The sequence below is a fragment of the Vombatus ursinus genome, unplaced genomic scaffold (assembly GCF_900497805.2).
Source record: "Vombatus ursinus unplaced genomic scaffold, bare-nosed wombat genome assembly UNPS02009205.1, whole genome shotgun sequence".
NCBI classification, from domain to species: domain Eukaryota; kingdom Metazoa; phylum Chordata; class Mammalia; order Diprotodontia; family Vombatidae; genus Vombatus; species Vombatus ursinus.
Genome location: NW_020948983.1, coordinates 58,590,509 through 58,651,585, shown reverse-complemented (window position 1 = coordinate 58,651,585; position 61,077 = coordinate 58,590,509). Strand labels below are relative to the sequence as shown.

The window sequence follows — 61,077 nt, the reverse complement described above, 5'->3', positions numbered from 1 at the left end:
CCCCTCCTCCATCTCCGTCTCCTTCCCTTTATCTCGCTTTTCTCCCCTCCCCGTCCCCTTCTCCAGTTAATCTAGCTTTTCCCCCTCCTTTCTCCCCCCCCCAGTTCCTCCCTCCTCCCTCCCCCGTCTCCTCCCGTTTATCTCGTTCCTCCTCCCCTCTACCTTCTTCCCCCCAGGTCCTCCCTCCCTCTCCCCTCCTCCATCTCCGTCTCCTTCCCTTTATCTCGCTTTTCTCCCCTCCCCGTCCCCTTCTCCAGTTAATCTAGCTTTTCCCCCTCCTTTCTCCCCACCCCAGTTCCTCCCTCTCCCTTCCTCCGTCTCCTCCCGTTTATCTCGCTCCTCCTCCCCCTCCCTTCTCCCCGCCCCCCCCCCCTCCGCCTCCTCCCCCTTTTCTCGCTCCTTTCTCCCCTCCCGCCCAGCTCCCTCCTTCCTCCCTCCCATTGTCCGCGCAGCTGCTGGGCCTCTCGGCGGAGCGCGCACTCTCTGCTCTCCCTTCCCCCTCCGACCCGTGGGATCGCGCTCCCAGACCGGGCTCGGCTGGGATCCCGCTCGCCGCTCGCCGCTTCCCGGCTCTGCAGGCCGCGGGCGGGGCGGGGAGCGAGCTAGTGAAGGCCCGAGGCGGGCCCGGAGGCCATGGAGCCGTCGGCGCGAAGGAGGCCGCACGCGGGCGCGGGCTCCTCGGGAGGCGGCCACCCGGGCAGGTAGGAGGCGGCCGCGGCTGCCCGGGAGCGTGGGCGGGGCGCGCGGGACGGGGCGCGTGGCCGGGGGTGGGGCTGCGGGGCGGGGGCTGGGGTAGAGGCTGGGATGCAGGAGCCCCCAAAACAAAACAAAACAAAAACGCGTGAGCCTAGCCTGACAGTGGATGTGGAGCGAGCTGGGGTGAGAGCGGGACCCCTGAAGTCCGGGGGTCAGCCAGACCATTCATGGCTCACTCACTGCACGTCCAGCCCTCGCTGGCGGGGGAGAATGGAGTGGGGCACGACTCTGACATTTTCCGTTTAATAGGGGCCGGGGCCGGTTGAGGCAAGCTTTGGTTTTGTTTTTTTTTTTTAAACTGGCCCTTTGATTTTTTTAGCATAGGAACCTCCTACTCCTGTAGATCGTCGCCTTTAGTGCATCTTCCAGTCTTAGAAGGAGCCTAGACCCAGAGGTTAAGTAGGAAGGAAACATTGATTAAGCGCCCACAGTGTGCCAGGCAGCGTCCGGTCTGGAAGGTCGTTGCTATTCTTATATCCCCTTTTGGCTTGAGGAAACTGAGGAGGGGAGGTTAAGTGAGTTGCCCTCTGGGTCACACAGCTAGTAAGTGTCTAAGGGCACATTTGAACTTGGGTCTTTGCGATTCCAGACCCAGCGCAGTGTCACTTGTACCGTTAACTGCCTTAGGTCATTAGGCAAAACAAGGGGCAAAAATAACCTTTTCACCCTTTTCTACATCTAAGTCCCTTAACAAATGGGACTAGGAGGGATGTTCCACTTTACCCCAAACCCCTACATAGGTCTTGGGGGGAAGTCTTTGTCTTCTTCCCTCAGAGACCAAAGGTCTAGGCCTCCCTTCTCTTACAGTGTCATCTTCACCTTCTTTGCCTCACATGGTTGTTGCAACAAAAATGCTTTGTAAATCTTAAAACACTATGGAAATATGTTTTTGTTGTCATATGTGTAATACTGGCCTAGACAGTGAATGCAATCATACTGACAGGAGACAATCTGAAATACAGCAGGTCCCAAGTAGTTATTTCTAGGCTTCTGACAAGTCAAAGTATATCAAGCATTGGCATTTTGTCATTATATATTTCTTCCTTCAACAAATAGTCATGGTACATCAGTGTTATGTGTGGTTTTAACTTTAAAATCGACCTTTATACTAGAAAAAGATAGGAGCCACTGGTTTGTACTGGAAGACCCCTGCCTTGCCAAAGAATCTGTGGAGCGACTGTGATTCCATGAATTAACCATAAGCCTTATACAAGTATGTGTCTCTTCTTGTCCTCATTTGGGATTTTCTTGGCAGAGATACTGGAGTGGTTTGCCATCTCTTTCCCCAGCTCGTTTTACAGATGAGGAAACTGTGGTAAATGGTGAAATGACTTGCCCAGGGTCACACAGCTAGTAAGTGTGTGAGGCCAGATTTGAACTTAGGAAAATGAGTCTTCCTGACTTCAGGCCTGGTGATCTATCCTGTGTACTACTTGGCTTCCCTCAAGAAGCTTCTCCTGTTAGAACAAAAATAGAATGGATATAGAATAGGTATTTATTTCTCAAAAAATGAAAGGGGTGAGGAGAGGTACTTCTATGTAGGCATTTAAATGTGGTTTTGATGTAGCCTTAGAATTTGAGGGCATTTTTGTTTCTATCCATAGAGAGAAGCAGTTTTAAAAATGAGAGCTAGAGTCAGGGAGGTTTTGGCAAGTTATCTTTTTTTCCTTCCAGCTCGTTTTTAAAATTAGAGAGAAATGAACGTGACACTGAAGTAAGCCTTGTTATTCCCATCTTATTTCTTCACTGACTCTTTCACTGGCTACAAACTGTTGCTCAATCTTGCCTATATTTCTTTTTCTCCTCCTGTCAAATGGCTGTTAGAGAACCTGCCCATCCTCTGCTAGCTCAGGGTGTGAGAAAGACTGAATCTCTCTTAGGCAGCCTGACCAAGTGTTAAGAACATTTATTTAACTTGGAGCTCAAAGCCTTGGGTTCGATTCCTGACCCTACCGCGTACCAAGATGTGACTGCTTATCTAAATAATTTTAACTTTTTTTGCCTTGACTTCCACATCTACAAAATGCCTCACAGGGTCATTGTGAAAAAGTGCATATATTGGCAAAGAGTGCTGGGTTTGGAATCAGAGGACCTGAGTAACTTTGGACAGTCACATAGCCTCCATGGACCTTGTTTCCTCTTCTGTAAAATGAAAACTAGATGCTCCTCAAAGGTTACTTGCTTTAAATCTTTGCTCCTTTGAACAATGCTAAAGTTTTTCTGGCTCAGAGGTGAACCTAGGTCCTAATAAGCTAGAAAGGCTTGAAGTATGAGCCCAGTGGGTAAAGGTATCTCTTTGCCTGATGGCTGAGCTTTTAACTTATCACCAGGTTGGTTACTGGGTGAAGAGGTTATCTATTAAATGAGTAAGGTCTAGTGTGTAAAGGTCTAGAGGTTACCCACCCTGCTTCTTGACCAATTGAAAAAGAATTATCATGAATGACAAACATTTATTAAGCACTTAAGTATCTGGAACTGTGTTAAGCTTGAGGATTTAAAGAAACTAAGGCCAAGAACAATCCCTGCCCTTGAGGAGCTTAACTCTGAAGAAAGGCTTGAGGCTCCAGGAATTCTTTCTGCAGCCTGGCCTGATGTCAGTCTTGTAGCCTTGGTTTGCCCAGATTTAAACGTTACCAAAGTCTTCTCTGTCACTACCTTTTATCCCAGACTGTTCCTAGAGTTCCCTGAGGTAAGGGTCCTCTCTCTCAGTCCCTTGTTTTCTTCCTGCACCTGCCAGTACTAGGCTATCTGTCCTCCACACAGTGGACACACATCTGAGTAAATCTTTCATTTTTATGGTGAATTCTACCCACCTAACTCTAGTAATATCAGTTTTCCCTCGGTGGCCAAGGAGCCTTTTTAGATCTTCCATGGAGTGGAAAGGATTGTTTCATATCAGCTAACAAATTATCATTGCTTTCCTTTGTTCACTGCCACAGGCACAGGCTGCTGAGCTGTTGTAAAAAGAAAATACCAGTGACCTCATGGGGAACAAAATCCTATTTCCTACTATTTAAAAGTTCAAACTCCTTTGTCTTTCAAGGCATTTGGGAGTTTGGTCACACCCTAATTCACCACCAGCCTTAACACAAACTGCTTCCCCTTGTGTGGCCACATTCTAGCTCATCTATTTTGATTTACTTTTCTGTCTGTATACCACAGTAGCCTCCTTTTCCACAGGCTTTTCTCTATGTAATCTTCCCTCAAAAGCCAAAATTTTGGCATAGAGGAAAAGAGCCCTGGTTTAGAGTCAGAGGATCCAGGTTTACTTCTAACTACATCTCAGTTTCCTTGTCTGTAAGTTTTCTCACAACTCTGTTGAAAGTCTACCTTTCCTTTAAAGCCCACATCAAACGATACATCTAGAGATCTCTCTGATTCCACTCAGTCAGTAATGATCTCCTCTTCCCCCTTCCCCACCTTTCATATATATATACATACATATAAAACCTTTGGTTTGCACCTGTGAGCTTATGGTTCATCTTGTGTATGTTATGTCCCCCAAATGGATGGTAACCTTCACAAGGACATCTTATTCAATCTTTATCTCTCCTAACACATCTCACACTGTACTCTGCACATAACCCCTAATAAATTGTTGGTGGTTGAATAAATTACCTGTCTAAGTTTGCTCAATTGTTAGGCTGTGGTGATTATGCTCATATTTGGGGTCCTAGAGCTTAGTTGGGTTAATTAGTTTCACATCACAGCTACAGATTGCCTCCTAGCCAACTAACCATCTTGCAAATGTGTGCCTGTTATTTCAGGGGGGACCGGATGAAGGAACATGAGTCAGGAAATATATCCCATCCTTACCCATACTAGAGTCACAACTCACATTGGGCCAGAAGTATATTTTTTAATATTCAGAAGAAAGCACATAGATGGCATATTCTTCTGTAGACTCATTGAATGTTAGAACTTGTACCTTAAAACTTCTCTAGTTCAGCACCTTCATTTTACAGATACGGAAGCTGATGCCCACCAGAACCCAGATTTCTTGACTATCAGCCTAGGTTCTACTGCACTGTAGAAACTCCTGAGAATCAGTCAAATTAAGAAGCATTTATTAAACACTTAATACATGCCAGCTACTGGGCTAGGCTCTGGAGATACACATAGAAGCAAAAAGAAAGATGGCCCCTGTCCTTGAGGAACTTACTTTCTAATGGGGAAAAAAATAACACATAAAAGGCAGCTGAAAAGACTGAAGAAAGGGCACGGGGGGAGAAAGAAGTTCTGAGAATCATTAGCAGGGCCTAGAAAGGAATGAAGGAAACAATGTGGCTGCTCTGGGGGACCCTTCCTTGAAGTGAACTGAGAAATGAAAAAGTTCAGAGTCCGGAATGGAGCCTGGAGAGGAATGAAGACAAAGCTGGCCCAGACACTTTGCTTAAAATGAAGCTTCTAGGAAAAGCCAGCTTCCTAGAAGAAGGGGCTGTAGGGGCAGAGGGTACTTCCAGGATGAGCAGGCTTCTGTGGCCTGGCAGAGAGCCAGGGGCTTGGAAAGGAATGAAGATGTGGCTGGCTTGGGCCCTTTGAAAAAAAGGGAAGGGAGGTGCATATTATCTTTTCCTCGGGGTCATACCTGGTCGTTAAAATTATAAAGTATTTAGTTTGGGTTGTTGTTATTGTCCTTTCCATTTAGACTGTTGTAGTCATTGTATATATTGTTTTCCTGGTTCTGCTTATTTCACATTGCATCATTAAATGTCTTATTTCTACCCACAGATGATCTCTCTCCAGTCTTAACACTCCGTAGCACCCTCAGCATATGCCCTCATTCTTGCCAGGATGCTCATCTCACTGCCTCTGTAGCTGGCTGTTAATTAAACTTATTCCAATAAACATTTATTAAACAGCTCCTATATACTAAGGACTGAGGATACAAAAACAGAAATGAAACATTCCTTGCTTACATTCTGCTAGTGGAATATCACATGTCTACAGATAAGTAAAGTAAATGCAAAGGGGCATGGTCCAGTGGAAGAGAAAGATCATATCACAATGTTCCAGGAGGATGAGGCCCACGTGATCATGGAATGCTTCCCAGAGTAAATGAAGACTTTTGGACTTGAAGTAGGTCTCAGTCACAATGAGAGGGACCAGGTAGGATGAGGACTCAGGTTTCTTCACCAGTTATTTGTGGCCTAGTCTGATTTTTCATATTTCTCAACTCCTATTAAATTTCAAGTAGGTAACATAAGTTAGCAATTTTAAAAAGTAGTATTATTGGTGCTTTGCGTTTCCTACATCTTAGTCATTTCCCAACATACTCCTACCCCCATAGAACCATAACCGCTCATTTTATATGGAAGAAAAGAGTTAACCTTATAACACCAACCAGCCAGTCAACAGAATTGTTACTTAGTGATTTCATCCTGTCTTTGCCTCACTAAATGGACTGGAAGCCTTCCTCAGGCAGCATCAAGTCTTCTTGCTCTCCCTATTTCCCTAGCCCAGGACTGGGCTTGTGGTAGGCACTAAAGCATACTTGCTTTTAGGTAGATACCAGTGATTGGAGAAGAGTGAGAAAGGAGAGGAGGAGGCAGAATAGTCAAATCAAGCATGATTTTGGTAATTCAGGGGGAGAGGATGATGGCATCTTTAGAAATCAATCAGTTCCTGCACCCTTGGTTTGGAGCCAAGGCTGGCCATGGTCAGTGTTATTCATAGGTGTTGGGTTGTTGGAAGGTTGGAGGCTGAGTCTGAAAGACTAAAGATGTGTTGACTCTTTGAGAAGAATGGGTAACATCCTTATGGTTGTATGTGTGTGGGGGTTTAAAAAAAAAATCAAGTCATTATTATAATTTGCCCCAAGAGTCTCAGATAATTTACTGGTATAAGGAATTTCAGTTGAGGAAGCTCTCCACCTGTGCAGGGTTGTGGCTTTGACAGGGGAAGTGACTTGCTTACCAGCACAGAGACAGGACAGTCTTTGTGGCATGGAAGCTGGGTCCCTCCCCACTACACCAGGCTTCACCTTACCTTCTGCAGAGCAAATGGCTACTGAGCAAATGTTTATTGAAAATGAGTATCTTCAGTGCTCAGGTCTGTCTGGCATGTTAATTTCTAGTTCAGTTCATGTTTTCTTGAAAAGCAGGGCCTAAGAGTGGGAATTCATTTTGCTCTAATGTTTCTATTTGTTACAAAGGTTTTATGCTCCCCACACATACCTCCACCAGTGGCAGGGGGAGTGAACAGAAAAGAAAATAAATTTTTGTTAATTGAAAAAAGAAAATTGTTTTAAAACTTAAAAAAGCCAAGCCAATTCTGGATAGCAAGTGGATCTCTCCTGGCCAACCTCCCACCTCCCCCACCCCTCCATACACATACTTTTTTCTCTTGCTTACATTAACTTTCATTAGGTATCAGGTGACTTTTTCTTCTGCCTTTGTGACCCTGAGAAACTTTCTTAACCTGTCAGTGCCCTAAGCCAATCCCCAAGATATGGGTTGCAGAGCAGGTACATTCCTAAAGTGAGTACTGGAACACCCTACCTGTATCAATGACCCACAGATCTGGGTCATGTACTGACACACAGAAATAGCTAGTGTGCTGTCGCTATCTCGCTCTCTCTTCCCCTCCGCCTTCCCCCATTTGTCTTTTGATCTTGTTCTCTGTCTCTCACATTCTCTCTATTTAACTATAATTAAATGCAATAATATGTAAAGTTCTTTGCAAACCTAAAAGCGCTACATAAATGCTATTTTACTCTCTGTTTGAAAGCAGCATGGTATAGTGCACAGTTGTCAAACCTGGCACATTCGAGATTGTGATGGAACCAGATTAAAATGTAATTGGGAAAAATTTAATTAACAATAGAAATGCAAAATAATATATATATATATACATACACAAAAAATATTATTAAAAAATAAATTACCTTCCTAGAACATAAAAAGACCCAGAGAAATAAATCAGAAAGAAGGGAAAAAAAAAAACAATAAAAATACAACAAAAACATGGAACTCATTAATAATGTAGTTTTCTAAGTCAGTATGTTGCCCACAGAGATCTTACATATGGTTTAGTGGCTCTGTTTCTACCTGAGTTTGACACCCCTGGGGAGGGTTGGCCTTTGCATCAGGAGATCTGGGTTCAACTGTGACCTTTGACCCTCACTAGTTGTGTGACCATGGGCAAGTCACCAAGTAAGCAACCTCTCAGTGCCCCCCCAGGCAATTTCTAAGAATGTCATCTGAAAGATGGGCTGCATATCTGAATTGGTGGAATCTCTGGCTTCTTTCTGGTCTCACCTCAAGGGCCACTTCCCACAGGAAGCCCGTCCTTTTCTTTTCCCCCATGAGAGAAGGGACTGTTTTGGTTTTTTGTCTTTGTATCTCTTGTACCAAGCAAAATACCTGGCACACCGTAGGCCCGTGATAAATTCTTGTTGTTGTGAGAGGAGAAGGCTCCCCATACCTATAAAATCACAAGTCTAAACACCCCCCTCCCAAAAAAAGCAGGTATACTTTGCCACATTCTACCTTTTCTGTCCCTGTGGAGGTATAGAAGTATATAATTTAACTATAATTTAAGTATATAGGCATATATATAAAGTATAAAGGCATATAAGCTCTGCCTTTAAGGAGTTTCAATCTGACCAACTTAAAAACCAGGCCACTCTCACAGTAAACCTTATGTTTATGAAACTCCACAGTTTACAGAGAAATCATCACAGTCATTGATTCATCCTCCCAACAACCCTGTGGTTAGGAGGGGCAGGTCTTACCCGCATTTCAAGGATGTGGAAACTCAGGTTCAGAAAAATTAAGTAACTTGCCCAAATGGCTCAGTCTCCTGGCTCCCAAACTAAGGTTATAACGTGATAAGGATGGGGAGCTAAGGTGTGGCAAAGGCTTGGCATCCATTAGGTTCTGTTGCTTCCTCTAATATTATCTAACTGATATAATCAATTGTACAGTGCAGACCAGTGTATAAAATGTTAATTATTCTTTGCAGATGCAAATAGGTGCTCGCAAAACAGGGGGAGGGTTTCCTGAGGAACTCGAACTGTGTCTTGAGAGTTGTTTGTTGGTTTCCCTAAAGTAATGAAAGCTAGATTTATATAGAGTGCTTTAAAGTTTACAAAGCACTTTACATGGATTACCTCATTTGATTCTCACTATAACCTTTGAGGTAGATGCTGTTATCTCTTTAACAGACGAGCAAGCTGAGCCTGAGGTTTGTTAAGTGACTTATTCAGGGTCATACAGCTAGTTCATGTCTGGGGCAGGCTTTAAACTTAGGTATTCCTGACTTCAAGCCCCATGTTGTATCTGCTGTTCTTGCTAGCTTCCTTAAGTTAAACTTGTCATATGAGAATAGTTGAAGGAAGGATGTAGTTTTTCAATCCTGGCTTTCATTGTTGGCAGAATGTTCTTGGGTTAAATCTAGGGAGCAGGGTTGCAGGGTTAGGGATTTAAGAGGAAGCTTAGGAAGGCCAGAAATGGAAGAAAAGCCCCTGGATGGAGAGAGAAAAACTTTCCAGCTTTTATTTTGTGTGGAGCTCCCTGAAAGGGGATGGCAGTGCTTTGCTATGGCTGAGGTAAATGTATTTTCTTTTCCATAGCTTTAGGCTTCAGGCATCACCTCTCTGAAGATTACTCCAAATCTCTATCTCCAGTCCCAGTCTGTCCCTGGAACTCTGGGCCCACATCTTCAGCCAATAGAAGAAATATCCATCTAGATGTTCCTTTCCCTAGTACCTCAACCTCAACATGTCCCAAACCAAGCTTCTTGTCTTTCCCCAAAAACTGGAGCTAGTTTTTAAGTTTCTTTTTTCTATCGTTGGTACCACCATTCACCATTCAAGATTGAAGCCTTGTTCTCTTTATTTTTTCCTCTCACTTCCCACCTTGCAGTAAGTCACCATTCTTTTCAACCTCTCTCACGTCCTTTCCTTTCTATCCCCATCATCACTATTCTAGGACAGGTACTCCTTATTATTTCTGCCAGGTTTTCCACCTCCACCCTCTCCCCCTCCAATCCATTCTTCATGATAGCTTCAAGCTTAATGTTTCTTTCTTTAATCTTTCATTTTTCAATTAGCAGGCATTTATTTTTCTTCCTTCCCAGCCTCTCCCCTTCCAATTTAAAAGAAAAAAAATGTGGTAACAAATATACATAGTTGAACAATACAAATTCCCGCAGTGTTCATGTCCCCAAATGTATGTCATATTCTACACCTTGATTCCATCACTTCTCTATCAGGAGGTGGATAAACATGTTCATCATCAGTCATCTGGAACCATGGTTGGTCATTGCATCAGTCGGAGTTCTTAAATTTAGCAAAGTCCTTTTTCTTTACAGTGTTGTTACTATTTTGCAAATTGTTCTCTTGGTTCTGCTCGCTTCACTTTGCATCAGTTTGTACAAGTCTTCCCAAATTCCTCTGAATCTGCCCCTTTCATCATTTCTTTCATGACAGTAGTATTACATTACATCATCTACCATTCTTTTTTCAGCCATTCCCCAGCTGATGGGCACCCTCTTATTTTCCAGTTCTTTGCCACTACAAAAAGAACAGCTCTAAATATTTTTGTACATCTTAGTCCTTTTTTCTCTGACCTAAGATGAATGTTTTCTTATGCATAGTTCTGGTCCTGTCCCTGCCTTCTAATTGGCTACCAAAGTAAGTTCAGACACCTTAGTCTGGCACTCAGTGCTTTCTACAATTTGGCACCACTCTACATTTCCAGTCTTAGGCTATGTGTGAGTGAATGAATAAAGTATTTACTAAGCAGCCTACTTTGTGCCAGGCACTATGTTAAGAACCAGGGGGCACAAGTATAAGAGAGGCTGTCCCTGCTCGTCAAGAGTTTATGTTGTCAGGGGCAGCTTGGTGGCACAGTGGATAGAGCACCGTCCCTGAAGTCAGGAGCTGATTCAAATACAGCCTCAGATCAAACACTTGACCTTTACTAGCTGTGTGACCCTGGGCAAGTCACTTAACCCCAATGGTCTTTAAAAAAAAAAAAAAAGAGTTTATGTTGTCATGAAGGAGACAACACACAGGGGAGTAGTGGCCAGAGAAGGGTATTTTGGTCTGGGGAGTTAAAGAGATGGTGAGTAGAGCTGTACAGCAAATTATTTGACCTGCCTTTCCAGAAGCAACGTTAGTGTTGATTTGATTATTGTTGTCAGAGCAATAGGTGGAAAAGGGGCTATGGAGGTAGGAGTATGCACATAGGAGCTGGTGGCCTGGGCTGGTGACACATAGTAAACTCTATCCAATCAGGACACCAGATGCTTTACACTCCAGCCAAACTAGACAATTCCTGCCCCCACATGCATCATCCCATGCAGTATAATGTAGAGGGCAGTGCCTTTGGATTCAAACTACCTCTGCCACTTAGCAACTACATTTTTGGCCTTGGGCAAGTCACTCATCTCCTGGGGCCTTAGCTTCCTCATCTGTGGAAGGAGGAGGTTGGGCCTTTGAAGGATTTGCCATCCTGTGGTGCTTTGTTCACTTCTATTCCTCTGTCAACCTTGTTCTCCATCTGCAAAATAAAGATAATAACAGCACCTACCTCACAAAAATGTTCTTGAAGATCAAGTGAGATAATACATGCAAAGCACTTTGCAAACTTTAAAGAGCTGTATATATTGTTATTGTTGATGATGATGATGATGATGGTATCTAGAATGTCTGTCCCTATGTTCCTCTCAATGAAATTTTACCTATCCCTTAAACTCATCTCAAATGCCATCTCCATGAAGTCTTCACTGATCTCTGAGAGGCAGGAAGGTAGAGTGTTGGACTTGGAATAAGGAGACCTGCATTCAAATCTTGCCTTACACATTTACTAGCTGCATCATTCAACTAAGCTCTAAGTCTTTGTTTTCTTGTCTGCTAAAATGGAGATAATACTTTTACTGTCTACAGGATAGTATAAGAAAAGGGCTTTATAAACGTTACAGCCCTGTATAAATGTGAGTTATTACATTGCCAGTTAATAATGATGGCACATTATTCTTTTCCTGTGTACTTATGTACTGTTATTTATTTGGATATGTAACATCTCCTACTAGACCTGATCTTGTTTAACTTTGTATTCCCCAGAACCTAGCCCAGTTTATATGCAGGAGGAGTTTACTAAATGTTTGTTGAATAGATGGGTGGATGGATGGCTTCAGGTTGTATGAATCAAACAGGTGTGAGAAGCCAGGATCAGCTGGGTAGAGGAAAGAAGAAAAACTCTTTGATTGTGTTGGCATTTCTACAAGACCTAGTAGAGAATCTTAGAAGATATTGATTTGTTATATTGTACAGCAGAGATAAGAATTCCAGAAATTCCAGTCATCTGGAGCACAGCCCAAAACTTCTCAGTAAGAATGGCCATTGAAATCACTGTTTTAAGGCCTTCCTTGTACTTTCTCTTTGGAAGAAGCCCTTACTCTGAACCTTTTGGCTATTTGTTTATACACATTTCTAACAAGCTTAGTTTTCTGGTTTCCTAGACCTTGGAAGATTACTAGTTGCAAATTAGAAGGGGAGATGAGGATTCTGTAAAAGTCAAGTACACCAGTAGCAGTAAGAGGTGGTTACATTTGAATGTAAAGGTAGAGACAAAGAAAGGAAAAAAAAAAAAAGAAACAGATACCAGAACTAACAAAATAGAGCAGTTTGTAGCCATTTAGTGTTCAAATAAATAGATGTCAAGGAAAGGTTCTTCTTTAAGAAGACGGGAAAAATATGATATGTTTTAGAATGATTTCTGTCCCAAATAGTTAAAATTTTAATCCAAAAAGCTTTAGTACCAAGTGGGATTAGTTTTGATTATCTGGAAAATCAGCTATTCCAGGAATAGCTCCCTATCCAACTGAGTGAGATAAATGAGGTGTTAATGATATTATTATCCCTGTTACCTCCACATCCCTCTTACCTTGGCTGATAGGACAGATGGAGAAGTGTGAAGATGCATATGTGTGTATGTTCACATGATCACAGATCTAGAACTGGAAGACGTCACAGAGGCATCTAACATCTTCGTTTATAGTTGAGGAAAATGAGATGAGGAAGTTCACACAGATTTCAGCCAACATCCTCTGAGGCATTGTGGTGAAATGGAAGGACCTCAGGACTGAACGTAAGGATAAACGGGGGGTCTAGTGCTGGTCTGGTCACTAACACTGTGTAACTTAAGGCAGTAAATGTTACTGCCTAGCATTTCTATAGCAATTTATGGTTTATAAAGTACTTTTGCATCCCTTATCTCATTTGATCCTCCCTGGAACTCCGTGAAGGAGACAGGTCAAGTATCTCATTTTACAAATGAGAAAACTGAGTCTCAAGTGAAGTGACTTACTCAAGGCCACTTACTACAATGTCTTCTGAATAGTCCAGTGCCCTCAATTTTTATGGACTCTGGTTTCTTCATCTGTGAAAATAGTAAACCCGCACAAATCATTGGTATTTCCATATATTACTAACAGAGCTCAGCAGCAAGAGATAGAAAGAGAAATTCTGTTTAATATTACTGTAGACAAGGGGCAGCTAGGTGGTGCAGTGGATAGAGCACAGGCCCTGAAGTCAGGAGGACCTGAGTTCAAATCTGGCCTCAAACCAAACACTTGACACTTACTAGCTGTGTGACCCTGGGCAAGTCATTTAACCCCAATTGCCAATAAATAAATAAATAAATAAATTTTTTAAAAAAAGATTACTGTAGACATAAAATATGGGGGAGTCTACCTGCCACAACAAAACCAAGAACTATATGCACACAATTACAAAACACTTTTCACACAAATAAAGTCATATCTAAATAATTGGAAAAATATCAGTTGCTCATGGGTAGACCGAGCTAATATAATAAAAATGACAGTTATACCTAAATTAATTTACTTATTCAGTGCCATACCAATCAAAGTACCAAAAATTATTTTATAGAGCTAGAAAAAACATAACAATTCATCTGAAAGAACAAAAAGTTCAGAATATTAAGGGAATTAATGAAAAGAAATGCAAGGGAAGATCGCCTAGCTGTACCAGATCTTAAATTGTATTATAAAGCAGCAATCATCAAAACTACTTGGTACTGGCTAAGAAATAGAGTGGTGGATCAGTGGAATAGGTTAGGTATGCAAGACACAGTAGTCAATGACTGTTCTAATCTACTATTTGATAAATCCAAAGACTCTAGCTTCTGGGATAAGAACTCACTATTTAATGAAAACTGCTGGGAAAACTAGAAAAATGTATGGCAGAAACTGGGCATAGACCAACATCTTATACCCCATACCAAGATAAAGTCATAGTGGGTATAGGATTTAGATATAAAGACTGATACTGTAAGTAAACTAGAAGAGCAAGGAATAGTTTACCTTTGAGATCTATGGAGAAGGAAGGAATTTATGACCAAACAGGAGATAGAGAACATTATGAAATGCAAAATGGATAATTTTTACTACATTAAATTGAAAAGATTTTGCACAAACAAAGCCAAAGCATCCAAGATTAGGAGGGAAGCAGAAAACTGGAAAATAATTTTTATTACCAGTGTCTCTGATAAAGGCCTCATTTCTAAAATATATAGAGAACTGAGTCAAATTTATAAAAATACAAGTCATTCCCCAATTGATAAATGGTCAAAGGATATGAACAGGCAGTTTTCAGAGGAAGAAACTAAAGCTATCTATAGTCATATGAAAAAATATTCTAAATTACTATTGATTAGAGAAATGCAAATCAAAACAACTCTGAGGTACCACATCACACCTATCAGAATGACCAACATGACAAAACAGGAAAATGATAAATGTTGGAGAAGATGTGGTAAAATTGGAACACTAATGCATTGTTGGTGGAGTTGTGAAATGATCCAACCATTCTAGAGAGCAATTTGGAACTATGCCCAAAGGACTGTAAAACTGTGCATACCCTTTGACCCAGCAATACCACTTCTAGGCCTGTATCCCAAAGAGATTATAAAAATGGGAAAAGGACCCACATGTACAAAAATATTTATAGCAGCTCTTTTTGTGGTGGCAAAAAATTGGAAATTGAGGGGGTGCCCATCAATTGGGGAATGGCTGAACAAGTTGTAGTATATGAATGTAGTGGAATACTGTTGTGCTGTAAGAAATGATGAGCAGGCAGGCTTAAAAAAAAACAAAACCTGGAAAGACTTACATATACTGATGCAGAGTGAAATGAGCTGAACCAGGAGAACATTGTATACATATAGTAACAGCCACACTGTGCAATGACTGACTGTGATAGGCTTGGCTCTTCTCAGCAATGCTGAGGATCTAAGACAACTCCAAAAGACTTACAATGGAAATTGCTATCCACATCCAGAGAAAGAACTTTGGAGTCAGAATACAGATGGAAGCATACTATTTGCTCTCCTTTTCCTTTGTTGTTTTGTTTCATTTCTTCATTCTCATGGTTCCTCCCATTAGTTCTGATTGTTCTTTACATCATGACTAATGGAAAAATATACTTAATATGAATGTAAAAAAAAAAGAAAAGAAAATAGCAATAGCTAACATTTAGAGTCTTTAAGGTTAGTAAAAACATTTTACATATCACCTTTTATCATTACTGCAGCCCTTAAAACTAGGTACTCTAGGTATTCCTATTTTACAGATGAAACAACCTAAGAGAGTTAGAGTTGTTAAATGACTTACCCATAGTCAAATTGTCAGAGGTGGGATTTGAACCTCTGTCTCTCTGGATTGCAAGTCTAGCACTTCTTCGACCAAATCATACTGCCTTTCCAAAATGAAGAGGCTGGATTAGATGAACTAAAATTGTTCTTGATATATTGGGGATAAGAATAGGACCAACAAAGAGATAGGTATAGGTTTAATACTTGGGATGGATGATAAAGAACTCCCAAAACCATTATTTTGCTTTTTTGTTTGTTTGATTGCCAAGGAAAATTGTCTTTATTTTGTAAATAACAGAATAAAAGTCAAACAGAGAAAATGAAGAAGGCTAATTAGGGAGATAATAAAAGAGCACTTAGGCACTCTTAATGAATTTAAGTCACCAGGCCTAGATGAACTATATCCCAGGTGCCGAAAGAATGGGCAGATATGATTGAGAAAAGGAGAGAACTTATGCAATTGGGGAAGTAGATGATGTTCCAGTTTTCAACAAGGGAAGAGAATAGAGAATGCAAACTTCAGGCTAGTAAGCTCTACTTCTCTTCCTGGCAAAGTTCCAATTCTAGAACAAATTATTAAAGTGATAGTTAATGAACTTCTAGAAAAGGAAGATGTGATCCCCAAGAACCAGAGTGATTTCATAAGAACAGGTCATGCCAGACTAACCTCATTTTCCTTTTTTTTTTTTTTGACATGGATACTAAAACATATATCAGGGGGATGCTGTAGACATAATTACCTAGATTTTAGTAAAACATTAGTCAAAATCTCTCATGCTCCTTATGGAAAAGATGGAAAGATGTGGGCAAGACAGTAGTTTAGTTAGGTAGTAAGTAGTTCATTAAGTATCTGGTAGGTGGATTGAGAAGTGGGTTGAAGATTAGTCATTAAGGATTCCGTGTCAACTTGGACGGAGAACTTGATAAGAGTATCTTGTGGATCCAGGCTTGGCTATGGTTTTTTCCATTGAACTTCTCAGGTTGGGGGGATATTTATAAATTACTTGGATAAATGAATGACTGCAAAAGCATTTATTAAGCATGTACTATGCATAAGCACTGGAAACACATCAAAAATCAAGACAGTCTTTCCTCACAAGGAACTAATTTATACTCTTAACTGAGAGACAACACATAAAAGAACTAGGAGTAATGAATACAAGGTTTAGGGAATCAGGTTTTTAAGTGTGGTTTCTGCCTTCAGAGCCAGGCTCTTTCCACTATATCACACTGCCTCTCAATTTCAGCACCTTGGTGAAGGGAAAGTAATGCTGGATTGAGTATCAAGATGCTTGGGTTTGCTTAATGTTGGAGAAAATAATCTAACTGTTCCAGAGCTGTCCCAGAGTGGAATGGGCTTTCTCCAAAGAGCCTGGGTTCCCCTTTTAGAGAGGTCTTCAAGCGAGGGCTGGGTGTATTGGCTACGAGAAGATTCTTTTTTCAGGCATGGGTTGAACCAGATGACCTTTCAGGTCTTCCAACTGTGACAGTCTGTGATTCAGTGATTTCTTAGGTCTTTTCATTTTGAACATTGTACTGCTTCGTATTTACCTTTCCATAAATACATGCCTTGTCTTAAGGTGTAAACTCATGCGTCCTGTTTCTTTGTATTCCTCATAGCACACTCAGTTCAAGACTTTGCCTGTGGCTAACACTCATAATAATAGTTGACAAACAGCTTTGAAAGAATTAGGGACTGTGATCAAGGTAATAACTAATCGCTATTTCAGAGGACTAATGATGAAACAGGCAGCCCACCCCCTGATGGAGAAGCAAAGATCTCAGAGTGCAGAATGAAACACGGTATTTTTGGACATAGCCAATGTAGAAATTTGTTTTGCTTAGCTATGCATATTTGTTATAAAAGTTTTTTTCCTTACCCTCTTCCTCTTGTAACAGGGATTTTTTAAAAATTCTCAATAGAGTTGGGGGAAGTGAGCAGTAAAAGAGAGAAGGAAGATTTTTTTGCTAATTGAAATATATATATGTGTATGTATATATATATTTATAATTTTTAGAAATAACAGCTGACATGTATGTAACTCTTAAACTTTACAAAGTTCTTTACATACATAATTTGGTGATTTAATAAAAATAATAGCAGCTAGTATTTATATAGAACTTTAAGGCTTACAGAGCACCTTATAAATATTATCTCAGTGAATCCTCACAACAGCTCTATGAGGTATGTACTATAATTATCTCTATTTTACAGATGGGGAAACTGAGGCAGACAGACATTAAGTAACTTGCATAGGATCACATAGCTAGTAAGTATCTAAGGTAGAATTTGAACTCAGATTTTCTTAGCTCTAGATCCAATGCATTAGCCACTGTTATTATCTGACCGGGGGTGGAGGTGGAGGGTAACTCAGCAGCATGAAATCCGCCTGTTACTCACACATATATCCTCTGCTTCCCTGTGTTCAAGCGTATCTTTCCCTGTTTTATTGGTTTTATCTGAGTTATGACACAAATAGATCTATCCTTTGTGTGTCTGATCTTACCAAGGATTACCTGGTATAAGAGATGAGACATGCTTAGTGGGGCCATACCACCTGTGTGACCTTGGACAAGTCATAGTGGACTAATTTTTCTGGGCTTCAGTTTTCTTCATATTATATAAAATGGAGGGGGTGGACCAAATCCTTTCTAGATCTAAAATCTTATGATCCTAATACAATATTTTAATTACTAGCCAGTCTATAGACTCCAAAATTTATTTTGTTTCTATAATAAATTTTATTGAAATGTCATGCTCATCTCTGACTATGCTCCTCCCTCCTCTCCTCTCCCACACACAAAAGAAACCTGCCTTCTAACAAAGAAAAACAAACAGCTAAGCAAAACCAACCAACTTAGTGACATAATCTGACAGTACATACTGCATTCCATGCATGGAGCTCCCCTTGCCTACCTCTGCCTAAAGGAAGATTGTGCTTCCTCATCTCTTCTCCAGAGCCAAGATGGGTCATACCAGTTACTCAACTTTCAGCTTTGTTTATGTTATTGTAGTCTCTATGGATATTGTTCTTCTGGTCTTGCTTCACTCTGCTTCCATCATACAAGTCTTCTCATTTTCCTCTGAAATCCTTACAGTCATCATTCCTCAAGGTGTATTAGTGCTCTATTATATTTTATGGATATATGAATATTTATGAGTATAGTGATTTAGTGAACCATTCCCTGAATCTGTGGTCATCTTCTTTATTGCCTATTTTTCTGTGCTTTTTTTTTTTTTGCAATGTTTTAGACAAAACATGCTACTATGAATATTTTTAGGGGTGTGTGGGTGTGTGTATATGGGAGAGAGAGAGAGAGAGAGAGAGAGAATCCTCACATTATTTTCGTATCAGCCCTGTGAGGTGAGTCATGAGGGTATGGATTATCATCACCATTTTGACAGATGAGAAATTTGAAACCCAAAACCATACAGTGAATTAGTGGTGGGACTAGAACTCAAGTTTTTTTCCTCTCAGGTTAGTGCTACTATGTTGGGCCCTAAGTTGTACAGCAAAAATCTCCCTCTTTTTCTCCCCCAAATTTAAAGGAATTTTGTGTTTCTTATATCTTCGTATATTTTTTTGTGTGTCTTTTGTCCCTTTGAGAATGAAGGAGGGTAGGGATCCAGATCTAGTATTTCACTGATGTGAAGAGCTCCTAGAGTGTAAATTCCTTCCATCAATGCAGTTCAGCAACTCTTAGGGAATTACCTTGGGGCACTAAGAGGGTAAGTGACTACTGATATGTATCAGAGGCAAAGCTTGAGCTCAGGTCTTCTTACCTCCAAGGCTTAGGTCTCTGTCTACCATACTGTGCTGCCTGTAAAAGTCAGCTAGGTGGAAGGGGAAGCAAGAAAGGGAAGGATGATGATTTAATCACCCTTCTTCCATTTCTCCCCAGGCATCCCACAGGCAAAGCTGAAGATGGGTCTCGAACCTCTCCTTTCCATCTTGATCTGTGGTTCTACTTGACATTACAGAACTGGATTCTGGATTTTGGCCGCCCCATTGCCATGGTGAGTAGGAAACTATGGAAGTTTATGTGGAACAAATTGTCTGCCATCAATGTCAAAAAGAGACATTAGATATGTTTGCTTACAGAATCGTCTCATTTTGCTTCTTGGCTCGGTAAGTCGGGTTAAGGAGAACGTGTGTATGCAGGGGTATGTATGGGTGAGTATGCATGTCTCTGGTCATACGATTGAAGTTAGACAGTGATGCCATTAACAGTAACAACAGGTGGAAAAGGAGGAGGATTGGATATTTGGATGGGTTGGGGTGGGGGGATGATGAGTTCAATTTTGATGAGTGAGAGCTGCACGTCTAAAGGGCTAGAATTTGAGGTGAGGTAGAGAAGACCTTCGCCATGGGTTGGGCAGTGACTGCTTAGGGACTGCCCCCTAAACCAGAGCTTCTTAACCTTTTTTGTGTCATGGCCCACTTTGGCAATCTGGTGAAGCCTTTGCACCCCTTCTCAGAATAATTCATGAAATAAACTACATAGGATTATGAAGGAGACCAATTATATTGAAATAGAGTTATCAAAATATTAAAGAAAAAAAACAAAGACAGCTCCTGGGATCCCAGGGTAAGAGTCCTTGCCTAAACCTCAGTTGTCCTTGCTGTCCTTGGGGAGGGAGCAACACAGTTTACTGGGGGAGAACACCGGACTGGCAGTCATTATCAGTAGACACTCACCAAGCAGGTGTTACTTGCTAGGGTTGATGGATGGTGCAGAGAACGGACAAGGCAACTTTCTTGTTCTCTGCTGGGCAGCAGGTAAGGCTTTGTGGCTGTAAGAGACATGCTGGAATAGTGGATAGAGCACTGGCCTTGTCCCCAGACCTGGGTTACTACCTGCAAAACTCCCATGGTGCCTGAACCAGATTAAAATGTAATTGGGAAATATCTAATAAAATAACGGAAAGTAGAGCACCATGTAGATAATGTTGATTTGTGGTTTTCTAAGTGAATGTGCAGCACAGGGATCTATTTCTATTTTGAGTTTGTCATCTCTGCCTTAGGTAGTTCTCTAAAGACTCTTAGGTTGTAGCTGAAGCGCTAACCTGCTTTGGTAGAGGGAGTTCCCTCATCTGGGAGTTCTCTCTCTCTTTCAGTGAAATCACGTCTTCTCCCTTTTCCATTCTTCCTGATATTTAAAAAGTGTTTCCTACTCTGCTCCCAATATTGTGAGCCCCAGGCCACTGCCTGCCTTGCCTTCCCCTGCCCCAGACTGTACTTTGAGACGTGCTAGCCTTTAGTCTGTTCTTATCCACTGCTGACTGACTGTGTATCCTTGGCCAAGTCACTGTCTGAGAGGCAGTAGTCACTCAGCAAGTATTTATTAAGTACCTGCTGTATGCCAGGCACTTTGATAGGCGCCCAGGATCTACGAGTTAAGGGGACAAAACTTACTTTCCATTGAGAGAAACAATATGCACACAGATAAGGAAAATGCAAAATATAGATAAAGTAATGTGGAGTAAGGGGAAAAGCACTAACAACTGGAGAATCCAGAAGAGACTCCTGTAGAAAGTGACCCTTAAAAGCTGAGCCTTCCAGGAAGCTAAGGAGCATAAGAGGTGAGCCGAGGGAGCCCTGCATGCCAGGGATCAGGGACAGCCTGTGCCAAAGCAGAGACAGGAGACAAAATGTCATATTTCAGTCAAGTCGGCCGCTAGATAATAACAACTGTTCCCACCAACCTCACAAGATTGTTGTGGTTTTTTTTTAATTTATTGATGTCTTTTGTCTTTACGTAGCCTAAATTCCTCCCTATCCCTCTTCCTCCTCCTCTCAGAGAACCATCCCATATAACAAAGACTTTTTTTTTTTACAGAAAACAAGAAAGCAGAGGAAAAAATCAGCCAAACTAATTGATTCACTAAAAAAATGACAATATATGTAATGTTCCTTACCACTGGAACTGAAAATTACCTCTGCAAAGGAGTGGGTTCACATCTCTTTTTTTGTGGCTATCCTTTCTTCTTTGTAATTTTACAACATTTACCTTTTTTTAAAGAATAAATTTTATTGGTATCTTTTATTTTACATTGCCTACATTTTTCTGTGTCCCCCTCTCTCTCTCAGAGAGTCATCCTATATTACAAAGAATATACTTTTAAGGGGAAAAAAAGAGTAAGCAGAGAAAAAAAAATCAGGAAAATCAATGTATCACATCCCCCCCCCAAAAAAAATCTGCCAATATGCAGAGTTCCACACCTGTAAACCCATCACCTCTATAAAGGAGTGGAGGGAGGTGCCATCTTCTATCTCTTCTTTGGAGCCAAACTTGTTCTTTTTTTTTTTTTTTTCCAAGGCAGTCAGGGTCACACAACTAGTAAGTGTTAAGTGTATGAAGCTGGATTTGAACCCAGATCCTCTCGGGCTGGTCCATTTTGCCACCTAGTTGTCCCCCAAGCTTGTTTTTTGTAATTTTGTAGCATTCATTCCTCTTTTTTTTTTTTTTTTTTTTTTTTTTTTTTAGTAGTAGTGGTTCTTTCCATTTACACTATGGTGTACTCATTGTGTATATTGTGTTTTTACATTCTGGCTTCCTCCATTCTGCATTCGTGCAACTTGTCCCATCCTTCACTGTATCCATCATATTCACCGTTTCTTACAGCACTCTAGCGTACCATGACCTTCACGTACCACCATTTGCTTAGCCATTCTCCAGCAGATTGGCATCTCCATTGTTTCCACTTCTTTGCTAATGTACATATTTGGGTGTATATGAGACTTTTACTCACAAGGTATATGTGTAAGCACTTTGGAAAGTCGATAGCATCTCTTTTTATTCTTGCCCTTCCTTGGACCCATGGTGTCCTCCATAATTGCTTTTTTTTTTTTTTTTATTGTGAGGCAAATGGAGTTAAGACACTTGTCCAGGGTCACACAGCTAGTACATGCCAAATGTCTGGTCTGAGGATGGATTTGAATTCAGGTCCTTCTGACTCCAGGGCTGGTGCTCTATCCATTGTGCCACTTAGCTGCCCCTCCACCATTGCTTATTGAAAGAATAATACCATGCTACAAACAGTGGCATGATGTACAGCAGTGCAGGTTGGGTTAAAGGAACTGACTCAGAGCTCCAGCACTGACATTTATGAACCTCTGGGCAAGGCACAAACTTTCTAAGCCTCAACTTCCTCATCCATAAAATGAGACTTCGTCCTACCTCCTCCATGGGGTTATTGTTGTACTTTATGGACTCTAATGTGGCACCAAAATGGGATTCAGTGATAACTTAAGTATTCTTATTTGTTTCCTGCTCATTGGGTGGAGGGGACGCAGTTTGGCCTGGAGCTGAGAAGCGCTAATGAGATCCTTGACAAGCTTGGTGCACCCTGTTGCTTGACCTAACAGAGAAAACTCACAAGTCTTATGGACATCTCTTTTTCTTCCTTGCAGATAATTTTCCCTCTAGAGTGGTTTCCATTAAACAAGCCCAGCGTGGGAGACTACTTTCATATGGCTTACAACGTCATCACACCATTTCTCTTACTCAAGGTAAAACCCAGAGACGCAAAGGTTAGTCTTCCCTTGGAACAGCTCCCAGGCTCCTCCCTTAGCTGCTCGGCCCTCGTGGTAGGCACGGTACCAATATGGATGCTAGGAAGGAAGGATGGAGATTTCTAATGCCTGCTGCCTGGAAGGTTCCCTGGTATTGTAGGCAGAGTTCTGGGTGTGGAGGGTTCTGCTGGGTTCTGGTTTTTGGTTCTGCTACTGACGCTATGTGATATTAGGGAGGTCACTTCACCATTCTGATCCTCATATTGTTCACCTTCCAAATGGATATGATGCCCTGTGTAGTTCACAGGAATGTTGGTGAGGATCTAGCAAGACAGTGGGTGTGAAAGCACTTTGAAAAACTAAAAATGTTATGCAGAGACAATGAGATTATTCCTATTAGGTGGAAAAAGAAGACACATAGGGAGGAACGTAAAAACGGCAAGCTTGTTCTTTAACACAGTCTTATTTATTATTTTGCATACTATACCAGGAAGTCCAAAGTTTTACACCCAGCTCCAAAGACCAAGCTAACTTTTTTGTTTACATAGATTGCTTGACTTTTGGTGCAGAGAACAGAAGTGCCGAGAGGGACGTTAAGGAGCAAACAGGTCTGGAGGGTTTGGACAAGAGAGATTTAAAAAGATTTTCCCAAAGAATGGCCCCCTGGAGCCTGGATTTGGACTGAGAGAACCCGGGTTTGAATCCCAGCCCTGCTCCTTAGCACCCAGGCAAGTCATATAACCTCTCCAATCCCTGTTTTCCTATAAACTGAGGGGTTGGACTAGATGATTTCTAAGGTCCTTTTTGGCTTTAGATCTGATGCTCCTGGACTCCCAGAATCTCACAGTTGGAAGGCACCTTGGACCATTTAGTCCAACCCTTACTGACCATGAATCCCCCTGCCACTTTCTTGGCAAATGGTGGTCTAGTCTTCAGTTACAAACCTTTGGGGAAGGGAGGGTACCCATTCCATCCTAGGACAGTTTTCATTGTTAGGACACTTTTTTTTACATCAAACCTGCATGTAAATCTGGAACTTCCACACATTGCTTCTAGTTCTATCTCTGGGGCTGAGCAGAGCAAGCCGATCTTGCCTACACACAGCAGCCCTTTGGATCTTGTTTTGTCCCATCATTCCATCCCTGCACCACTCCTCACATCCTCCAAACCACCCTAAGACAAGTCCTTTTTCCAGATCAAACACCTCTGGTTTCTGACTCAGTCCTCGTGTGGCATGGTCTCAAGTGCCCTTACTATCCTCTGCAACCTCCTTTGGACACATTCTAGGTTATCAATGCTCTTCTCAAAATATGGCATCTAGGACCACACACAGTACTGTGTCAGACAGTAAGCCTTTGTTAAGCACCGACTATGGGCTAGGCAAAAACTCAAAAGACAGTGATCCTGCCCTCACGGAGCTCACAAACCCCTCGTTAAGGGGAGACAGCAAGCAAACAGATATGTACAAACAAGTCATATACAGGAAACATAGGAAATAATTAAGAGAGGGAAGACACTAGAATTAAGAGGGGTTGGGAGAACATTGTTCTGAATACTATACCCTTTTAGCACAGGAGAAGATAAATGGCATTAATTTTTTTTGCCACCATGTCACACTTTTGACTGATTTTCAGTCAGTCAGTCGGTTAACATTAAGCACCTGCTATGTGCCAGGCAGTGTTCTAAGCACTGAGGATACAAAAAGAGACAAGACAATTCCTGTCCTCAAGGTGTTTACAATCTAGTGAGCTTGTGGTCCGCTAAAACCCCCAAATCTTTTTCACAGATCTTTTCCCGTGCCTTCTGTATCCTATACTTCTGAAGTTGCTCCTATTTCTGTTCTAGTTAACATAGAACTCAGACCAAGATTAACCTGAACCCTGGTTTGAATTCTTCTCTGGCAAACAAGTAATATTTGGGATCTGCTCCCAGTGAGTAGAGGGGAGGGCCAGCTTCAGTGGCCCAAGTTTCAGATGGACTCTTCTGGCAACAGATGCCCCTGGGGAGGACTAATAGAAGAGGCTGATGCAGCAGGTTAGTCACTGACCTAAGTGCAGGCTGGGTCTTTTAGGCATGAGGTGTGCCAGGAAGGCTGTCACCTCAGTAATGATCCAGGTTGAGTCAGGCTCTAGGCCCCCGGGACAGAGTGACCACAACACCAAACAACTCCTGCCCCCCCACCCCCAGAACATGCTTGGGAGGAAATATAAACACAGTGCAAAGTGGCAGGCGCCCCACCCGCAGACAACCAAGGGAAAGGCTCCCTCACTGCTCACTGCTGGGGAAGCTTCTCGGTACAATCATCTCAAGGTGCTCACTTGTGCTTTGTGATCTCTGTCAGAATTCATGATAGGCTTTCCCTCAGATTGAGAACTCCTTGAGAGCAGGGACTGGGGTGGGTTGTTGGTTGGTTTGGTTTTGAGAGGTGTTTTTTCCCCTCTGTTTGTGTACTCACCACTTAGCACAGTTTCTGGCACAGAGTAGGTAGAAGGTGAGGGAAGGCCTGTAATGCTGCAGATTGACATTTAGAAGCATAGGTTTGGGGGAGGAAGAAAGGTGTGGTATGTGGTCTAGGAGTACCACTGCTTAATCACTGGCAGAGAGTTGGTGTAGACAACTTCCCCAGGAAATCAGGCCCCAGGGCAGAAGATCTGACCTTCGCTTCCCTCACTTGCCCTAGGGTCAGCAGAAGAAAGGGTCTCTACCAAGACCCTGTTATGAACCCATACTGTATACACAGGCTCATTCAAGGCACTCAAGAGGCACGTATGCGTGCGTGCACGTGCGCGCACGCGCACACACACACACACACACACACACATACATGCCTTTGCGTCACATGCCTTATTAAGAGTACAACCTATCCTGGAACATGGGGTTAGAGGAGATAAACAGAGAAAAAAAGAGAGAGAGAGAGAGAGAGAACACCCACTTCCTCCTTACTCTTAATGGAACCTCAGCATAAGATATAATTAAATTCCCTTTCATATCTGTCTTTGAACCTATTGTCCAAAGTCATATATAGTCCTTACTTTCCAGAAGCTAGAAGGGGAAACAAGACACAAAAACACATACCTGTTTACTTGAAGAATAATTAGTGAACCACAAAAGACAGTACAGAATCAGTTCTAAAACTGAATGTAATGGAAGTAGGCAGTTATTATGGTTAAGTGGAAAGAATGCTAGATTTGGGACTGAAGGAGCAGGATTCAAATTCTCCTTGTGCTATTTACTGCCTGTATGACTTTGGGCAAATCATTTCACTTCTTGCCTCAGTTTCCACATCTGTGAAACACGGGGTGGACTTGTTGATTTATTTTCTTATTTTTTAAAAATTAGGGTTTTTTTCTCAATTAACAAGTCTTACCCTCCCACTTTGTCTCCCCCCATTGATAAGGAAAAGAAAGAAAAACAAAACCTTGTCTTATAACAAATCTGCAGTCAAGTAAAAAAGGGCTCAATTTCAAAAGTCCCTTCCAACTCTAAATATATGATCTTAATATTTGGTAAGGAGGTCAAAGGGGGACCTAAGAAGGGAGAGTTAAGGGGAAGTTGGAGCCTTCAGGGAAGGCTTCATGGAAATGGGACTCAAGCTCTGTCCTGAAGAATGTGAAGGGTTTAGACAGGCAGAGACGGGTAGGAAGGCTATTTGGGTAGTAGGGTAACCTTATGAAACATGGTTTAGAGGTAGAGATGAGCATGGCATGTGCTAGGGACGTATACTTTGGGATTTTAGAGTTTTGAGTAGATTTTTTTTGTTGCTGTTGTTGTTGTTCAACTTGAAAAAAGAATCCGTTTTTCTCCCTCCTACATTCCTGCCTTTGAAGAAGAAACAAAAACCAAACCCATGTATTTTATGCATAGTCAGGCAAAAAGAAAAATTCCCACGTTCATAGCCAAAAAACAAAAGAAATGCTACTTTGGAAAGATGGGAGGTTTTTGAGCTTCGCGTGAGAAACTTGAGTGAGAGGGGAGCGAGAGGATCAACACCATCCACCTGAGGCCAGAGCTGGCTCTGGGAGGGTGTTTCAGGTCAGGATGTGCTGAGTGCCTGGTTCTAAATTGCAGCTCATTGAAAGGTCCCCCAAGACCCTGCCTCGATCCATTGTGTATGTCAGCATCATCACCTTCATCATGGGCTCGAGCATTCACCTAGTGGGAGACTCTGTGAACCACCGCCTGATCTTCAGCGGCTATCAGCACCACCTCTCTGTCCGAGAGAACCCTATCATCAAGAACCTGAAGCCAAAGACCCTGGTAAGGAGGGCTCCCCTCTGCCCAGGTCAGTGCTTTCCCTGCTGCAAGAAATTACCTCGTGGAGTGATCAGGAGTACTTTTGCACATAACACGTGGATGAAAGTATGCTTTATTTCCTTTATTTTGCTCCACAATCACCCTGACAGTCCTTTGTCCTAAATGGTACACCATACCCCTAGACCATCTTCCAGACTACCATTTGTGTTATCTTTCAAGCAGCTGGAGGGGGTGGCATAGGCCTTTTAGTCCTTGCACCTGGGGGATGCTGAGGCTGGTGGATCACTTGAGCTCAGGAGTTCCAGACTGCCATAGAGCTCAAAGCTGATGGGATGCCCTCATTGAGTCTGAGGCCAATATAGTGATCCCGGTAGTGGAGGGCCACAGGCTGCCTAAGGAGGTAAGAACCAGCCTGTGTCAGAAAAATGGAGCAGGTTAAACTTTTATACCAGTTCTTTATTAGGATTGGGCCCATGAGTGACCACCACACTTTCAGCCTGGGCAAGGTAAAGAGAGCCAATCTTAAAAAACAAAAAACTCCAACAACACAACTTAAGAGAGATATATGTGCATGCATTTTGAGCCCAAAAACATTGTGGCCAAATTGACGTTCAGTCTCCATAAATCCTTTAGAATTATGTTTTAGGAAAAGAAGCCATCATCTCCAAACTACCACACTTGACCACAAATGAGCTTATCAGATTAGAGGAAGATAGAAAGTTCCGAAAGGTACGGTTCCCCAGAGGGAAGCTGGAAGGAAGAAGAGATTCATAGGCATGCATGGTATGAGGCTGTTGGGCCTTTTGGAGTAGGAAGAGATGGACACTAAAAGGCACAGAGGTACTCCGGAAACCCATCACGCTCAGCTTCCCCATTTTGCCAAAGAGTGAGCCTTGAGGGGGCCTGACTACATAAAACAGGATTTATTTCCTTTCCCCTGCAGATTGACTCCTTCGAGCTGCTCTACTACTATGATGAGTATCTAGGGCACTGCTTGTGGTGAGTGATTGAGAGCCTTGTGGTTTTGGGGAGAAGATGGGGCTCACAGTATGTAGGTAGCACAGAACCCACAGGAAGGTCCTTCACTTCTGAAAAGGTATTCTCAGTGCTGTTCCCTCAGTACCTATGGGTGGTCACTAGAGGGCAGCAAGAGGCTTTCTTAGCCCTCCCAGGATTAGGGCTGGTGATGGCTTCTCTGTGTGTGTTGGGGTGGGAGGGGGGCTCAATATAGCACTGCTCTCTCCCTCCCACCCTCAGCTTTAAGATTTGTTCTTGAGTGTTTTTTGATAATGTTCCACAGAAAATCTCCTGCCCTGTTGGACTGGGGGTGGTGATGGTGAATAAGGCTTATTTGACTGTAACTTTATATGTATAGAGAGATGAGTAAGGGCAGGTGGGTGAGTCTAGCCTGGGCCAGGCTGTGCAGTGAGAATACACAGAACTAGATTCAGCAGCCAGGAAGGCCGGCCCGCCGCTAAGTAGTGGAGGCCGAGGTGGGGCAGAAGGCTGCTTTCTGCTGATTAGAGCTGATTGTCTATGTCAGAGGTTTCAGACTCAGAGGGCACAAGCAGCCGCAGCTCTCCCCACTGTGGCCTGAACCAGATTAAAATGTAACTGGGAAATGATTAACAAAATAAATTAAAAAGCAATGTGAGTTAGGTAATGCTAATTTATGATTTTCTAAGTCAGTATGTGACCTGCGGGGATCCATTTCTATTTAAGTTTGACACCATCAGTCCATGCTATATAACACCAGCTGGATCTTCCTCCCCTGCTACTTAGCAGTCCTTTTACTCAACTCTCCTGATCCTATGTCATCCCCCAAAAGCACCACACTCCTCAACCCTCTACATCGTTCTACACCCACCACACGTAATTTGGTTTTCTACTACTAATAAGATTGTCATTATCCATTATAAGCATCAACTCCTCCATACCACAGACTTCAGCCACAGATAAAGAAGCTTTGCTATTCCACCTCTCCATCTGTGTTCTTGATCCCCGTCCCTCTTTGCTCCATTAGTCATTCTCTGGCAAATATATTCAGTCTTTTCCTTTTCAGCGGAGCCTTCCCATCTTTGTACAAATACACTTGGGTCTTATTCCTCATCCTTTAAAAAAAATTTCCCTTAACCCTTCTGTCCTTTCAAATTACCATTTTCACTCTCTTTTGTGAGGCAGTTGGGGTTAAGTGACTTGTCAGGGTCACACAGCTGGTAAATGCCAAGTGTCTGAGACTGGATTTGAACTCAGGTCCTCAGAGCACTCCAGGACCAGTGCTTTATCCACTGTGCCACCTAGCTGCCCCTCTTTCTCTTCCCTTTTACCCCTAAAGTTCTTGAAGGACTAGTTTCCATCTGATGCATAGACTTCTTCACTGCCATTTCATTTGTCTATGCCTTGCATTCAGATTCTTTTGCTACTAGTCTCCAGAAACTTCTGACTGAAGTCAATAGTGCCCTCTTTATCACTGGATCCAATGACTTTTATGAGCTCTCACCTTCTTTGATCTTACTATGGCATTTGACTATTTATCACCGATTACCTCTTGATACTCTCTCTTTCTTTTGCTTTCCTGACACTTCAGACTCTCTTGTTTCTCCCCCTACCTCTTTAGGTCTCCTTATGTCCACTCTTCCTGGCCCTCTAATATAGGCATTTCCTGGTTCTCAACCCTCTTTCTTCCTTCTCTATATTCTTTTCTTGGCAGTCTCATCCACTTTCACAGCTTCAGTTGCCAACTTTATATGGATACCTCCCTTAACCTTGCTCTCTCTTTGGAATTCCCATACCTGAATTTCTTGCTTCTCAATAGACATCTGCCCTTGAATCTCCAATTGGTACCTCAAGCCCAATAGCACTGAAACAGAATCTGATATTTTCTCATATCAAAACCTAATCCTTTCTGACTTCTGTATTTTGGTTAATTGTACCCAAGCTCCAGTGTTCCAAACCTCAGTATTATCTGTAATCTCTCATTCAGATCCCTCAGATCAGTGGCTGAGTTTATTAACCTTACTTCTCAAAACCCCTTTTTCTCCCTACCACCACCACTGTAGTGGTGCAGAAGAATAATAATTCTTCATTATGCCCAACTTGAACTGTTTCAGTGCCGCACAGACCGCTCAACCAAATCCGTCCTTCAAGTGGCTGGCAAAATAGCCTGACATACTGCTGGTCATCTCGCTCATCTGCTCAAACCTCATTGCCTACTGAATATAATCCAGGGTAGTCTGGCATTCAAGGCTCTCCACACTCTTATATCACCTCATTTTTTGTGTTATCTCCCACTTTTGTTCAGCCCAACTGGGTTACTCTCACCATCCCTCATAAATGTCACTTATGCCTTTGCTCATGCTGTCATGTGCCCTCCACCCAGCCTCCATCTGTTGAAGCCTACTTTTCATTTAAAAGAGTTCTTGGGGCAGCTAGGTGGTGCAGTGGATAGAGCACTGGCCCTGAAGTCAGGAGGACCTGAGTTCAAATCTGGCCTCAGATGAAACACTTGATGCTTACCAGCTGTGTGACCCTGGGCAAGTCACTTAACCCCAATTGCCTAAAAAAAAATAAAATAAAATACTTTGGTAAAGTGTAATCCTATGTATTTTATTTTCTGCATTTAAAAACATTCTGAAAAGACATCCATAGGCTTCACTAGACTGCTAAAGGGATCTGTGCCAACAGAAAGGTTAAGAACCCCTCCTCTGAAGACTAATTTGTCTTCTTCCTCCTCCATGGTACCTTCTGATTCCCCTTGGCTTGGCACTGGCTAGCTCCCATCTTGTATTACAGTTACTTGCCTGTGTTCAGTACATCTCCCTTCTGGCTTGTAAGCACCATTGAGATCAGGAACCATGTCTTGTGGACCTGATGCATGTGCTGTGCTACCTCTAGTGGGCGCTTAATAAATGTTTCTTTTCATTGAGTGGCCAGCAGGCCTCCCTCAGAGTCCCACCCCACCCCAGAAGCACAGTCATAGGATGCTAAATTTCACAGACGAGAAAATAGCCCCATTGCCCAGTGGGTCACTAGTGAGTGGTGCCAGAGCCAGAACTAGACTTCTGAGGTGCCCAACTCCCCTCCCTGTATTGTTTAAATTGGAGAAGCTACAAAGATAAACAAGTCTTGTGGTACTTCTGAGCTAGTAGGGGATCCAGAGCACAAACAGAGGTCATCATTGGTTCAATTGTACAAGTACACGGCTGTTTTGAGTGCTGTGCATTTGTTACAGGAACTAGGGAAGCACAGGAAGGTGTTGGGATCTTTGTTGTTTCCAGCTAGGGATCACCTCTTTGTATTCCCCGATGCCTGTGGGTTTACAGATTCTCTGCACACACCACCATGTGTTTCTGGAGGCCTGTTTTGGGGACGTTTTGTGTAAACGCGTTTAACTCCAGAGTCATAGCAGGGCGTTGAGTGGACAGCCTCCCCTCTCCCTTGCCTTGCTGGGGCTTTCAGCAGTGTGTTCTGGAAGGATACAGAAAGAGACAGCATGAGAGGGGGAGGGAGGGAAGAGAAAAGTGGGGGGAGACAGAGCCAGAGGCCGACCATATGAGAGGAGGAGATCGAAAGGAAGTGTGACACACTGCATGAAACAGGGAGATGAAACTAGAATATGTATGATTGTGGGTGTGTGAGGGAGAGGTTGTGTGGGCGTGCTAAAGAGGAGAGATTGTAGATCAGAAATTTCCATACTGGTCCAAATATAGGCTATACCCCTGACGTAAATGGCTTCAAAAGGAATAGATAGATATAGATACATAGATAAAAACACACACACATACGTATACATTGAAAAATGATTGCACAAAGTTACTGTTTTGTTTTTTATCACATCAGTATATTGGAACTGAAATGCAGGGAGATACTAGGACCCTGGAAGCAGGAAAGATCTACTTTCTCCATCCTGGAACACTAGCAGCAAGGGGGACATAATGACAGGTTGCACTTAGGTTTTATGTAAGCCAGATTTGGAGTGAGTGAGTGAGTGTGTGTGTGTGTGTGTGTGTGTGTGTGTGTGTGAGAAAGTGAAGATGGGGGAAGGGTATTAGAGAAGAGAGTATATCTGAACAGGCACAGCATCAACTGGAGACCGCCCACAGATCTTGATCCTCCTTTCAATTTGTGTTTGCCCTGGTCATGGCCCTACATGGCGCAGATCCCCTTTCTTCTTCACACTGTGGGCCTCTGTCTTTCCATTCAATTTTCCTGGCCAACATAGGGCCAGGAATCATTGTTGGGGGATGGGGGGGCAGGGAGGTAGCGAAAAGGAGAAAGGGGGAAGGGAAGAAAGAGACAGAGTGTGTGTTTGTGTGTGATGTATGCATATATTCATGCTTGGTTTGAAAAAGAAATGTATGAGGCAGTATTCAAAGAGGAAGTATTGTGCTACCTTTTCTGAGCTGTATAGGGCTTCCCCAAACCTGTCTGAACCCTTCTTTACAAGGCCGGGTCATTTAAGTAGTGGTCTCCAAAATGGAGCCGTGTGTTACAGCCAGTTATGATCACATTTCCTCATTTTTTTCCCTTCCACCTCTGGCCTCCTGTGTGGCTGTCCTCAGATTGGAAAATCTCAGGAGGTTCAGACCCACTGAGACCCAAGCACCTACAGCTGTCTGTGCAGAATTCCCTCCCGACATATACACCCTGCCTGTACCCCAGTCACCACAGTAACAGGCCCTGCAGCATGGGCATAAGGCATCACCCCAACCCACTTACTTTAGATTTTTTGGGTGGAAATAATGAGTAGCATAGGGTGAGCAGGTTTGGAAGGGTGGCATTTATACCCCCCCCATCTCTCCCCCAGCTCACTCCTAGTTCACATTTCCTTATTTCTCTTGAGGACTCCACTAGGTTTGTAGCCCAAGTGTTATCTTGCATCTCTCTCTCCCCACCCCCTCTTCTCTCTCCCACTCTCTTCCCTATTCCTCTTCCATATAATCATTGTCAAATCTTGTCATTTCTATTTCTACAAATTTCAAAGAAATCTGTTTCCCACCCATTGGTCTTAGCTCTGACTTTGGGGGGCCAATCAGAAAAATGCAGCAAATTTAATTTGACAGACACTTGGTAAGCACCATGGGGTTGATACAGACTCAAACTTGAATTTGGCTGTCAAATCACACCATTAACTCACATTGAAACCCCGAATGTCCCTCTTGAGTCTTATCTTCTCCAAACTAAACATGTCCAGTTCTTTCAAATGATCTTTATAGGACACAGACTGAACTTTCAGTCCATAAACCTGCATAAGCTGCTTTCTGACCCTGCTCCCTTTACCCTATCTCCTGTCCTGTAATTGTTGATTTTTTTTTAAACCTAAGTGTAGGACTTCTTCTCCTTGTTAAAGCTCATCTGATTAGATTTGGCCCACTGTCCTAGTGACAGGGCCTTTTTGGATCCTGATTCTGCCATCTATTATATTAGCCCTCCCTCCCAGGCCCTTGTTATCTGGAAGTCTGGATAAAAAAGCCATTCACATTTTCATCCAAGTCACTGATACAAATGATGGACAGACCAGGGTCAAGGACAGAGCTTTGTTCCTCACTATTAGAGACTTTTAGTCAGCAATCTTTAAGCCAAGTCATTCGACCAGCTTTGATTCCATTTAACTACTACATCTGTCCATCTTATCCACAAGGATATCATAAGAGACTTTGTCTTGTGCTTTGCCTAATCCTGGCATCTCATTTCTAGGGCAGTTTCCTAAAGGGGAGAACTTAGAATCCTACCCTGTTTGTTAGACCCAAGAGAAAGGAAGTGACTTGCTTTTCTGTTAAAGGGAAAGGGAAACCTTTCTTAGCTCTCTGTACTGGAAGAAGCCAAAGACATTCAGCAGCCTGACACCCCCCCGCCCCCACCCTCCACTGTATTCCTGCACCTTCTTCACGCCCAAGCATAGGTGTCCCTGCTGGGGTTGAGGAGTAGAGGCCCAGGGCGGGAACAGATCTGGCCCAGTTCGGGGAAGGCTCTAAGGCTCCATCTCTCTTCTAGGTACATACCCTTCTTCCTCATCCTTTTCATGTACTTCAGCGGCTGCTTCACCACTGCTAAGAAGGAGAGCAGGATGCCTCGGTCAGCTCTGCTCTTATTGGGGCCCAGCAGTTTGTACTATTGGTGAGTAGGGAGCTGGTCTGCTGGTGATGAGTGGGGACGTGCAGGGAAGACACAAGAGACTTGGGAACATGGACAGAGTTGGTTCAGAGGGGGCTGGCTAACGTGCACACCTGTCCAAAGGCATGGACCAAATGACCTCTCAGTACCCCAAGTCAGTGAAGTTATCATGTGTCTAGTTCTGTACTGGGGTCTTGGGGGTTGTTGAGGAAACATAAGGACTTGTGTCTGCCTTCAGGCAGCTTAGTCACTTAATATGAAAATAATATAAATGGAACAGTTAAGCAATAAAGCTTAATGCAGCACTGGCCGTAAGTGTAACATGTTCAGAACTTGTGGTGGTGGAAACTGACGCCCAGGGGAGAAGCCATGGTCATTGGCATCTGTGTGCTTTGGTGGTGTGAGGGTGGGGGGTACCAGGAACTGGCATGGTCTGAGGAGCCTTCATACAACAGCTGGGGCTTGAGCTGGGCCTTCATCCCTCAGTGAGGATTTAGGGTTACAGAACTCTAGAGTCTGAATCCCAGTTTGCTGCCTGTGTGACCTTGGATTAGTCACTTAACTGCCCTAAGCACATTTCCCTGTATCTGTAAAATGTGGGGTTGTCCTCAACCTCTAAAATCCCTTTGGCTCTAAATCTGTGAGCCTCTAGTTAGAATTTAGATAAATAGAGAAGGAGGAGGAAAAAACTCTCTGCTCAGGGACCCGGCCACGACATTGTGGTGGGAATGAGTGGGGTTCTTGAGGGACTTAGCTGGGGAGGCGAGAAGGCCGGCTTGGCTAGAGCAGAAGGCAGACAGAGATTAGAGAACAGGCAGACGGGATTGGAGAGAGGGTGGAGGCCCCTGGAAGCCAGGCAGAAGAGAGCAGATTTGGTGCAGTGATGCTACCTCTTCTCTGTCAGTCTGGTCCTTCACAGTTTACAAAGTCTGACACAAACACATTATTCTTTTTGACACCACACCTCTGTAAAGAGGGTGGGGCAGGTTGGGGCCCAGACAGGTAAAGTAACTTGCCTAGCATCACACAGCTAGTGAGTGGCAGAGCCAGGACCACATGTTGCCTTGATGCCAGTTGAGAGACACCCTAGGTTCTTTTTTTTTCTTTCAGGCAGTTGGTGTTAAGTGACTTGCCCAGGGTCACACAGCTAGTAAGTGACAAGTGTTTGGTCTGAGGCCGCATTTGAACTCAGGTCCTCCTGACTTCAGGGCCGGTGCTCTATCCACTGTGCCACCTAGCCGCCCCTACACCCTAGGTTCTTGAGGAAGGGAGAAGGTTGTGTGAGTTCTGGAGTGCTCTAGAGCAGAGGGGTCAGACTCAAGGCCCTGCGCAGCCCCCATCCCCAAACGCTTGTGAATCAGATTGAAACGTTTAACAAACTAAATACAGATAAGAGTGCAACACAGATAATGTTAGTTGGTGGTTTCCTGAGTGGCTGCAGGATCCTTTTCTCTCTGAGTTTGACACTACTGCCTTAGAGCATCACCTCCTGAGTTCCAGTCCCCAAGGGACTGTGGGCAAGTCTTAGCTCCCTGGCCTGAGTTTGCTCTTCAGGAAAACGTGGGGACTCGATGCTTCTGAGGTGGCCCTGACTCTGTGGAGAGGAGGTGGGGGGCAGGAGGGGAATAGCCTTCTGACCTCCTGTCTGTCTTCCTGGGAAACCTCAGGTATCTGGTCACTGAAGGACAGATCTTCATCCTCTTCATCTTCACCTATTTCGCCATGATGGCGTTTGTGATGCACCAGAAACGGAAGCGCCTCTACCTGGACAGCAACGGACTCTTCCTCTTCTACACCTTCTTCTTCACGCTCCTGTTTGTGGCCCTGTGGGTGCTGTGGCTGTGGAATGATCACACCCTCAGGAAGAAATACCCCGGGGTCATCTACATTCCAGAACCATGGGCCTTCTACACCCTCCATATCAGCAGGCACCCCTGAGTTCCTCAGGGTCCACAGCTAAGAGGGTTTTCTTGGGAGGGATTTTGTGTGAGCATTGTGGGGAAGAAGCCATCCCCTTCCCAGCCTTCCCACAGCAAAGCAAAACATGCTTCCCTCTGCCTCCCCCCGCCCCCAATTAAGTGGGCTTGTGGTATATGTGTGTATTGTTAGGTTGTTAGGTATCCACATTTTGTTTTGGTCTTTTCAGGCTTGGGTTTAGTTTTAGGAAACACAACATCACAGGGCTGAGAATAGGCCTTGTGCAACAGTCTGCCTTGTACAAAAAGCCTTCCCAGGCCCAGTGGGTTTGCTGTGTTTGTGTTATGTGTTGTGATTGTAAAAACCAGCCAACAAGAGGCTCCTGGGTAGGGAGTCATGGTCAGTGGCATGTTGGGTGGCCTGATATAGAGGGGTTGGAGGAACCTTCGCTCCAGAGCCATTATCCTTCTGCCATGCCGCATCAGACCTCACCTGAGGAGCTCTAGTACGTCTTCTCCATAGGCTCGTTTCCCCCTGCTCATAGGATGATAGAGAAGGATTGGCCAAAGCTGAGGTGGTACCTTGGATTAGCTCGGCCCTGGTGGTGGAAGTCCTGGGTCCTGAGGGAGCTAGAAGTGTGTAGAGAGGGTGGAAGCTGGGTGGGCACACATGAGGAAAGAGGAGGGATGAGGTCCCATCCCTCAGAGATTAGGTTTTGCTTAGACCATTTCCGGGATTCTTGTCCTGGTCTCTTATGACGAGAACTGGGCAGTCTGCCAGTTCCAAATGACCCATGAGCCAATTCCCTCCAAGGACCTCCAAGGGGCCGGCTCTTCCTTGGCTGGGAGTAGGGTAGGGGGTGGATAGTAGGGGTGAAGAGGCCTTTGTAGAGTTGCTCCCCAACCCCATGGGCATCTGGGTCCTGTAATAGATTTCTTTTTAACCTTCATGGTCTTTTGAGTTGGCAGAAGAGTTATCTGCCAGTGCCTCATTGCTAGTGTGGAGGTGACCCTGGGTTCTTGAAGGCTCCAACAGGTTCTGCCACACCAGAAAGGTAATGAGCTGTGCCACCAAGTCTGAGGACCAGCCAGTCTAAGCATGGAGAGGGGCTCATGAGCAGAAGGCCATTCACCAGTTGGTTAATTGGTTTTGGCCACAGCTCTGGTAAATACAGTCTACTGAGGGGTGAAGGAGGTGGGATGTGGTAATGCTGGTGACATCTCACATCTTTGAAAGTAAATCCTCTTGAGTTCCAGGAAAACAAGTGAGCCTTGCCTCTGCTTCTCCTGTCAGGGGAAGCTTGGGAGGCTCTGGGAGGCTGTCTCTGAAGCTTAGAGACGGCCCCTGGTCCACCTAGAGCCAGGGCAAGCAGTAGTAATTAACCCTTCTTTCCCCCTCTGTTCTGTGGAAGCCATTCTGGATTCTTTTACTTGAGAAAAAGTGGTGTAAACCCTCTTTTCAGCCTAAACCAAACTTGAAGAAGTGGAATGTCAAGTCTAAAGACTCAGTGCTCACTTTTATGGGAAAGTTGGAGTAGAGAAACCTTCATCATTCATCCTGACTCTCTTCCAGGATGTATTTAGGCAGCTGCACATCATTCTGAGAAGTGGTAGAGAGGGAATGGGGGTGGAAAAGGGACTTGATTCTCAGAAGGGGTGGCTTTTCAGCTAAGATGAGGGCTCACCCCCTCTCCCCTGCTCATAGCCTTGGCCCGTCGTCTGTGCTGTGCACCCTTCGATCAACTCAGTGGCCTCAGGCTTCCTCCCTGGGAATCACGTCCCATTCTGAAGGCAGAATCTATCCTTGGCTTGTTGGTCAGTCAGGTGCTGCAAGGGCTGCCCCTCACCCTCCTATTCTACTCAGGTGATCCATGCCCTGTCAGGGTTCCCCTTATCTAATGGCACATCTGGGCCCCAAGACTGGATGATTCTTCCCCTATATATAGACTACTGCCCCTGTCCCTAACTGTAAATATCTTGGCAGCCATGGCTGTAGTTAATGGGAGTCTAAATAAATGTGTGTACTTGAGTGAGGCCTGGGAAGACTGGTTTTTCTTTCTGTGAGATCTCAAAAGTGGTGGGGAAGGGCTTCCTGCCTGTGGGACCCCTCCTCCCCCCCCAAAAGAAAAAAAGAAAACTGACAACAGCTTACTAAGACAGAAATTCCTTTTGTGAGGAACATACTTCATTCTACAATCCTAGGATAGAGTCTTTCCTGGGAGGCAGTTAAAATGATTCCCATGAGTCCTCCAGGGGGACAGCCCAGAATTCTCCCTGTTTCTAATACAGGCCAGAGAACCCAAGACCAGATCTAAAGGCAAAAAGACATCTCGCTTGTACTGGCATCACAGTGAGATTTGGCTCTGCCCTCAGGTAATGCAGAAGGGGCTTTCCTGTCTGCGCCTTCTCCCTTCTGGCCTCACTGAGGACTCATGCAAGCTCTGGCCTGGGAGGAGGCCCATCTCAGCCATGGGGAAAGAGCAGTGCTTCCCCAAGGGCCTCAAAGCCAAACATTGGTATCAAGGCTGAGGAGAAGCACAGTCACAGACGGACAGGGCAGAGCCAAGAACGCCCAGCTGGGTGACACGGAAATCGAAACCTCTCCAGGCTCTAGGCAGAATTGCAGTGAGGGTACCAGCTTTAATGGGTTGCAGGAGTTCCCTCACTTATACCACAGAGCATTTAAATCTGGAAAGGGCCTTAGGCACTCACACTCTAAATCTCTGATCCTGTGGGTCATCTAGTCCAACCCCTTCATCACAGATGAAGAAACTGAGGCACAAGTCCTGAACCTGGAAGTGAGGACCAGGGTTCCACATCTTGGTTCTGACACATGAATGTCACAGAGACAAGTCGATTGTCTGAGCTTAACAATTTCCTACCTTTAAAATTGGATTGTTTTGAGCAAAATCCTTTTTTATATACTTTAAATCGCTATTGTAAATGTGGGTCATTAAAGTTTGTAAAATGCTTTACTATTCAATAACATGATCCTCACAACCACCCTATAAACTAAGTGCTATTTCTAATCCATTTTACAGATAAGGCTCAGGTTAAAAGACTTGTCCAGAGGGGCAGCTAGGTGGTGAGGTGGATAGAGCACCGGCCCTGAAGTCAGGAGTACCTGAGTTCAAATCTGGTCTCAGACCAAACACTTGACACTTACTAGCTGTGTGACCCTGGGCAAGTCACTTAACCCCAATTGCCCAAAAAAACAAAACAAAAAAGACTTGTCCAGGGTCTAAGGTGAGATATGAACCCAGGTCTATTCTTATTCCAAGCCCAGCACTCTAACCTTTGAGCTATTCTACCTCTATTATTGCCTAACATTACTAAGCTAGGACTAGAGTTCAGGTCTCGGTGATGTGGGTGTAGGTATGTGGGGGTTGGGGCAGGGGAGGAGTGAAGGGATAGGCCCTCTACAGAAACCACTTCCTTTCTTCAAATAATCTGACTAGGCTGACCTCATGGTCTCCCATCTGTCCCAGCGACTCCTGGCTCACTTTGCTAATAGTTGATCGTTGAAAAACAATTTTCTCAAGAGAGAAAAAAAAAACAGTTGGGTCACAGCCTGACCTCAAGAAGTGTGTGATCAACAATCACAGGATGTAAAGATGCGTGTGGTGTCGGAGGCAGGCTGCTTTCTGCTCCAGGTAATGACTGGCTAGTCAAAGCCCAGCCTGCCTCCATTTTGTTTGACTGGGACAGAGTGAGCAGTGATATCTTCGTCCTAGATCTCATTTCATCATCTGTCATCCTCCCTGGGCCTCTTCCGGGTTTCCCTTTACTCTTCTGGATACCACCATCCTTGTGGTCACCAAGTTACAACCTGAGCATTACCCTCAACTCCTCACCCTCCCCCACCCCACGTACCCACCCGGTTGTCAGATCCCGTCATTTCTAGCATCTCTGCCCTCTGGCTCCTTTTCTCTGTTCTCACAGCCACCATCAGACCCTCATCTCCTCGTGCACACACTAGCCTTCCAAGTGGCCTTTCTGCTTCAGGGCTCTCCTGATTTCAGTCTATGCTCCACACCGTCGCTAAATTGAATTTCCTAAAGCACAGGTCTAACCATGTTATCTACTCCTGTGGTTCCCTATTGACTCTGGAACCCAATACTACTACATTTTTATCTTAGTCTTTTAAATTTTCTAATTTTGTATAAGGTCTACAACATACGTAACTATCAGTCCAACTTTATGTTTACATAATTTATAAATAAGCACGCACACATGATTGGGGGAGGGGGGAAGGTGCTCACCTTTTACTAATAAAGGTATGAATTGAAAAACTTTGGAGACCACTGTTCAAGGGTAAAATGAAACCTCCCTTCAAACACAAAAGGTGGTTGGACAAAGAGGCACAAGTGACAAACAGCTTCTACACAACCCGACACTGATCATCAGCCTTGGAAAGAGTCCCTGCCACCTGTCCTACATTACAAGCAAAGACACAGAACTGGGAAAAATGAATCACACAGATGCTGAACATTGGAAAAGAGGTTGGATTCAACTCTTAAGTGAATGAAATTAGACTAAAACATGCCTCGGGATGACCATTCCTGAACTGTGCACAAGTAAGAGTCCTTCCAGTGACAGATAACTGACACTAACACCTTATCACATTTGAGCCTCGTGACAGTCCCTGGAGTCTTTCAGTCTTATCTTTTACAGGAAGCCTTTCCCAACCCCTCTTCATTCTGGTACCTTCCACTGGCTAATTATTTTCCATTTATCCTGTAGATTATTTGTTTCTAGTCTCAATGGCAGAAAGCAGGGACCAGCTTTGCCTTTCTTTGTATCTCTAGTGTTTAGCACAATACCTGGCACACAGTAGGTGCTTAATAAATACTTAATGAATGACTGACAAGAAAACAGGCTCAAAGTGGTTCAAAGACTTGCCCACGGTCACAAATCCAGTAACTGTCAAGAGGCTGTAATTGAATTTGAGGCATTACTACCCCAAATTCTCGAAATCCAGAGTCCTAATTAGCTGAATGCTTCTCAAGCACTCATATCCATTAGCTCATTTCAGTAAGCACTGTTGAGGACCATAAGCAGCTGGCATCTATTGTATGCAAAGCTTTGTTTTGGGGAGGAATAAGTCTTACACTTTTTCCCAGGTTTCATGGAGCTTACAGTCTACTAGGAAGGAAAACATTAATAGACATCAATATACGATAAATGCGTCAGAGAGGAGCTAAGTACTATGTAGGGTCCAAGGAGGATGGAGGAAAGCTTTTGTGGTAGAAGCATTAGCCTAATACTGTCCCCTATGCAGGTTAGCCTAGTTTTTCCTTAAAAGGTATTGAGACATTCCAAGACAATAATAAAAGCTAGCATTTACATTGCATCTACAATGCAGTTTAGAAATATTACCTCACTTGATCCTCACAACAACCCTGAGAGGTAGGTGCTATTATTTTTACAGATGAGGAAACTGAGGCAAACAAGTTTAGTGACTTGCCAAAAGTCACACAGCTAGCAGCTATCTGAGGCTGGATTTGAACTCTGGTCTTCCTGACTCCAGGCCCTCTATCCACTGTGTCACTTAGCACATAGTAGGTGCTTAATAAATGTGTGTGTGTGTGTGTGTGTGTGTGTGTGTGTATACACACATAGAAAATATAAATATATACTAAATATATAATAAAAGGTTTATATGTATACATTCATATATACACAAATATGTACATACACATACATGGGTATACATGCATATATGCATGCACAAGTATATACACATTGCATATATGTATATATGTGTGTATGTTCAGTTTCTTGCCCAAGGTCACAAAACTTGCATCAGAAATGGGCTTTGAACCCTGTTGTGTGCCCAAACCCATCCATCATTCTATCCACTATAATTTTTTTAAATGTGCATTTATTTAAAATTTTTAAAGCATACCTTCCTGTCTCAGGGTATTCACCTGCCTGAGGTAGTAAGGTGGTAGAGTGGAGGGAGTGCTGGGCTTGGACTTAGGAAGATCTGAGTTCAAATCCTGCTCAGGCATTAACTGTGACTCTGGGCAAGTCACTTGTCTCAGTCTTAGTTTCCTTATCTGTAAAATGGAGATAATAACAACACCAACTTCATGGGACTGTTGTAGGGATCAAATGAAATATGTAAAACGCACTTTGCAAAACTTAAAGCACTATTTAAAGCCTGATCTACTATTATTTTGCTCTCTAAGTGGATGCCTATAAGAACATAAATTCCATGATAACGAGGACTAGTTCATTTCTAATTTTCTATCTCTAGTTTCTCACATCACTATGTTAGAGCCCTCTCTGTATAAAATAGGTGCTTAATAAGTGTTTGTGGAAGTGATGCATACTTTGCCTGTACCTAGTTCCTTCTCTGATCCCCATACCCAAATAGAAACAGCAGTAATATGGTCCCAGGTGGGAGCCTTCTTGTTCTTTTGGGCTCTTGATCATGACGGGTAAAATAAGCCACCTAGATTTTGTGCTTCCTTGATTCATAAACCATGACTCTACTCCATTTTCCAAGTCTAGCTCAGGGATGGGCCACGGGGATGGGCCATGGCCTATGATTTCACTGGTACAAGGACTTCCAAAACCCTCTCTACTGGTACAGATCTGCTTCTTCCACTTCGTCTTAGAAAATTGCCTCGGGCGACTGAAGGGTTAAGTAACTTACCCTGGATGACACAGCCAGTGTATTTCAGAGAGCGAGACTTGAACCAAGCCTTCCTGCACTATGCCACACAGCCCCTCTATGGCTTGTCATGGTAACAGCAAATGATGAAATGTAAGTTAGTGGGCTCTGCTGCCTTTTGCTCTGTGCCCAGAAACGGCAAACTCCTTCTGATATCGCCTGTGCCAAACAAAATTAGATTTACCTGTTGCTATAAGAGAAAACTTAATTAGAAGGCTTCCGGCTTCTCTTCTAGATCACCCACACTCCATTTCCTTTACTAGTCTAAATAATTGAGAGCTGACAGCATTACTGATAGTCCCTGTTAACATGCCCAGCCCCTCTTAGTGAACAATGATCCCGTTTACCTCTGGGCTTCCCTGGCTTCCTTCAGGTCCTAACTAAAAAAAATCCCACCTTCTGTGAGATTTTAAGTTTTAACCAATCCCCCCAAATTCTAATCTTGTGCCTTCCTTCTGTTATTTCCTATTTATCTTTTTGGGAAAAAATTAATTATTTTTAATTATATATAATTGTTATTAATTTATTTTATGGAATAAAACAAGCATTTCCATAACATATTATGAACAATTAAAAAAAGATGATTGGGGCAGCTATGTGGTGCAGTGGATAGAGCACTGGCCCTGAAGTCAGGAGGACCTAAGTTCAAATCCGGCCTCAGACCAAACACTTGACACTTACTAGCTGTGTGACCCTGGATGAGTCACTTAACCCCATTGCCTAGCCAAAAAAAAAAAAAAAAAGAAATGTTTAATTGACTGACTGACTCTAGACTTGAGCCAAAGCTCAGACCCACATGCTAAACTGTTGCCCTCTACTAAGGGAGACTCCTTGGGATGACATAGGGAAGTGAGGGGGACCCAATGGAAGGGCCTGGATGACAGGTCCTAGGGCCAAGAGAGCTGGGGAGCAGGGGAATCAGACAAGACATCCAAAATTTTGGGGCCAGGGTTCAAGTTTGGGCCAGTTTAAAGAAAGATGGTTCCTTCCCAGCCTGTGGAGGCTACTTGGGGAGTAGCTCCCTATGGGTTCTGAGGACCAGGTAGCAGGAATTGATCCTGAGGAAGAGCTTCCTGGTATTGAATCTGATCCGTCTTGACCTGATGGCAGGGTCAGGATATAGCAAGCTCTGTGTCTACTATCTCCTTCTTGAAGGTATCAACCCCCAGCTCCACAGCATAGCTTCAGTTTACTACTCTATGCAAGGATACATTGAACTGATTAACCCAGATCTTTATCAGCGGCTGTATTTTCTGAGCCCCAAATTAGGGTAGATGGTCTTTTTCTAATTTTTGAAAAGCACAGAATATCTGAAATCAGAACTGAGTACTGGGAAATTTGTGTCAGGGAAATTCAGGATGTACAATCTGCTTATACATATCTCCACCTATTCTTAATCCCAACCCCTGGAGATTCCATTTTAGACACAAACTCCTGTAAGGGGCCAGTGAGTTCAGATAGGACAGTATAATCCTTCCCCAGTTTTTTTCATTCAGGGCCCTCTTACCAACACACTGAACCTAACTAATTAGTCCTTACTAATTAGTCTCTGGGTAGCTAGGTGGCCAGGGGACAGAGCACCAGGCCTGGAGTCAGAAAAGTTCAAATCTGACCTCAGACACTCACCAGCTGTGTGACTCTGGGCAAGTCACTTAACCCTGTTTGCCTTAGTTTCCTCATCTGTAAAATGCACTGGAGAAAGAAATGGCAAACCACTGCAGTATCTTTGCCAAGAAAACCCCAAATGGAGTCATGAAGAACTGGACACAACCAAAAAATGACTGAACAATAAAAGGTTAGTTTTAATTAACTTAGCCTTTGCCCCATCCTGCTGTCATCCCCTCCACCCACCCAAGGATCCCCATGTCTAAACCAAGTAGAAGAATGAATCACACAATGTTAGAGCTAGAAGGGAGCATTTAGCCCAACCCCCTCATTTTACAGATGGAGAATGAAGCCCAGAGAGGTCAAGTAACTTACCTAAGGTCACACAGTAAATGACAGCTTGGGCTGGAGCCTCTGCCTCCAGGTCCATTGCTCTTCTGTATGGCACATTGCCTTCCTTCCTAGCACAGATACAAGGAAAGAGAGTCAAGTGTTGATCATTTGGGAGCCATTAGCCAGTTTGGAGCTTATCCAGATCATTTCGTTTCTCCGAGCAAATGAAGGAATCCCTCCTGTCTTCCTGTCTTTCACTGCCTGTTTTGCTGTTAATGGGCATGTCCCTAAGAATGGTGGTTTTGGATTATCTGTGGACTTTTCCCATTTATTCTGCTTCTCTGTACCTAGCCTGTGTTCACTAACCACTGGAGAGTTATACAGCCTAGATGAAGAATGAAGACAAAAGGAGAATTTAATGTAAAACAGCCTCATGCAGACCCAGTCAAAGGGTGAATTTCTCTGGCTAAAAAAGCAAGTCTCTGACCATTACTTGCATTATGTAAAAAATAACTCCTGTCATGAGATGCCAGCACCTCATATGCTAGGCTCTTTGGCAGTGACATATGAGCCCAGCATGGGACCCCATTGGTCTAAGGGGCATCAGCCTCTTAGACCAAGCTATTCCATTCTTAGGGCTCACCTTGGGGTTCTGGAGACCTCAATAGCGATCAATAGACCTCTAGGAGCCCCTTCCCACTCCTGTGGCTGCTCCTTGCCCCCACCCACCCAGGAGTGGTAGGACCACTCCAAAGCCACGGTCACACGTTCTCAGCCATTTGCCTGGAAAACTGCATTTTAATTTGTGGCCCCTTACTGGGCAGCAGGGCAGCTGCTGCTGAAAGTTGGAATCCGACCCGCCATACAGATGGAGCCTAGTTGCTATGGCAGCTGGGTATTTATTACCATCCCTCTCCACCCCAAGTTGGCATTGGCTGGACTTTAGCACTGAATCAACAAAAAGGGAAATAACAAAGAAGGAATCTTGAGACTCCAGGTAGCCGGCTCCAGACTCAAACAGTGGAAATAATGGTGAGTGAACTGAAGTCTCTAGTCAGTATCAGCGTGGATAATTTCTTCTTGTTAACTTCCTCTCTTTCTCTCTGCTACAGGCAAAATTTCTGTCCCAGGATCAAATTAATGGTATGTACAGTTTTCTTTTTAATTAGCAGGATCAAACACATTTGCCAGTCTGAGGCAGTTATTGTGAAAATAAGCCTCATTCTGAGTAGTTCAGCTGTATTGATTATAGCTGCTCTGGTCCTGGGGTTGGGGTGGGGGTGGTAGCAGCAGCTGAGGGGAACGGTGGTCCACAATCTGGGCTGGGAGGGTAAGCAGGCCCAGGCATCGGCCCCTGATGGACCTCCTGGTCTCTCCTGGGACAGTTGCTCAGATCCTGGAAGGAATGTCGAGTTCGTTGAGGAAGGCAAGACTGGAAAAAGCATGGAGAGTGAAGAAAGGGAGTTGTTTGATTTGGAAAACAAAGGAGGAAGAAGAAGGGGGAAAAGGGAAAAAAGAGGAAGAGGAGGAGGCAAAGGGGAAAAGGAAGGGAAGGAAGAAAGACAAATCTCATTAGATTTTACTCGGACTTCTTCTAAAGTACTTCCTGCCTAGCCTGCCAAGGAGGATTTGAGAGGAGAACGTTGAAAGACACTTTCTTGGGTTTATATTCTTTTTAACGAGCCAGTTGGACACACGTAACAGCCCAGATGAAGGACGTTGGGAGTCCAAGTGAAGTTTGAGGTCTGCGGTTCTTTCTTTCTGTTTGGTCTCTCACGAGGGCCAATTCTCTTCCTTTAAAGATGAGGAAATTGAGGCCTAGAGAATGGAAGTGACGCGTCCAAGGTCACAGAGCAAGCACTGGTCTAATTCTTTGTGGTAGGGTCTCTCTCTCAAACGTGCTCACCCCCTCAGGAAATGAAAAGAGGAACAAATGTACATTTCCTGCCTCTGTCATCTTGGCAAAGCGGGAGAGTTTGCAACGGAGAAATGGATGGAAGAGAATCAGAGGCTCTTTGCCACAGTCCCCTCTAAGAAGTCATCCTGCTCCCCAGCCCGGGGTCGCTCATCCCCTCCCCTCCCCAAACATCAAAGCTGTAAAGGAGTCTGAGTAAATGGACAACTCCTCCCTCCGTCCCCCACCGACCTCTACGCGCTCTGCTCCCCACCCCCACCAGGCTGCCTGCCCATCTCCCTCCTCATCCCAACCAAACATGACAGCGGGCGACAGGAATTCAGACCATTAATTCTTGCTCCCTGAGCCGAGCGTCCTCACACCGAATTAGGCTCTGGCAGGAAATGAAGATGTCACGTCCGATTTCTTTACGTTCCACTTAAAATCCTCAGTCCCATCCCCCTGCTCCCCACGAGGCGTCTCCTCTAATTAGCCCTCTGTTGAGCCCCAGTGGTACCCGGCCCTCTCTCCCGCATCCTCCCAGGCTCCTCCGCCGCTATCCCGAGCCAAAAGCCTGGGCAATGGAGCTAGTTTGTGGACAGAGCAGCAGCTCCCCACCCCCACCCCAACTTTCCTCTGTTTACAGAAAAGGCAGCTAATTGACTTTGAACACCGCCCACCCTGCCTTTCATTAGTATTCTGGACTGTAACCCTACGCACATAAATGTTTCAAAAGCTTTTTCCCCCAGCAGAGATCCTTTGGCTCTCTGATGGATGTTCCGAGGCTGAGGAACTCCATAGTTCATTAATTAGGAAACATTAAGAGGCCTCTGGCTCCCTCGTAGCCACCACGCTCGGTTCTTTTTTCCCTGCCTCCCCCCCAAACCCACCCACAGCCTGGTGCTCGCTCCCCGCAGAGCCAGGCTCTGTCAGAGGGGGGACCTGGGCTGGGCCGGACCTCCGTGGGACAGTTAAGCTTGGATCCCTAAGATGACTGTGGAGCAGCCGGGGCCAAGAGTCCAGGGACTAAGAGATCTTGGGAGCGAAGACTCGGGGATTTGGAATTGGTCTGCTCTGGGGAAGAGAAGACAGAGGAAATCTATCGCCATATCATCAAGTCTATAGGAGACGATGTTAAGCAAGAATTTCTCTCCTCAGTGAGAGCAAGTGGACTCCAAGCTCGGTGAGACCCAAAGAGGAACCGCATAGAATGTTAGATCTGGAAAGCCAGAGAAAGCGCCAGGCCTGGAGTCAAGACGACTTGAGTTCAGATACTTACTACCTTCAGATACTAGCTGTGAGACCCTAGGCAAGTCACTTAACTGCTGTCTGCCTTGGTTTCCTCAACTATAAGATGGGGATAATAACAGCACCCAACTCCCCAGGGTTGTTGTGAGGAGCAGATGAAAACAAATATTTTTTTTTTTTTTCTAGGCAATGGGGTTAAGTGACTTGCCCAGGGTGCCTGGTCTCAAGCCGCATTTCAACTCAGATCCTCCTGATTCTAGGGCCAGTGCTCTATCCACTTTGCCACCTAGCTGCCCCCAAAAACAAATATTGTAAAGTACTTACTTAGCACAGTGTTTGGCCCCTAGTAGATGCTACCTAAATGCTATTGTTAGTATTTCAGTCTCAGCCCCTCATTTACAGTGGAGGAAGCAGGGATGTGGACCAGATGCCCCCTGGAGTTGCCAGATAGCAAATTGAGTCCAAGCTCTTCCCGGGAAGCAGATGTAATTTTCCTTTAGGAAAGCTGTGGTTTTTAGGGGGTCGTATTTCACCATCCGGGTTGTATCAGCTCTCATTTTGTGGGCATGGTGGGATAAACCCGGTTTGCTTTTTTCCCCATCCCCTACTAAGGATGAAGGAATACTTCCTTTGTTTCTTTCTCCTTTCCTGAAACAGAGTTCAAGGAATGCTTCTCCCTCTACGACAAGGAACAAAGGGGGAGAATAAAAGCTAACGACCTAATTGTGGTGATGCGATGCCTGGGGGCCAGCCCGACCCCAGGAGAAGTCGGAAGACACCTGCAGGATCATAAACTAGGTAAGTCAGCTGGAGCCAGGAAGCTCTGGAGGGAGCTGAGCAGAGGTTATTAAGTAAGAAGCAGCATCAGGCCTGCATCCACAGCTGTCAGCCTGGTGGGGAAGCTGAATCAGTGCAGTGGGAGGACCACGGGGGTGACAGAATGTAGGCCACCAGGACCAGCCTGGGAAGGAGGAAAACTAGAAACAGAGGCTGGGGAAGGCGGGTCGAGACTCTAGGCCTGAACAATGCCCTTCCTTCCTCCCACTACGTCCCCCTTACAATCCCCTCTCTCTGCCCCCCCCAACACAAAAGTCCTACGGGGAGACAGGAAGAGAAGTATATAAAAGAAAAGCAAACCCACGCGCCCAAGACAGGAGAAATGATAGAAGCTGTGTACAGCTGAACATCTGTACTCAAGCTTCATGGGGAAAGGGTTTAGACCTTAGGAGATTAGGGCACATCAGTCAGACACAGACTGGAGCCAGAAGCCAAACCAGGAGGAAAAAACCCCTGTGGCCAAGGTTCCCTTTTCTTTTTAAAGTGTTCTTAATTAGAAACTTAACAATTAAGGACAAATATAAACATTTCTATATACAAAGAACAGAAAAGAGGATTGTATATGAAACCGTGACCTTCTCTTATTTTAATTTGTAATTAAATTAAATTTTTTCAATTGAAACAAATTGAGTTTTCTCTTCTTCCTACCTCCATCCCACTCCAGTCAAAGAAAACAAAAACCCTTGATGTTCTTTGTTATAAACTTAACAATTATGGACAAATATAAATATTTCCATATACAAAGAACAAAAAAGAGGATTATATATGAAACCATGACCTTCTGTTAGTCTATTTGTATTCACATTTTTTTCAATTAATAAAAATTTAATTTTTCTACTCCACCCACCCACTCCTCATCAAAATAAAAACAAAAACTCTTGACTCTGTATAGTCAAGCAGAAAAAAATTCCTGTATCAGCTGCATCCAATAATGGATGTTTCCTTCTTCATGTTGAATCCATTTCCTCTCTATCCAGAGGTGGGAAATATGTTTCCCCCCTGGTCCTCTGGAATCTTGGATGGTCACTGCATTGATCCGAGTTTTGAAATTATTCAAAGTTGTTTGTCTTTTTGAGGTTGTTTGTTATTGTATACATAGTTCTCCTGGTTCTGCTTACTTCATTTTGCTTCAGTTCATACAACTCTTCCCAGGTTTCTCTGAAACCAACCCTTTCATTATTTCTTACAAGGGCCTCTTTCTTTTCTTTCCTTTTTTTTTTCCTGGTGAGGCAATGGGGTTAAGTGACTTGCCTAGGGTCACACAGCTAGAAAGAGTTAAACACAGCACATAGGCAATCCTGTAAAAACTGGTGGGAAGGATGTGTATGTGGGACTGGGGTGAGGGAGGCAGGAAGATATTAATTCTTCAGTCAGTATATGTGCCTAGGGGCAGCTAGGTGGTGCAGTTTATAGAACTCTGTGTCTGACACTTGAAAAGACCTGAGTTCATATGTGACATCAGACACTAACTGTGGGACCCTGGGCAAGTTATTTTACCTTCTGTTTGCCTCCGTTTCCTCACCTGTAAAATGGGGATAATAATGAGATAATATTTATTTTAAAACTGCCTAACACATAATAGGCAGTATATGAATGCTTCCTCCTTTAAAGTCTGCAATGTGTGTGCTTTCCACACTTTACCTCATTTGAGTCTCATATAACAACCTTGGAAAGAAGGTACTCTGCATGTTATCTTCATTTTACAGATGAGGAAACTAAATTCAGAGACCTTAAATAACTTACCGTTGGCCCGTGGTCAAACATCTACTAAGTTACAGATTTAGTGCTAAAAGGGATCTTGCATGTTATCAATTCTCCAAATTTTACAAGTGAGGAAGATGGAATGACATGCCCAATGTCACACAAGTAGTGTATGTTAGAGGTGGGATTCAAACCCAGGCCCTCTGACTCCAAATCCCTTAGCTGCTTGGGAAGAGAAGGAAAAGTAGCATGCAGGCCTAGATTCTCTCTGTCTCAGATGCAGAATTTGAACCCAGGGTGTTCCTGACTTCAAGTTCATCGTTCTATGCACTATACTGTAACTGACCCTCCAAAAAGGAAACTATGCCTCAAAACTGTAACTCAGGAGTGATGTGTACAACCAAAATAAGAGAGAGAGACAGAAAGGAAGAGACAGAGAGAGACAGACAGAAAAACAGAGAGAGACACAGAGATAAACAGAGAGATAGAGAGAGAAGAGACAAAGAAACACAAAGAAAAACAGAGCGAGAGAGAGAGAGAAAGAGAGAGATCGATCCAAGTCACCAGTCACTGGCACTGAACTGAAAGCTTGCTTTTGGTGGCTGGGGACCACAGGCAAGGTCAGAGATAAAGGAAAGTGTTCTATCCCAAACCCCAAAATACTGGGAGGAGTGGTTCTGATGCGGTTTAGGGGTTCAGGGGTGCTGGGACCCCAAAATCACAATACGTGGGTCCTGCCCGAAAGAATTCGACCCAAACCTTCTTTCAGCCAAAGACAAGGTTTATTAGAACATCCATCATATTGGGCAGACTCTTAAGGAGTCTGAACATGGGTAAGCAGTGGTTAGACTACAAGAATCTAAGCAGTGGCTAGATTTTAAGAATCTGAGCATCTTAATGGAGACAAGATGGACCTTATATATAGAAAGACTGTGGGAGGGATCTACGAGTGGCCAAGTAGTTTGGGGTGAGTGGAGGAGGGGTCTAAGGAGATCTGGATGGGAGTGGCCAGCAAGCTGGGGTGAACAGAACTCCAGTCTAGCTAGGATTAAGTGTGGGAAATGGCCAGGGGCCATAGGGAGGTAAGACAATGGAGGGGAGATTGGGTGTACCCACAATGAAAGGCCAGTTGATGGGATTACAGCCTCAGGGGAACACCAGAGATTTGGCCATGTGGGAAGGTCCAGGGTTTTTCCTTTCTGGGGTCCAGATCCCAACCCCATCAGTTCTAAATTTTGGCTTTTGTTTTGGGGTTTCTTGTTCCAAGAGATTGGTTGGTTATGTCCTTGTTATTTTCCGGAGTTTTGTCTTCTTTTCACAGGAAGTCAAAGTTTACAGAACATTCAGTTTTCATTCATCACACCTCGGGGTCTCTGATGATCCGGAGCTGTCACAGCTCCCTCACATGCTCCCTTCTGAGCCCACTGCCTAATGAATTAGTAGCTTTCATACATAAAAGCTGAGAATGAAATGGAAGGACTCTTGAGGCAAATCTCAGAATCACAGAATGTTAGTACTGGAAGGGACCCTTAGGATGACTAGTTTAGTCTCATCATGTAGTAAAAATAACACTGCATTTGAAGAAGGTTTGAGTTCTGGTCTAGGCAGTAACTAGGGTGGAGCAACTAGAGCTTTGCTTCAAGGCATCAGAATTTGAATATCATGAATTGTACTTGCAGTCTCTTGGGATCAGTTTCCTGGAGTCTTATGATGTGCCTCCTTTCCCTGGCATATCCCTGGAGACATCTCCCTTCCCACCAACCTTTATACCCTTTGCTCTAGGCACTAAAATTGCCAGTTACAGCTCTGAGTTCTGGTTCATTCACTACCTATATGACTTTGGAGAATCATTTAATACATCTGGGAGATTGCTTCTCCATATTTAAAGTAAGGACATTGTTCTTGTTCTCTACAAGTCCCTTCTGGCTCTAAGTACTATGGATCCCCTCATTTTGCGACAAGGAAAATGACTTGCCCAAAGTCTCATAGTTAGGAAGCAGAAAGCTGGGACTTGAACCCAGACCTTCTGACTCCAAGTCCTGGGTTTGCCCTGCTGTGCCATGTTTCCTTTGATCTATGTTGTTCACTTGTTTTAGTCATATCCGACTCTTCGTGACCCCATTTGGGGTTTTCTTGGCAAAGATACTGGAGGAATTTGCCATTTCCTTCTCCAGTTCATTTACACCTGAGGAATATAAAGCAAACAAAGGGGACTTGCCCAGGGTCACAGTGTCTGAGGCCGATTTAAACTCAGATTTTCCTGACACTTTATTCACTGGGCCACCTAATTGTCCTCTCCTCCAATCCATAGGGAAAGCAATTGTAGAAAAATTAAAAAGGTAGGTCCCCCTCTTTTTAATTTTTTTTTGTCCTGAGCTTATGTTGATGTGATGATTAAATCCCTATTAGCCTCTCTAAGGTCTCTTGGAGAAAACTCTCCTCCTTATCCCTTGTGCTTTGGCATTTCCAGACAGAAATGCAGAGCTGGACTTCTCTACCTTCCTTACCATCATGCATAAGCAAATGCAACAGGAAGAACCACAAAAAGAAATTCTGTTGGCCATGTTGATGATCGATAAAGAGAAGAAAGGGTACATCACCGCAGAAGAGCTAAGATCCAAACTCACTAAACTGGGAGAACGGCTAACTGACAAGGAAGGTAAGGGACCTCTTTGTGTGGCTGAAGGCAAATGACCTGCCCAAGGTCACAGGAGCTGAAGAGGACAAAGGGCTCATTTCTGCTGCTCCATTAGCTGCTAACACAGTTGGGAGTGACGAGCTTTAGAAGTTAGGGGTCCTGGAACGCCAAAATCACAACAGGTGAGTCCTGCTTGAAAGAATTCGACCCAAGCCTTCTTGCAGCCAAAACCAAGGTTTATTGAAGATTCGCCATATCAGCCAGACTCTTAAGGAATCTGAGCATCTATGGGCTATTGGCTAGATTGTGAAAATCTGAGCATCTTAATGGAGACAAGATATGGACCTTATATACAGAAAGACTGTGGCAGGGATCCAGGAGGGGCCAAGTAGTCTATGAGGTAACAGAATTCCAGGGAAATGGAGCCTAGGTGGGACCTAGGGCTAGACGTGGCCTGGGGCCATAGGGAGGCAAGACAATGGAGGGCCAGGCTAGGTCAAGGATAACAGAATTGGGGGATTGGGTGTAGCCAAAATGATGGAATCATGGCCTCAGGGGAACACCGGAGATCTCCTTGATTAAGTGAGAGAATTCAAGGATAATCCAAAAGTTTTCTAGGGCCCATAGACAAATGGAGCCCAAATTGGGACAAAGGTCTCACTTTGGGCCCATACCTCATCAGGAGGATCTGCCCGTTGCTAGGCACGACTTGAGGTCCTCCCAGCACCTTCTCCATACTTCAACCATGATCTCCTTAAAATAGGATCACAGATTTACAGTGAAAAGGGCTCTTAGAGTCCATGTAGGGTAGCCCCCTCATTTTTTTAAAAACAGATACAGAAACCGAGGCCCAGAGATTTTAAGTTACTCACCTCACGTAAGTACTACACAAATAGTAAGTTGCAGAGGGAGAATTTGAACCCAGGTTCTCTTAGATCCACAACTATCATTCTTTCCACCATTGTTCTTGTTTCAGTCATGTCCAACTCTTTGTGACCCTGTTTGAGGTTTTCTTGGCAAAGATACTGGAGTAGTTTGCCCTTTCCTTTTACGGATGAAGAAACTCATTTTCCTCTACAGGGTAAAGTGACTTGCCCAGGGTCACACAGCTAGGCAGTACCTGAGGCTAGATTTGAACTCAGGAAGATTAGCATTTCTGACTCCAGGCCAAGCTCTATCCACTTCATCACCTAGCTGCCCTTAAGGCAGTTGGAGTAGATTTGGGGTGGGGAACCTGCAGCCTTGAGGCCACACGTGGCCCTTTAGGTCCGCAAATGCCGCTCTTTGGCTGAATCAAAATTTCACAGAACAAATCCGCTTGATAAAAGGAATTCCCCAAGATCTCTGAGGTACCTTTTTTAAAATTAATTTATTTTGATTTATCAATAATAACTTCAATGTGCTTTTGAGTTTAAAATTTTTCTTCCCCTTCCTCCCCACCCCTCTCCCCAAGACGGTGCACAATCTGATATAGGCTATCTGAGGTATCTTTCTACCTCTAAAATTCTGTGAATTTAAAACACAACTTTTTTTTGAGTGATGATTTTGGATAAGAAATTTAACTCATTCCAAGCAGAGGCAAAAATTTAGGGGTTTCCTTGAAATGTTTTAAATCCATCAGTCAGACTCAGTGGCACTGTCAGTATTTAAGGAAAATTTGCTCTTCCAAGAATGTCAGCCAGCCTTCAAAGGAAGGTAGTTTCCAAACCTACCAAGGACTTTTCCTCAGGCCCCTCCCTGTTCTTGAAGTTCACGTGGGTATCTGACCTTTGTCCTCGACAACTAGAAAAGCAAATATCTAGGAGTAATCTGGTTCTGACACCCACACAATTTCCAGGGAAATACAGTATGTCAGGAATGCACAGGAGGATTGGACTCCAGTTGAAACCTTTCTAAATCAACAGAATCACGGCCAACCTTTCCGCCTCCTAAGAACTTGTCTTTTTATTTGAGAAACCAGATCCTCCTTGGGCCTGTCTCCAACACGAAGCCTCTACAGCAGACAAAGACAAAGACCCTGCTCCAGAATGAACCACTTTGAATTCTGTCTTTAGGATCTCCTCCCCCCCACCCCCAACAGCATGGTGGTCAGGCCCAAACCACCGTTTGTCCTCCCTCCCCCTCGGGGAATCTGGACACTGGGCTGCTGTGGGGTATGTGACTCACGGATCTAGCTTCCTTTCAGTCTGTTCTAGCTTGGGTTTCCCTTCACAGCATTACCTGATCACATCACTCTCAACATTTCAGGTTTCTTCATAGGTGACAACCAAATTCCAGAGCCTGAGGCCAGAAACCTGGGAGAAATTTTCCTTCTGGTTAATTGCTTAATTCCTTTTCTTTCAGGCCCCTACAGAAAATTCAGCTGATATTTAATGAAAGCCCAATCTAAGCAACAGAAAAGGGTGGGTGGGTGGGAAATCCACTAGCTATCCAAAATAGATCCTTTTTTTTCCTTAAAAAAAAAATCAAACTAGATACTTTTTTGGGGGGGAGTGGGGAAGGGGCTTTTTTTTTTTATATCCCCAGTACTTAGCACAATGTTTGGAAAATAGTAGGTGCTTAATAAATAATTGTGGATTTGACTTGACTTGTCAGAGAGACCTCAACAGTAAAAACATTTAAGTCAAAGATTTTTTTTAAAAAGTACCTACTTTTTAGCTATTGGATGACAGGCAGGTAGCTTCAGTGAATCTAGAAGTCTCAGGTCAAATCTGGCCTCTGACACAAACTAGCTGTGTGATTTTGAGCAGATGACTTAACCTGTCTGTGTCCCAGACCCCCAAGACTATGAATTGCAGAGCAATTAAAGATCTGAACTTGGGAGAGGGGGTTTTCTCCTCAGGAGTTTCCTAAACTATATGTCCAGACAACCAAGAAAATGTATGAGGCCCAATGCAAGGTGCTTGAAATTAAAGAATATTAAAAAATATATATATCAAAATGAAAGAATAACAGGATCCCTCCCCTCAAGCAGCTTACATTCTGGAATGGGGAATAAGACATATGCACCAGTGGTTATGATAAATTGTTATGTATGTAGGAGTGGTTAAACAGAAGGGTATGGTAGATTTGTTAGAAGGAAGGAAACACTTCTACGTGAGGCATCAGGAAAGGCTTCATGAAGGGGGTGGGGTGGTCCCTCAGCTGGGCTTGGAAGAAAAAGGTTTTTAATGAGCAATGGTCTACAATGAGACAGTTCCAAGGATAGGCAATGGTATCCAGGGATCTAGGCCCTCAGGTGCAACCCTTTGACTGAATCCAAACTTCACAGAACAGGTTCCCCACCCCTGGTACACAAATTGATTAAGGCAAGAGAGGGTGGGATGAGGTTACTCCGGGATTCGCTGGAACATATTGTTGTTCAGTTGTTTCAGACTCTTTGTGACCCCATTTGGGGTTTTCTTGGCAGAGATACCGGAGTGGTTTGCCATTTCCTTCTCTAGCTCATTTGACAGATGAGGAAATTGAGGTAAACAGGGTTAGGTGACTTGCCCAGGGTCATACAACTAGTAAATGTCTATCTCTAGATTTGAATTCAGGTCCTCCTGATTCTAGGCCCAACACTCTATCTGCTTTAGCTGGAACATAGCAGAGAAGGAAAATAGTATGAATAAGGCTAAGAATCGCATGTTGGAGCTTCTAACTCCTTCAGGCAATGAAGAACCATGGGAGATTTTTGAACAAGGGGATTTTCTGCTCAGATCTGCATTAGGAAGATAAATTGGGCAGTATTCTGAAGGCTGGACTGGAGAGGGGATAGACATGTTTGTCATATAGATTGGGATCTACAAATTTTTCAGGGAGGGATTCCTATATCTTCATGAATCCCCCATGAAATATAAAAAAATACTTGTAGGTAGGCGCACACCTTAAAATTTTTATCACCTTTCTAGGAACTGGATTTGAAAATTTTGTGGGGTTTGGTTTTTTTTTGGTTTGGTTTGGTTTTGCATTTGGATATGGGCAACTTAAAGGGAATAAAAATTAATACAATCTCAGAGTTGGAAGGGACCTCTGATGTCATCTATTCCCATCAAGCCATATAGGAGTAGAATCCCCTCTATAATATTGCTAAAGAGTAGTCACCCATCTTCTGCTCAAAGACTTCTAGTGATGGAAAGGAACACTGATGATGAGGAAGGAGGATGGACCCAGCAATAAACCTCTCCCTGTCAAGATTTTGCCTAAGACTCATTCCATTTCCAGTGCTTCCCTATGCCATGGTATCATAAACAAACATCCTTGGGAATGACTCTTAACACTGAGGTCTGCAAACAAAAGAGCCTCTTTGACATGAAAAGCCTTTTCTAGAACATTTCCTAACTTGGGAACCAGAAGACTTATCCTTGCTAAATATGATCTGACACTTGAAGGAAATATCCCTATTGTATTTTTCTCCAAGTATAGGGCTTTGCATGCCACAGAATATTAGGATTGGAAGAAACCTCAGAGGTTGCTGGGTCAGAAAGTCCCTCTGTCCTCTCCTTGCATTCTTCTAGTGAGGGGAGAACCCACTACCTTTCTAATCCACCTTTGGATAACTGTGGGCAAGTTTTTCCTTATATGAAGCCTCTTGGTAGCTTCTACACTCTACTCCTGGTTTTGTCTTCTGGGACCAAATGAATAAGTCTAAACTCTCTTCCCTGGGCACAGACCTTCAAATCCTTGAAGATACAAGACTATCATGTCTCTTTCTCCCGACATATGGTATAATTTTCAGACCCTTCACTACCCTGGCAGTCCTATTCTTGACTTGGTCCACCTGGATCAGTGTCCTTGATCAATGTCCTTCCTAAATGTGACTCTCAGAACTGAACAGTCTTCCAGATATGGTCCAACTAGGGCAGAATTAAAATGATCTGTGACTTCTCTGGCTCTGGACACCATATTTCTCTTCACTTTTCAATGCAATCCATGGGCACATCACGTTTTTTGGGCTATCCCATCACAAATAATAATTAGAGGCAGAACATTTTCTGAAGAGTTGAGAAATGTCAAGAACACAATTAAAACCTTGGGATCTAAATAAACTTCCCTAGGTAGTGAGACGCTCAGTTCCTTCTGCAGGAAGCATCAAGCACTTAGAATTTTTTTGGTGGCTCACCGAAATCAGTTCATGATGGACTTGGGAGTTAAGAAGACCTGTATTCAAATCCTGCCCCAGACTCTAGATGGGCAAGTCATAACCCGTTTTGGGCCCATTTTTCCTATTCACTAGATGGCCTTTATGACACCATCCAGCTCTGAATTTATGATCTTATGATCTTTTCAATAACCAAAATGGTGGAGTGGATAGCCCACTGGGCCTAGAGTTAGGAAGATCTGTCACTAACCAGCTGTGTGACCTTAGGAGAGTCATTTAACTTCTGTCTGCCTCATTTTTCTCAACTGTAGAACGGAGTACCTCATAGGGTTGTTTTGAGGATCCCATGAATTAAATATTTGTGAAGTGCTTGGCCCAGTGCCTGGCACATAGTAGATACTGAATATATTCTTGTTCCTTTTCTTTTCCTTTTTCTTTAGGGAACAGCCACAAACTTTTCTTTAATATTCTTTGTTGAAAAAGGAATTAGCATGGTGGACTGTGGAGTCAGGAGGCCTGGATTCTAGTCCCATCTTCTACCATTAATTAGCAAGATCCCTTTTCTCTGTTTCTCACATCTATAATAAGGTAGCTGGCTTACATGATCTCTCATCCATCACAGCTGTACCATTCTACAAATCTCTGGATCCAGTGAGTAGGTATATGCTATTTTTATCCACAAGATTGTTTAAAATCACTAAGGGCTTTAAGGATAAAATAAATATTTCTCTTCACTTCTTCAATCCAGTAACCACCAAGATAGTAACTGATAGAGCACCTAGATTTTTTTCCCCCAGATTCTGAGGGACCTGCCTAGGTCCTTTATCTGCCAGCTATTGAGGCATACTTGTGGATGGAAATCCAGTCTTGGAGCCAGGAAGATCTGGATTCAAGTCTCACTTGCTGCACACATTAAGGGCTGTGTGACTGTGACCAAGTCAACATTCCTTCTTAGTGATCCTAAGCAACTCTCTGAGGGTCCAAGTTGTAGAATAATCTTACCAGTGAAATCATAGGTTGTTCCAAAAAATATATGGGGAGTTAGCAAGTAGGCTGCTGTTATTCTCCTAATTCATGTGTTTAATGGTCTGTATCTAAAGCAAACAACACATGCCACCAAACTCACAAACATCTATCATTGGTTTAGCCAGCAAAGAAAATAGTAGTGTTCCCAATGAACGGAGAGGAAGATCAATTTTATCTCCTTCTGCTGCGAGGCAGAAAGGACATCAGAACCTGGCAATCTAGGTGCAGAATAATTTTTTTCCCTTTTTAAATCTTGAGTGGCTAATCAGGCTTGAAGGCATTTCCAAGGCCTGGCACTGGCCTACTTCAGGACCTTGGTTCTTTACCAATCTTCAGATTAGGGACAGGAAATCATTACTGAGCATGACCCGAATTCTACCCAGATGGTATCGTCAGGCACTGGCACAATGCTGGAAAATCGTGTTTCCCACTAAAATGGGCATGAGGGAGTCTCCTGCTGGCTGCCTTCAACTTGCTAGAAAGTGACTCAGGGCCCCCAGCAGTAGAGGGATCTGATGTTCAGGGACGGCATGCTGGGATGTTTCCAACCAGCCGGCTGTTTCATAGGAAAGTTCTTGGTGGAGGAAGATAAATTACAGTCTCCTCAACTTCCTAAAAATACCCAGAACTACTATTACAAGATACCAGCTTGGGTACTGAGCATAATAACTACACTTTGGGGAAGAATGGCTGAACGGAGAATCACAGGACATTTTCTAACTGCCCTGAATAATATGTGCGTATACAGTGTCTCTGTCCCAGATAATTTAATATGGTAGGTGACAATTTTCATATCCTAATTTGACTCTTGTAAGTTGAATCCTTGGATCCTTGGAAAAGTACAGGGGCAACTAGGTGGCACAGTGGATAGAGCACCGCCCTGAAGTCAGGAGGACCTGAGTTCAAATTTGACCTCAGACACTTGACACTTACTAGCTTTGTGACCCTGGGCAAGTCACTTAACCCCAATTGCCTAAAAAATTTAAAAAAAAAAAGTACAGAATAAAACCTTAATAAAAACCTAGGGTGAGGATAGAGCTTGTAGTACTTAACATGGGATCTATGAACTTATTTAATATTTTGGTAACTGTATTTCAATGTAACTGATTTCCTGTCTACTCCTACCTGTTTTATGTATCTAAAAATATAATTCTGAGAAGGGATCCATAGGTTTCACCACACTGCCAAAGGAGGTCATGACACAAAAAAAGGTTAAGAACCCTTGCCTTACAGCAAAAACTGAAAGGATAAGGAAAAGAAGTAAAAAAAGATTAAGTTGAGTTGATATTCTAGAAGAGATGGTACTGGGTGAAAAGGTATATTGGTGAGTCTGCATGGACAAACCAATATTTTGCCCAGAAGAAACATTGGAAACAAGAATTAGGGAAAAAAAAACCCAAACCTCAGAACAATTATAGTTTTGTGTTTGTGGCTTATAAATAGCAGATTCATTTCAGTTCCAATATTCTCATTTAAAAAAGAGGAAAGATTATAAAAGGAAAGATAACCCAGTACTAATTCTTATTGATACTGTGGAATAATGAGAAGAGAAAGAAGTAATTTTTTGCCCTCACACTGTCTACATCAAGGTCAATATGATTCTAGCTTAGGGATAGCAATTATAGTGGGTGTTTGATACATGTCTGTTAAATTAAACTCAATCCCAAAGCCAGGAAATCCTGAAGAGACTGCGCCAATCCTGAATTATAAATGGTGGTTCAAATCGGTTTTTCAAATAAAGGCTGAAGAACAAGGTTCTTGCTTATAATGGTTTCTTCCTCTTCCTCCTTACTTTCCCAAATCCTTAGAAAGTCTCTGGGAATAGTCTAAACTCAGCCTAAAACCATTTA

At 43.6% G+C, this 61,077-nt stretch overlaps 2 protein-coding genes across 4 annotated transcripts in view; both read left to right on the top strand.

Annotated features, from left to right (window-relative positions):
• Positions 1 to 633: 633 nt before the first annotated feature.
• On the top strand, positions 634 to 38,209 carry CLN6 (CLN6, transmembrane ER protein). Its single transcript, XM_027851992.1, has 7 exons — positions 634 to 701; positions 19,284 to 19,398; positions 22,796 to 22,894; positions 26,966 to 27,154; positions 28,095 to 28,150; positions 34,145 to 34,267; positions 35,932 to 38,209. The coding sequence occupies exons 1-7, from the start codon at positions 634 to 636 to the stop codon at positions 36,200 to 36,202; spliced, it is 921 nt and encodes a 306-aa protein (XP_027707793.1). The 3' UTR covers positions 36,203 to 38,209.
• Positions 38,210 to 45,743: 7,534 nt separating this feature from the next.
• Positions 45,744 to 61,077, top strand: part of CALML4 (calmodulin like 4) — a 28,312-nt gene continuing 12,978 nt past the window's right edge. For 2 of the 3 annotated variants that reach the window (XM_027851828.1, XM_027851827.1), the window contains exons 1-4: positions 45,744 to 45,832; positions 45,913 to 45,943; positions 48,600 to 48,740; positions 52,951 to 53,139. In XM_027851828.1, coding sequence (XP_027707629.1) covers positions 45,830 to 45,832; positions 45,913 to 45,943; positions 48,600 to 48,740; positions 52,951 to 53,139 — 364 coding nt within the window. In that variant the 5' untranslated portion in view covers positions 45,744 to 45,829. Of the gene's footprint in view, positions 45,833 to 45,912; positions 45,944 to 47,676; positions 47,878 to 48,599; positions 48,741 to 52,950; positions 53,140 to 61,077 lie in introns of those variants that run through there. The other variant, XM_027851829.1, reaches the window with a different exon arrangement.

Bases quoted from the DNA above. Each gene is read 5' to 3' on its own strand.
- CLN6 (XM_027851992.1), top strand. From the start codon at position 634: ATGGAGCCGTCGGCGCGAAGGAGGCCGCACGCGGGCGCGGGCTCCTCG. The intron at 22,895-26,965 runs GTAAAACCCAGA...TCTAAATTGCAG, and splicing joins CACCATTTCTCTTACTCAAG to CTCATTGAAAGGTCCCCCAA. The intron at 28,151-34,144 runs GTGAGTGATTGA...TCTCTCTTCTAG, and splicing joins TATCTAGGGCACTGCTTGTG to GTACATACCCTTCTTCCTCA.